This window comes from Acomys minous (genome assembly GCF_964271855.1).
Source record: "Acomys minous genome assembly, chromosome: 7".
Classification (NCBI taxonomy): Eukaryota; Metazoa; Chordata; class Mammalia; order Rodentia; family Muridae; genus Acomys; species Acomys minous.
The window spans coordinates 30,958,389-31,030,229 of NC_140488.1; the positions used below are offsets into that span (position 1 = coordinate 30,958,389).

Genomic DNA, 71,841 nt, shown 5'->3' on the forward strand with positions numbered 1-71,841 from the left:
GGAGAGGAGAGGAGAGGAGAGGAGAAGCTTGCTAACATGAAGCCTGTCTGACTCGTGGAATATTTACACAGAGGGCCACAAGAAGGCTTGTTGGAAACTGTTGACTAGGATAGATGAATAATTAAGGAATAGGTAAAGGCTTTAGTGCTCACTCCATACTGTCCTTATTTAGATGCCTACTGTTTGGGTTGTTGGCTTGGGGGACACTTTTTGCAGCATTGGAGATCAAATCCAGTGCCCTATACATACATACATTGTATCCCTGAGTTAGAGCCCTCGAACTGTGTTTTGCTATATCAAACAACATCCTTTGACTCTAAACTTTGACCTTTGCAGTGGCTGAGCTTATTCTGTTTCTTCTTTGCTCCCATTTTCAGATGTTTATAGTGTCTGTCTTCTTTACATTCTACAAGTGTTAGGTGTCTTAGTATAGCCTTAAACTTGATATAATAGCAGCAGCAGCAGCAGCAGCAGCAGTAGTAGTAGTAGTAGTAGTAGTAGTAGTAGTAATAGCAGCAGCAGCGTGACCTTAAACTTCTGATCCTCCTCCTGTCTCCACATTCTGAGTGCAGTAATTGCAAGGATGCATCACCGTGCCTGGTTTATGAAGTGCTGGGGACCAAATGGTGGACTTAGCACGTGTTAGGCAAGCATTCTGTCAGCTGAGCTACATCTCTAGCCTGGAACCCAAGGCCATATTCATGTTAGACAAGAGTTTTACCCTAAAATATGTCCTCAGGCCTATTTTTCCCTTTTTCTTTTGAGGCTGAGTCAAACTAACATGCCCAGGTTGGCTGTAAACTGAGTCAGTAATCCACACTGGCCTTGAACTTGTCATCCCCCTCCCTAAGCCAGTAGTTAGGATGACAGATCTGTGATACCTAAGCCTAGCTTTATATCCTTCAACTCTTAACTTTTTTTTTTTTTTTTGGTGTATGTGCGTGTATGGCTAAGAGTTGTAGAATGTGGTACATGGATAATAAAACCTATTCATCTCTAAATATCTACTTCTTGCTAGGTTTTCAATCTTAGAGGTAGGATTCTAGTAGAATCTTCAGAAAGAGCTATTGAATATAAAATTTCTTCAGGTCTTTCTTGAATTTGAAAAGAGGAAATTTTGGTTCATCTTTATTTTACTTTTAATTTTTTAAAATTTTAGACTGTGTGTGTGTGTGCAGCATGGATGAAGGTGTGAGAACTCACAGGAGTTAGTTCTGTCCTTCCACCATGTGGTTCCTGGGGACTGAAATAGGGTCATCAGGCTTGGTGGCAGACACATGTACCCTCAGAGCCATCTTGCTGGCCATCTCTTTTTATTTTATTTTATTAATTTATTCATATTACATCTCAATTGTTATCCCATCCCTTGTATCCTCCCATTCCTCCCTCCCTCCTGCTTTACCCATACTCCCCTTCTCTATGACTGTGATTGAGGGGGACCTCTTTCCCCTCTATATGATCTTAGGGTATCACGTCTCTTCTTGGTAGCCTGCTATCCTTCCTCTGAGTGTCACCAGGCCTCCCCATCCAGGGGACGTGGTCAAATATGGGGCACCAGAGTTCATGTGAAAGTCAAACCCACTCTCCACTCAACTGTGGAGAATGTCCTGTCCATTGGCTAAATCTGGGTAGGGGTTTAAAGTTTACGGCCTGTATTGTCCTTGGCTCTGGCCATCTCTTTTACTCTCTCTCCCTTTTTGTTTTTTGTTTTTTTTTTTTGAGACAGGATTTCTATGTGTAGCCTTGGCTGTCCTGGACTTGCTTTGTAGACCAGGCTGGCCTCGAACTCACAGCGATCCACCTGCCTCTGCCTCCCGAGTGCTGGGGTTAAAGGCGTGTGCCACCACTGCCTGGTTCTCTTTTACTCTTTTACTTGAGTTTCTTCACAGTAATTTCACCTCAACATCTTACTTTCAATATTATGTCAGTTATGTTGGTCCCTTCTGTTTTTCCTTCCTTTCTTTTCTTTTTTTTCTTTTTTAAAGATTTATTTATTATGTATCCAGTGTTCTGCCTGCATGGTGCCTGCCCCCAGAAGAGGGCACCAGATCTCTTATAGATGTGGTTGCTGGGAACATGCAGTGCTCTTAACTTCTGAGCCATATATCCAGCCCCCTGTTTTTCCTTTCTTATAGGTCCCATAGGGTTATTATTTTTGGCTTATAGATAACTCAATTTTTGTATTATATGAAATCTCATTGTGTTGCACTGGATGAACGGTAACTTGTGATATTTTGGTGTCAGATTCCTGAGTGCTGGGATTTCAGCCCTGCATCACTATGCGTGGCTAACTGTATTAGGTTCTTTATCATCAACATCTGTTTGCCTTAGCTTTGTTCCAGAGTTAACTGTCAATGAGTTACCAAAGCCAAGTGTGCTGTTTTCTTCTGGAAAAGGCCAGAAAGTTAAGGACCAGTGGCTGAGGCAAGGAAAAAGATTTATGTGGAAAACTAGCAATCTAGGAACCTGAAGGATGCCAGGCATAGTGGCCCATACCTTTTGTTCCAGCACTTGGGAGGCAGAGGCATCGATATCTCTGTAAATTCAAGGCTGGCCTGGTCTACAAAGTGAATTCCAGGACAGCCAGGGCTACACAGTGAAACTCTGTTTTGAAATAGCCAAACCAACCAAACAAACAAAACAAACAAACAAGAAAGAAGCTGGAAGGTAACATAAGTCATATTAGAGAGCCTTTTGGCTTTATAGGAAGGAGCTGGGGACAATAGGGAGGAAAGAATTGATGCCTGAACATCTCCAGGGGTTGTTCCAGTAACCTAGAATGCAATGTTGTCTTAATCACTCTTATCTTGGTGTGCTCATTCTTGAAAGGGAGGAGAGATTCAGTAAGTTGAAGTCAAATCAACCTTGTGAGGTTCTGGACAGCCTCCTTTTTAAATGGTTCATCTATCTACATGCAGAATCAAGAAGAAACACTCTGACCCAAAAGGTCAAGGCAGCCAAAGAGACGTGCAGTCAGAAGGCAGAGAAGCCAAGCTTTTCTACTGAGTTAGTCACTCATTGGACATCTGCAGGGCTCAGTGCTTTCAGCAAAAGTGGACTCCATGTTCCTGAAAAGTAACCTAGGCAACCATTATCCTCATTACCCACACAGCAGAAGTGGTGTTGACAGCAAGGCTAGTGGGAGACTAATAATATATTGCCCAGCTGCATGACCTCCAAAAATTAGGAATTTTAAATCAACTAAAAGCAAGGGAAGCTAGCAGGCTTATTGAGGGTTTTCCTCCGTTACAGATGTCCTCAAGTACGTGGCAGGGTCTTTTAGTACATACATTTAGATGTTCTTTAGTTTCCTGAGAGGTCTGCTTCAATTGGGATAAATTTAAACACAGCTTCTGTGCCATGTTTTGCTTCTGCGTTTTGTAAAGACATTTGGATACACTGATCTGATCACTTTTTTTTTCTTTACTCCTTGGACTTGGTTTGGGTTTTCTTAGCTTCTTTTCATTGGCATGCCTTGTGTCTTTTACATGTTTGTGTGTTTGTTTTGCCAGGCTGAGGACTGAACCCAGTCTTTCCTGTAGGCTAGCGAAGTAGCTCCATTATTACCTTGCACCCTTAGCCCCCTGTTCCATTTTATTTTGAGAAAGAGTCTCGCGAATTGGTGAAGCTGACCTTAAACACATGTGCTTCCTGCCTTGGCCTCCCAGGTAGCTGGGATTACAGTCATATGCCACTAGTCTTGACTTCGTGCTATGTTTTAGTTATTCATTTACTTAGAGTCTCATGTGGCCTCTCCTTGCCTTCAACTTGGCCTGTAGCTGAGAATGACTTTGAATTCCCGATGCTCCTGCCACAGCCTTAAAAGCCTTGAGTACCTTATAATTTAATCTTCTCTTCTGAATGATTTTCTTTTTCCCTTCACTGTCTTTCTTGAGTTCAGTTAGCATTCATTTCACATTGTCCTGTTTCTATCATGGACTTTTTTTTTTCATTTCTTGTGGTTTGTTTAAAAAGGTACCTCTTTATTTTTATTTTATTTGTATGAATGTTTTTTGCATGCATGTTTGCACATGCCTTGTGCCTGTGGCATCCAGAAGAGGGCATTGGATATCCTGAACTGGCATTACAGATGGTTGTGAGGCATCATATCGATGCTAGAAACCAAACCTTGGTTCTCTGCAAGAACAAGGGCTCTTAGCCCCTGAACCATCTCTGCACCCCCAGTTTCCCATGTTTTGTTCTTTCATGTTATATTGCTTAATTAATGAAATTAGTCTGTTTTTCTCTGTGTTGTGGTTCTTTTTCTCACAGGATGATTATTTTTATCCACTGAAAAGTTTTGACTCTCAGAAACTAGAGTAAAGCCCAGAAGTAGATCACTTGCTTAACACGCGCAAGGCCTTGACATCAATTCCCAATACCACACACAGACAATAAATAAATAAAGATATACCTATAAAAAAGTTTGGAGAGATGGCCCAGTAGTTAAGAGTACTTGGTCTTCCAGAAGACCTGAGTTTAATTCCCAGAACCCACTTGACAGCTCACACCCACCTGTCACTTCAGGTCTACAGAATCTAATTCCATCTTCTGGCTTTCCTAGGCACCACACACACACACACACACACACACACACACACACACACACACTGATATATATGAGGCAAAACACTCATACACAGAAAGTAAAAATATACAAGCCTTTAAAAAAAGTTTTGAGCAATAGAAAGGCAGAGGCAGGTGGATCACTGTGAGTTCAAGGCCAGCCTGGTCTGCAAAGAGAGTCCAGGACAACCAAGGCTAACAGAGAAAACACTCTGTCTCGAAAAAAACCAAAACCAAAAACAAAAGTTTCGACTCAGCAAAGTGTATTGCCAAAAGCATCTAGTACCAGCACTCAGGAGGTAGACGCAGGAGAATCAGAGGTTCATAGTAGTCCTTGGCTATACATCAAGTTTGAGGTCATCATGGACTTCATGAGATCTTGTATCAAAAACAAAAGCAAGCAAAGCATAAAGAAATGAAAGAGAAATATAAAATTAGGCCTGAGCAGATGGCCCGGTGGGGCAAGGAGCTTGCCTCCGAGTCTGAAAACCTGACTGTGAAGCCTGGGTCTTACATAATAAAAGGAAAGAACTGTCTTGGCTAGTTATCCTCTGACCTCCACTCATGAGCTGAACGACCTTGCCCGCCCACCCCACCCCCAAGTTAAAAATAACAACGTAATGAAAAATTGCTTTTCTCTTTCCTTATTGTATCTTCATACTGACGCTGTGTTTTTGTTTTTGTTTTTGTTTTTGTTTTCTCTTCATAATAAAGTATACCCAGGTTTACTGGATCAGTGGTACTAGTGCTATGGGGTCAAGATTTGCATGCCTTATTTGGTTGATTGGCTAAAGAGCACCCTCTTCTGTTGGTACAGTGAGGTACAGTTTCCTTGAGCACCAGCTTTTGGAGGAGGAGGGTGGCCATTTGACTGATGGATGTGATGCTATTCCACCAGCAGCCAATTCTTGCTTTCCCAAGATTCCTAGTTCTGTCCTGTGCAACTTTTGGCTCCTTTGGATTCTTATTGAGTGTTCTGATTCACTAGGTTTCACCCATGTTCTCTGTAGTCACTTGGTGAGGGTGGTCCCTTTTTTCCTTTCAAGTCTAAACTGTTGGTGATTGTGTGTTTTGCTAGTGGTAGTGCTCTACAGAACTGCTTCTTCTTTCTCACATTTCCTGCCTAACATTTAAATGGAGTCATATATGTGGTCTTTGGGGACTGTTTTCTGGATACAGTTATTCAGTGTTTATCTGTGCACTACACAGTATGTATCATCAGTGTTTTATTCTTTTTATAACTGTATAATCTTCCATTGTATAAATAGTCCACATTTTCCTTACTCAACACATCAGTTACTGGACATGTTGGACCATTTCCAGTACTTGGCTATTATCTGAACTTTGTTTTATTGGTGCAGGGAATAGAAGATCATACACATAAATTTTATTCCTGAGCTATCCTCTAGCACCATTTTTGCTATTATGAATAATGCCACTATGAAGATTTGTACACACATTTTTTTCTTTTGCAAACATGTTTTTATTTATCTTGGGCATATACCTTGAGATAGGATTAATATAACTTACAAGAGCCATATGTTTGGCATTTTGAAGAATGGTTAAGGGATATTTCATTTCTTTTTCTGCTTTGAGACAGGGTTTCTCTGCGTAGCCCTGGCTGTCCTAGAATTTACTCTGTAGACCAGGCTTGTATGAGAGACTAGGCATATGGCCCAGTTGGTAGAATGCTTCCTTAGCATGCATGAGGACCTTGTGGTTCCCCAGTACCAGATAAACTATATGTGGTGGTACATGCCTGTAATCTCATTATTTAGGGAAGTGGAGGAAGAAGGAACAGGAATTTAAGGCCATAGTTGTTAAATAGCAAGATTGAAGCAAGTCTGCGATACATGAGACTATGTCTAAAAACCAAAGCAGTTGTACCATTTTACATTCCTACCAGCAATGTATGACACTACCCATATGTTCACATCCTCAACATTTGTTATTTTTTAATTGTAGCTATCCTGGTAATATGCCATTACATTTTCATTTGTATTTCATTAATGATTACTCCTGTTGAACATTTTCAAGCCTTATTAGCTATTTGTATACTCTCTCTCTCTCTTTTTTTTTTGAGACAGTCTTTTTTGTTGTTTTGTTTTGGGATTTTTATTGTTGTTGTTGTATTTTTCGAGACAGAGTTTCTCTGTGTAACAGCTCTGGCTGTCCTGGAACTTGCTATGTAGTCCAGGCTGGCCTCAAACTCATGGAGACCTGCCTGACTCTACCTCCCAAGTGCTGGGGAGACAGAGTCACATATATACCTGGCTGACCTCAAATTCACAGAGATCAATCTATCTCTACCTTCCAAGTGTTGGGATTAAATGTGTGAACCACCATGCCTGGCCATTTCTACATTTTTATTGATTTTTAAAATTTATTTATTTATCTTGGTCTTTCAACAGTCAGTGTCTTACTATGTATACCAGATGGCCTTGAACTTTCAACAATCCTTCCAGGTTTGTGTATTGAGTCCTGGGATTACAGGATTGTGCCACCTTATCCAGATTATTTTCAATAATCTTTATGCATAGATACATTTCATATTTAATATTTGCAAATATATTCCATTTTCTGTTGGCTTGCTCCCTCTCCCTCCCTCCCTCTTCTCTCTCTCTGTCCTCATGCATGTATAATAAGTACTTTGCCAACTAAGACATCTCTCCAGCCACTTTATGAGATGGAGTCTTGCATAGTACAGGCTGAGTTTTAGCTATATAACTGACACTGACCTTGTGGGGGCATCCGAGGACAATACAAGGAGTCACTTCTCCCCATTTTTCAGGTGGATCCTTGAATCTAACTCAGGTCATCTGGCTTGGCAGCAAGTACTAGTCCTAGCGCCGTTTAAAAACAGATTATTTATTTATTATGTATACATTGTCCTGCCTGCATGTGTGCCTGCCCACCAGAAGAGGGCATCAGATCTCATTACAGATGGCTGTGTGCCACCATGTTGACTTATGACCTCTGGAAGAGCAGACAGTGCTCTTAACCTCTAAACCATCTCTCCATGCCCCTAGCAATGTTTTTTTTTAATTTCAAATTTATTCTATGTCACTATTGAACTGTTGATTGATACTTTGATTTTATACTTCTCATGCTGGGACTGTCCCCTTGTATAAATATATAGTATAAAATGGCAGAAGTATTGGCAGTTTTGTTCTAAACACAAGCCAAAATGTATCGATTTTTTTAAAAGTGAAACTCAGTAAATCAGCAACTCAAATAGCTATTTCAATGTTTTACATTTTTTGTTTTGTTTTGTTTTTTCGAGACAAGATTTCTCTATGTTATCTTGGCTGTCCTGGAATTGCTTTGTAGATCAGGCTGGCCTTGAACTCACAGTGATCTGCCTGCCTCTGCATCCGAGTGCTGGGTACATTTTAAAAATTTATTTTGTGAACACGTATGTGTGATTCATGTCTGTGCCACTGCGTACATATGGAAGTCATTCTCATATAGAGGTCAAAGGGCAGCTTTTGGGAGTAGGATGTCCCTTTTTAATATGTGGGTCCTGGAGATCAAACTCAGGTTGCCAGGCTTAACAGCAAGTGCCTTTACCTGTTGAGTCATCTTGCCAGCCAGACAACAAGTTTAAAAATCAAAGATTCTAACATAGTGCAACTCAAATATATAGTCATTTGATCTTGACATGGTGATGAATAATGGTAAGAAAATACTTAGAAGGATTTGCTCTCTGTAAATAAGTCATCGTGTTCATTAAGAGCAGAAAATGTACATGTAATAGTAAAGCAACAGCAAAACACTGCAGTTTATACAGTAACATACAGAAGCGAAGAGGCACAATACAACGTAGGCAAGCACTGCCAGAAACATCTCATATTTGTGATACATTTTAGTCATTGAGCATTCGAAAACCTACTATTGCCATTTTTTCTTTCTTTTCCCTTCGTCCTTCTTTACTTCCTTCTTTTTCTTCTTTCTTTTTCTGCTTTGAGACAGGGTTTCTCTGCATAGCCCCGGCTGACCTAGAATTCACTCTGTAGACCAGGCTGGCCTCAAACTCAAAGAGATCCATCTGCCTCTGCCTTCCAAGTGCTGGAATTACAGGCATGAGCCACCACTGTCTAGCAAATTTTTCTTTTTATATTGTGAATCCAAATATTTGCAGTTAAACCAGGTATGGTATCTGGGCAGTGGTGGCGTCTTTAATCTCAACATGCAGGAGGCAGACGCAGACAGAACTCTGTGAGTGCAAAGCTAGCCTGGTCTAGATAGCCAGGTCCAGGACAACCAGAACCACACAATGAGAATGTATCTCCATTTTTTTCACCGGTTGTGATGGCACACAGATATCTGAAGAGGCAAAAGCAGGAAGCTTACAAGGTCAAGAGAGAGGCTACACATTCTCCAAGGGTAGTGGCACACCACCTTAATCCCAGCACTCAGACAAAGAAACAGGCAGAACTTTGTGACTTCAAGACCATCACACTAAGTTCCAGGCAGTCAGAGCTACATAGCTAAGCGCTTTCTACAAAACAAATTGTTTGACAGTTTCAAAATATTTATATAATGAAATTTGCACCACTGTACTCAGTGCCAGTGCATGTGTATGCACGTGTGTGTGTGTGTGTGTGTGTGTGTGTGTGTGTGTGTGTGTGTGTAGACTTGGTCTACTCAGTTGTCAGGACATGAACCTATAATCTGCTTTTTCAACTCACAGCTGGACTCCACCCTGCAACACTTCTTTTCAGCCTGGGCTCAGTAGCAGTAGGCCACATCTTAAACAGAGCTCAGAACCCTCTAGAATGTTGCTACAACCTCTTTAATTTCTATTCATGCAGTCACCACGTACAGGCTTATGTGAGAAATATTTACTCCTTCCAGTATGGTATAAGAATTAATGTGTATTAATTATTCTTTTAAAAATTATTTCAATTTTAAAAATGTGTGTATATATGTGTGTGTGTGTTGTGGGAATATGTACATCTAAGTGCAGATGCTTGTGGTGACCAAAGGACTTGGATCTCCTGCAGTGAGAAATGCAGGTGGTGTGAGCCATGAGATTTGACTGGCAGAACTTGAACTCTGCTCCTCAGGAAGAAGAATACCTGCTCTTAACTGCTGAGCCATCTCTCCATCCCCTTACTTATGTATCACTTATTTAGTAATTAAGATTAGAATAAAAGAACCTGTTTCAGCCAGATTACTAGGGTAGACAGGGTTATCTGTCAAATTGTTGTCATTGAAACTGCTGACCTTAAAAATAAATAAATAAAAAGAAGGAATGAAAGAAAGAAGGAATGAAAGGAAGAAAAAAAAAAAACAACCAAATCTTGAGCCAGGGCAATGTGGTGCATGCCTGTGATCCCAGCACTCAGGGAGGCAAAGGCAGGCTTGGTCTACAAAGTGAGCTCAGGACAGCCCAGGCTACACCTCCACCTCTGCAGGGCAACTGACCACAAATTTATCAAACAATGAATCAAACATTTTGTTCTTTTGTTTAACACCCTCCCCCTCTTGTGGCTTTTGAACCAAATCAAAACGTATTTAAAACTCTTCCTGTGGCCATCGAAGACTTACATGACTGACTCCCTACTTGCCGTTTAGATCTTATCAGGAACTCTGCAGTCAGCTAGCTGCTGGCTATTCCTCAAATGGGCCAAGTATGTGTGTGCCTTGGGGCTTGCCTGGCCCCTGCTTGCCATGTTCTGTACTAAGTAAGATACTTGTCCAACTCCAAGTTTCTGTTCAAATTTCACCTGTCATCAGAAGGACTTTCTTGATCACCTCCAATACCCTTCTTTGTCCCTGTTTCCCGCCTCTTGCTGCTTCCCTGACTCCCTGTAGACAGTTCTGCTTTCATAGCACATACATACACACACACACACACAGAGAGAGAGAGAGAGAGAGAGAGAGAGACAGACAGACAGACAGACAGACAGACACAGAGAAGTATTAAACTTAATTTTATCATATGACAGAAAACACTTAACATTTTGTTTTTCTTCCTCTGTGAACAATGTTACAAAAAACACAAACCCATGGCTTTCACTTCAAAAGCAGTAAGAGAGCTGGTTTTGGTGGCGCTTACCTTTAATCCTAGCACTCGGGGAGGCAGAAGCAGTCCAGGACAGCTAAGGCTACACAGAGAAACCCTGTCTCAAAATAAAAGGAATGAGAGATAGTTTATCTACAGAGCGAGTCTAGGACAGCCAAGGCTACACAGAGACATGGGGACAGAACAGACAAGTATGTATGGTGTTTTCGCTTTGTTTTATTTTTTGAGACGGGGTTTCTCTGTGTAGCCTTGCCTGCCCTGGACTCACTTTTATAGACCAGGCTGGCCTCGAACTCACAGCGATGCACCTGCCTCTACCTCCCTAGAGCTAGGATTAAAGGCATGCGCCATGATGCCTGGCACGAGACAACTATGTATGAAGAAGGCTTTTAACCCTAGAAGTTGAAGAGCACTCAGCAGGGACACGGTCCGGCCTACAGAACAGCAGCTTGGTCCTTTCAGATGCAGCACAGCAGCAGCAGGGGTGTGTGATCAGGTTGTCTGACTGGTTCTCGGTCGTCTGTGGAAAAACGGTGTGCTGCCATATGGAGGCTTGCATTGTTGGCTTGTTGCTTGTTGGCTCTGCTACCAGACTCTCAAGAACTGGAAAGGGTAAACTTTCTAGCCAGAAAACTATAGGGTACCCCTGCGGATCCGGAGTCTACAGTCCCTCAGCAGCCAGGACCCTCTTGCAGAGGAAATGTCTCTGAACTGCTGTCTTCAAAGCCTACTCTGGTAAAGGGGTCCTTCCTTACAGATCCTCATTTGGCTAGAGAAAGGACAAAACTGAGCCGGGGAACATAAGTTACAGAGGTACGCAGCCATGTCCTTGCTTATCGAGAGGACTTGGAACTGGAGCGGCTCCTGTGGCTGCGGAGACCTCCTACTTACAGGGGACCTGCGTCTCGGGGAGTGAGACCCTCTCCTCACCCCTGGGGGTGACCTGCACCACATGGGAGGCGGGAGCATTCTCCTGGATGGGCTGAATCGCTGCCAGGGGGTGGCCGAAGCCAGGGGTGCCAACACAGCAGTAGCAGTGGTCTCTTGGCCATCAATTTGTCCTCCAGCCATGTGCTTCAACACCTTCTCTGCTTCATCTGGATTCGCGCATTCCACACATGCATAGCCTTTGGACGGATGAGGGTGCATGCTCTCTACAGGCATGTCAATTATCTTAATTTTCCCATCAGTAGAAAATATTTCCATATGATCCTTGGTCACATTCCTGGTGAGCCTCCCAAAGTGCACTTTGGTGGGTTTAGGTGAAGGGCTCTGCCTTTTCCTCTCTTTAGGTGGCTTGGATTTGGAACAAGAAGCTGCCTGTTGTCATGCCTACGCTGAGATGGGCTCGGAGAGCCGGTGGAGCTGCTAGAATTGGAGCTTCGAGATGTGCTGGAACTGCCTGAACTCCTGGATGCAGTGGACAAGCTGGAGCCACTGCTTGAGCCTGTGCTGACGCTGGAGCCCAAGCCGGAGGTTGAGCTGGACCAAGCAAGACCTGCTGCTGCTACTTGAAGCACAGTGTCTCTTCCGAGTCTTATCCCAGCCACAGTCCTTCTCGCATGACTCTTTAGTGGCCCCTTTATCTTTAGAGCGATCCTTGGCCTTCTCTTCAGAGGGCTCCTTGAGTTTGATAGGAGAAGGAGCCCTAGTGCTGGACTTTTTATTATTTTCTTTGACTCCTAGTAAACTCTTCTTTCTTCACTCCTGATAAATCCATTTTCCCCTTCTGAAGTGTTCAAAGCAGCAATGTCGGCCTCACTTATCTGAACTCTCTCTTCTAACTTGAGTCTGAAAAACCATCCCTAATCAATTGTAATTTACGCCAAAGAGCAGCATCTTCCCAGGGCCGCCACCTCCTCCTGCTCTCCTCCACATTCTAACACTTTAACAACTTTTTACAGATTCATTTTTACTTTATGCATATTGGCGTTTTCTTTCTGTGTGTATATATGTGCACTACAGTCGTGCTTGTGGAACAAGAAAGGGGCATTAGTCCCCTGGCACTGGAGTTAAGGATGGATCTAAGCCTCCATGTGGTTGCTACGGACCAAATTCAGGTTGTCTACAAGAGTAGCAAGTGCTCCCCAAACCATTGAAACATCTCTCTAGTCCCAAAAGAATATTTTTGTCACGAAACAAGCTGAGCCAAAATCTTAACACAAGAGCTGGAGAGATTGCTCAGTGGCTAAGAACACTGTCTGCTCTTCTAAAGGACCCGAGTTCAATTCCTAGCACCCACAGGGTAGCTCACAACTATCTGTACCTCCACTTTCAGGTGATCTGACACCCTCACACCAAGGCACATTAAATTAAGTCAATCAATCAATCAATTAACACAGAACTTTGAGGCCCCTGAGGTAGACTTTTGGATGTAAAATGTTTCTCAGAATCTTCTGCCCTACAAGCTTATTCTCCACTTGCTGCTATTTGTAGGTGGTAAAACGTGGTAGAGGTTGTACTTACAGGACGAGCCTTCTGGTCATTGAGAATGTGCCCATCAATAGGATATAAGGACCCCTGTCCCTTCCTTTTCCTCTTCTTTCACTCAGTAGCTGCCATGAGATATACAGCTTATTCTACCACATGCTCCTTGCCACAGGCACATAAACAATGGAACCAAGTTTACCATGGACTGAGACCTCCAGTGCCAATGTACACCCCTGTACTCTTAGCCCTTGGGAGGATCAGAAAGTAAGGACCAGACTATATGAGACCCTGTCTCAAACAACCAAATCAAACTAAATGAAGCCAAAATCTCCTCCAAAACTACAATCCAAAATAACCCTTTCTGCTTTCTTCTATCTGCTGTAATGGGCCCTAGACAAGTGTCTTTCCTCATTTTAAGGTAATTATCTCAGGCACCCATGACATTAAAACAAACCCAACTAACATAAAAATAAAATAAATCAATGAGGAAAGGATGAGTGCGGCATCTGTATAAGGGAAACTAAAGTTCACTAAAAGCAACATCAAAGGACTGAACTTTGTAAAGATGTTACCCCCTCATTGATTCATAAAGATGTTGAAATTCTCATTTTTAAAACCTCATGCTAAATCAAAATGACTCTAACAGATCTTACACCCGTCAGAATGGCTAAGATCAATAACTCAAGTGAGGGCCGAGCATGAACACTCAAGAGTCAGAGGCAGGTGGATCCCTGTGAGTTTGAGGCCAGTTTGGTCTACAAAGTGAGTCCAGGACAGCCAGGTACACGCAGAGAAACCCTGTCTCAAAAAACCAAATACAGAAACAAAAACAACTCAAGTGATAGCTGGCGAGGATGTGGAGAAGGGGGAACACTCCTCCATTGCTGGTGGGAGTGCAAACTTGTACAACCACTTTGCAAATCAATCTGGCGCTTTCTCAGGAAATGGGGAATAATTCTACCTCAAGACCCAGCCATACCACTCTGGGCATATACCCGAAAGATGCTGCACCAATCAACATTTGCACAACTATGTTCATAGCAGATTTATTTATTGTAAAATTTTCTTTATTTATTATGTATACAACATTCTGCCTGCAAGCCAGAAGAGGGCAGATCTCATTATAGATGGTTGTGAGCCACCATATGGTTGCTGAGAACTGAACTCATGACCTTTGGAAGAGCAGTCAGTGCTCTTAACCTCTGAGCCATCTCTCCAGCCTGAGCAGCTTTATTTGTAATAGCCAGAATATGGAAACAAGCTAGATGTCTATCTACTGAAGAATGGACAAAGAAACTGTGGTACATTTACACAATGGGATACTACTCAGCTATTAAAAACAAGGAAAACTTGAAATCTGCAGACAAATGGATGGAACTAGAAATGATTGTCCTGTGTGAGGTAACCCAGACCCAGAAAGACACACATTGTATGTACTTGTTCATAAGCGGATATTAGCCACATAATACAGGATAACTACACTATAATACAGAGACTGCTGCACCAACCAGGGACCATGTATGATGTGGACCTAGACCCTCTGCTCAGATGTAGTAGGTAACACAGTCTTCTTGTGGGTTCCATAATACAGGGAATAGGGACTACTTCTGACATGGATTCTGAACCCCCAACACTGATCACTTCCTCCTGGCAGGGTGGTCTTGCTAGGCCACAGAGGAAGAGGATACAGGTAGTACAGATGGGACTTGACAGGCTGAGGTCAGATGTTAAGGGAGAAGGGCTCCCCTTTCTGAGGACTAAAGGAGGGAGATGGTATGAGGGAGGAAGGGTGGGGTTGGGAGGTAATGATGGAGGGGGCTACAATCAGGATGTAAGGTGGACAAATTTTAAAAAACCCTCATGCTAGCCAGGCATGGTGGTGCATGTGGGAGACAGGGCAGGCAAATCTCTGTGATTTCGAGGCCAGCCTGGTCTACAGAATGAGCTCTAGGACAGCCAGAGCTACACAGAGAAACCCTGTCTCAAAACACAAAGAAAACACACACACACACACACACACACACACACACAAAACCTTGGAGGCAGAGGCAGGTGGATAGCTGTGAGTTCAAGACCTGCCTGGTCTACAAAGAGTTCCAGGATAGCCTTATACAGAGAAACCCTGTCTCCAAAACAAAACAAAACAGAAACAAAAACAAAACAAAACAAAACAAAAAAACAAAACAAAACAAAACAACAACAACAACAACAAAAAAACCCAAACCAACCAACCAACCAAACAACCAAACAAAACCTCAAAAACAAAAACAAAAACCCAAAATCTTATGCTACTTTTTTGTGTGGTCAGAACGGTCTTAGTGTTTTATGTAAGCAAATATATGAATCTAGGGAGTTTTTGAAAACAAATATAGTGCAGGGAAGACCAGGGTCTAGAGTCAGAACTCAGTCAGTAAACTGCTTGCAAGCATGTAGACCCAGCACCCAGACATGGCAGCACATGTTGTAGTCAGTGCTGAAGGGACTCCCAGGCCAATGTAGCCGAATCAGTTAAGTGCCAGTTCCCAGCGATCCATCAGCTTCCTCCCTTCTTTCTTGATCTTGGTGCAACCTCCACTGTTGGCACCTGTGCCACCGCGGTACCAAGTCAAGGACAAGGGACTGCGGATTTAACACACAATAAAACAGCAGGTCCTTCATGCTAGGAGAGTGGTGGCCTTTATTTAGCATCCAAAGAGCCTTATTATAGGCAGCAAAGCAGGAATGCCACTCGCAGGTGAAATCCCTCAAGAGGTAATTGCGCACATGAGGGAAAGTCCCAAGGAAGGGAGAGGTGCATTCTCAGAGAGGTAGCCATGATTAGCTAACCCACATAAGCACAGACATGGAAGCTGCTAAAAACAGGACATGCAGCAGCAAGACAGGCAGGCAGCCCAGTCGGGCCTGGTTCCCACATTGGGCCCCCTCACTTAGAAACACAAGGAAGTGTGCTAAGAGGCAGCAGAGTGTGGCCAAGGTCCCCAGCACCTGCAGGAAAGGCTGCTGGAAATCCAGGGAAGAGAAAGCTGAGCACATCCAAGCACAGGCATCAAGGTGCCCCACCCTCCATGGAGGGCGCCCTGGCTAAAAATGAGCAGCAGGCTGCCTCTGGACCAAGGAGGAGGAGGAGAAGGAGGAGGAGGAGGAGGAGGAGGAGGAGGTGGTGGTGTATCTCCACCTCCCCTAAATCCTGGAAGCCAGGAGTAAGAGCATGGTGTGCAGGACTAGAGATCCAGGTTATTGGAGCCCAGAGGAAGACCCCTCTCCCAGAGGACAAGGAGGACTCCAGCCCAGAGACCATGAAGCCAGATGCAAAGGGGTATTGGCAGCCTGTGTGCCTCCTATCCCGAGGCTAAGGAGGTTACTCAGACTTGCTAGCAGAAAAAGGAAGAGCCATGTGCTATGGCCCCTGGGCAGGGTCCCAGAAGTGGAACCTCAAATGCACTCAAAGGCGGCCAGTATCAGGTTCCAGAGGAGAGGGGCCACAATTCAAGAAGAGAGCCAAGGCACCAAGGTGGCTTCTTCTGCCCAGGGTCTGAATACCATTGAATGAGGAATGCTGGTCTGGTTCCAATTTCAGAATCTACCTTTCTGGTCAGGGGTGGTCAAAGCATCAGCCAACACGACAAGATGGCGAGGGTGCTGTTGATCGAGGGCAACATGCAGCTTGAGCGCAGGGGTATTCGTGTCCCTCTCCACAAGCTGAAGCATCTGGACTGTAGGGAGAAGATAAAGCTCTTGAGAAGAGCCAGCAGAGTGTATGACCATGGCATAGGCTGGTGCTTCTCACTGATCGACCACTACAGAGAGAACCTGGCCTGTGGCTCCTCCCTGGGCTCCTTTATGGACTACTACACCGCCCGAGCCAGCTACCCTCTAAGGAGGGCCATCCAAGAGGGCGACCTGCACATTGACTTCCCCAAGGTGAGCTATGCTGACTTAGAAGTTTGGGAAGAGGAGACGGCCCTGGCTGGGAAGGGGCCCCACAAGAAACTCCTGCCTGACCGCATGAGGGCTGCATGGGACAGAAGCAACAAGAAGCTCGTAGCTTCATATTCATGGGGAAAGAGGCCGACCAGCACCTGCTGGACATCTTGAAGGGAAGAAAACAGTCCAAGTGGCTGGACAACCTCCGGAAATCTAAGAGGGAAGTCTTCTGCATTGAGACCTACCTGGAGGATGATGACCAGTTGTATCTCGTGGCCAGCCACTTGCAAGAATTAGCCAAGGAAGCAGATGAGGCCCTGCTCTCCCTGACAAGAGGAGACAAAGTGTGCTTCCATAGCACCCTAGAGAGATGACAGAGACGAGGACAAGGAAGTATGGGGGAAGTCTGAGAAAAGGTGTCATGAAGAACCAGGTGTGCTGTCTGGGTGCATAGGGTCCCTGTAGAGAGTGCAAGGCTGTGTGCCTAGCTAGGCAATACTCCATACAGGGCTGGTGAGGTTCCAGGGAGGCGTGCCCTCAGGACTTCTGGGTACTCGGGCTCAGGATGTGTAGAGCCAATTTAGACATCTACACTGTCAAACACAAAAGGGTTTCTGTGTGTAGCCTTGGCTGTATTGGACTTGCTTTGTAGACCAGTCTAGCCTCAAACTTAGAGATCTGCCTGCCTCTGCCTCCCCAAGCACTGGGATTATAGGCATGTGCCACCATGCCCATCCCTAATAAATTCTCAATTCCACTCTCCCATTTTGTTTTGCCAAGTTCTGTAAAATATCCTTTATTTTGATACTAATAGTTTGCTTTATTCCTTTGTTTTCTTTTAGAATATAGGATGCTTTATCAACATTCTTCATCAGCTTTCTTTTCTCTCTTAACGTGTATCCAATTGTGACAAATGTCGCTTAGGTGCAAAGTGTACTGATGGCCTTCAGTTGATATACTCTTTTATGTCCATCTAATTCATATTTATTTTTAATCCAGATGACTTCTCTATTAGTGGTAAAGGGTATTGAACTCACCCACTATGAGCGTATTGGTCTTTAACTGTAGCTTTACATTTTTCCATCACATTGTGTGTCCCTGTGTTTGGCTCATGCATTTTAAGATGATTGTTCTCTCGCACCAGAACAGTCCATTGATGAGAATGAAGGACTCTCCTTTATCTCTTTTCTTCTTGACTTGAATTTTATTTTGTCTTATATTAAAATATCTACACCTATATTTCTTAAAGACAGCGAAATGATGGCTCCCATTTTATAATTCTATATTAATCTGTGTCTTTTGGATGGCAAGGTGAGACTATCAGTATGGAGAGTTGTCTTTGAAAGGTTTGTATTAATTCCTTTCAATTTTTTTTGACTTGTGGTGTTTTCTTTGACGTCTTTTGATTGCTTCTCCTGTTATTGTTTATGTTTCAACAGTGGCCTCTTTGACTAATTTCTATTGGTTTTCTATGACAATGTTCCTTCCAGTATTTTCTGCAGAGCTGGCTGAATGTCCACCACTTACTTTTGTCTATTTTTTTAATGAAACACTTTAATTTTCCCTCTTGGAGTTTAGTGATTACAAAAGGAGCGAGGGTACTGGTTAGGGTGGGAGTAACCCCTGATGTAGCGATGTCTGGATGCAGCAGGTTTCACCTCCAAGGAGCCTGACTCTCAGTTTCTGGGATAGAGCCCAGAACTGCTTTAGGGAGCATCACTAATAACACAAGTGTCCCACTGTCCATGTTCCCAACCTCCTGAGCAAGAAACACAAAGGTCTCAAGCAAAAGTGAGGGTCGCATGGCTCATGTGCAAAGATGTTTCTAGATTTAGGGGTCCCAGCCAATTTCACTTCCTGGAGATTCATATTCTTGATTCCACACTCTTGAAGTCTGGCAGTTCAGTATTGTGGAGTCTGATTCCTTCCACAGATCTTGTAAGAGGGTTGGGGAGAGATTGCTGTGAGGTCCATGTCCCTAGTGGAGTGACTAATGTCAGGACCCACTATATTACACTTCTGGAAGTGACTTCTCACTATCAGTGACCACCCTGCAGGATAAGAGTAGTTTTGGGGACTCACTGTGATGTGAGGTTCCCAGGCTGGAGGACAAATCTCCTGAGACACAGGGTAGTTCACTTCTGGAAGTGACATCTAGCTAGCTGGGAGCACCCTCGAGGTTATGAGAGGGAGTGGGGAGATTGCTGTGAGGTATATGTCCCTAGTGGAGTGACTAATGTCCAGACTCACTGTAGTACACTTCCAGAAGAGACTTCTCACTAGCAGTGACCACCACCAGAGTAAGAGGTTTGGTGGCTTGCTGTGACCTGGGGTTTTCAGGCTGAAAGACAGTCTCATAGGATCCAGGGTAGTTCACTTCCAGAAGTGAAGTCACTCAGGTTGTGACCCCTTTTGAGGGAGAAGGAGAGAGGGGATCAGGGAAGGGACAGTGCTGTGAGGCCCATCTCCATAGTTCAGGTACTAGGTATCCTGGGGCCCATGGTTGTCCAGCAGGTGACCTCCTAAGTCTGAACTCACCATCAAACTGGAAAAGGCTAGAGAGGTCAGCCTGGGGAAGGTTTGTCAGGGCCCCAGGGTCTGAGAGGAGTGACAGGAGAGCATGTGTGCAGGCTAAGGGTCTAGGGACACACACTCTTTCTTTCCATGCAGTGCAGACATTCTCCTGAGGTCAGTCCATGTTTCCACAGGAGGGATCATATAAAAGAGGGTTGAGGGCATCCCAGGCCTTTATAGGCCTTAGTCCCACAGCGTCCTGTTCAGGCAGTTTCCCTGCATACTTGCCCAGATGCAACCTTCACACATTCCACTGTCCTTCCTGTGCCCCCTTCCCCCCAACACCTCACCACCCACCCACAGCCCATCTGCCTGCCTTCACCCCAGGACAGTCACTCTCTGTCAGGCATATGCCTTTGTCCTCATGCTGGCTTTAAGAGGGGCAGGGGTTCTTCTTTTCTGGGAAGATTAGCTAGGTGTGGCCCACCTTCATGGGTAAGGAGGGTCTGCAGACAACATCATGAGCCATGTCCTCCTAGGTTGGTGAAGAGGTATTGGGACCCAGGATTGGCCCATGGAGTCCTGACCCTCACTTCCAAATCTCAGTGGGTTGAACAGTCTGAGAAATCTCTTTCAGGACCCCAGGACCCTAGAGGAGTGGAAGGGACAGTTTTGCCTGTTGCTGGGGGTGGGCAGGGGCTTGCTACCCCTTCCCTGTGATATTCTTTGAACTTTTTGTGTCTTGGGCAGATGGGTCCAGCGAGGAAAACTAGATACGTGGGCACACTGAAAAGAACAGGTGCTGTAGGCCTTTCTAACCCCGGATAGCTCAGTTCCCATTTCAACCATGTGTAACTGCAAGCCCTGAAGTCCCTGGGCACAGTCTCTGGGTGGACCTCACCAAGCAACAGGCATGGCTGGGTGCTTGCCCACATGCTTGTCCTGCTTTCCCAGAGGCAGGGGCTCTTAAGTTTAGGAAGTGAGGACTGTGACCACCCACTAGTGGAAGGTGGGTGTCTGGAGGGATGGTGGTGACCCGAGTCCCCCTTAGTGAGTGACCATTTACTAGAGTCCAGGGTAGTACATGAGGTGATGTGCGGAGCCCTGCTTCCACATCAGACTGGAAGAGGCCCCTGTACATAGTCTGATAAAGCTTTGTCAGTACCTCAGGGAGTTAGAGGAGCTGGCCGGACAGCATGTGTTTCTGGAGAAGGACATGAATGTCTTCCCATGTATCCTTACTCTCCTCTGAGCAGATTGCAGAGATTTGGCCACATTGAGGCCAAGGAAGTCAGGTGCATTCAAATGGACACTGGCTAGGCGTGGGCATTCCAGTTCCTTCTGTCCCTTGGCACTGTAGTTCCCCAGTTCAGTCATGTACACCTATCTGCAAGCCCAATCCCAGGGGCTTGAAGGCTGGATGGGCCTCATCCTTCAGCACCTTGGACCAGGCTCTTGCATCCCTTCCCCTGTCTCCACCTAATCAGATGCCATTCCATTCAGGGAAGCTGGGCCTAGCCAGCTGGGATAATCCTTTGAAGGGAAGATGGCTCTCAGGGGGATGTGATGAAGCATGGTCACCTAATCTAAGTGGGTCCCTGTTTCAACCTACCATATGTGCCTGGCACCTCACGCACAGTGGAGTAAGTGCACCAGCTGGGCCCACTTGCTTGGCCTTTCTCCTGCATAGGTGCTATTCCAGCCTATGAGAAAGCATCACACTTCTGGTGCCAGGATGAGGCTAGGTGTTACCTTCCTCTAAAGAAAAAGATGTTTATGAGTGGAGGATGTTGAGATAGGACTGTCCCAGTGGGTGGCTGGTTGCCATAGGATGCTTTGGTGAAGTCCTGTGGTGGGGAAACTGTGTCAGAGTTTGGGGGATGAGATTAGGCTTGTGTGTGTTAGAGTCAAACCTAGGTCTGTGAGGTGAGGTCCAGGTGCAAATAGGAGGGACCCCAGGAGACTGCAATTCCCACACAGAGAGGTGTGGACCATCATGGGGGTCCCTGCAAAAGCCATGGCAGGCACAGTAATAATCCTTGTGAGACAAGAAGGGGATCCTGTCCCAGCATGCCTTAATCAGCAGGTGTTGGTTCAGACTTGTAGAGTCTGCCTTGAGCAGTTTATTTTAGACTTGGCTAAGTACAGTACAATTTTGGGGGAACGTTTCTGGGTAACAGTCATCCCAATTCCACGTGTAGAAGGAAGATTTGGGCCTAACAGCCCAGAAACTCCTTTACAGTGTACACGTGACCTCTACCAGGAGGATGGGTTGCCTAGAGCAGGGGCTTAGGGTCTAGTGAGGTTTCAGTCATACAGACAGTATGGAGGTCACCGGGAGATAAAGTACGTTTTAACCTCTGTCCTAAGGAAGGGTTTTATTGACTGAGAAACAAGACTAAGGATGAAGGTCTAGGAAGGGAGGGTGTGAGGTAAACGTAATAGCCTGGGAGATTTGGGTGTGGCCTGACCCTGCAGATGGCACAGATCACCAGGCTGTTAACCACAAGCAGGCCCAGGCTTCTGGGTAGAAAACAGGTATCCACCTGCCTTCTGTTGAAGAGACAAGCCAGCATGCTTCACACTCTTGGCTTCTGTAGTACTTGTCAGGGACTGCAGAGAAATCATGGCCTCTGCAGCCTGCTTTGCCACTTTAGGTGAGTGTATTGGGGAATCTCTACACTTACCTCTGGTGTAATTTTTTAAGTGTCTCCTGCACTACAGGGACAGTGGCACATGTCACTTGGGAGGCAGAAGCGAGTGGGAGTTCAAAGCCAGACTGGTCTACAAAGTGAGTCCAGGACAGCCAAGGCTACACAGAGACACCCTGTCTTGAAACAAAACAAAACAAAAAGCCAAGATCTCATAATGAGAAACACATCTGCTGGTTTTTTTTCCCTTGAGGCTTTCTTTCTTTACATTTTCTCTGGAGTACCCACCCACCCCCAACACACACCTATTTTCTATGAACAGTAAACTGGGGGCTCACAGGTTGCACTTGGAATTTCAGCTCCCTTGGAAATTTAAAAGTCCTTATAGATCTTGGCTTTTTCTCTGTAGCTTCAGATTTAGAGGAAAGAACATCTACCACTCCCTCATTCCTAGGGCAGAGCTGAACATGGCCAAAAGATGGGGTAGGCACAAAGGCTGCTGCTTATGCAGAGTCTACAGCCAGGATGCTTCCCTGACACCCTCCCATGGACCTCTTCCTGCCTCCCTCCATTGTCACCACTTAGTGCCTTGCCAGCATCCAGTTGGCCCTGTGGTTCCTCACCCCTTACACCTGTAATCAGTATACACATATCCTCCTCTACCTGTTCTTCCCTTTCTTCCTCTTTTGTTGCTGACTTCACAGAAAACTTGGCAGTAGAAGCTGCATCTGCTTATTTTTGTTTCCTTGTCTGTGTTTACCTCCTTGTGTCCTGTGACTGCAGAACCCTTTTCCTGCAGGCCTAGGCCAAGACAGATGTACAAGAACAGTCCCAAGGGGAAGGCTAGAGTAACTTCCAGGCTAAACATCAGGCTGAAGTCCATGATCAGGCCCAGGAGTAGGCCTAGACCTTGGCTTTCACTGTTCCACAGAGCAACCGTCATTTTTAACCTCTGGATCACCTGGAACTAATAAACGTGTGGAATAGTAGACAAGGTTCAGGATGGAGTGTAAGTTTCCAAAACTATGAAAAGAAAGCGAACTGTGGGGACCTGAAAGTTGTGTACAGTCGTGCGCTATCTTGGTTCTGGGTTGCCTCCTCCCTTTGAGATATAATAGCCCACTCTATCTTGAAAGCATCTCTCTTGACCTCTGGCTAGGACCAATGCACCTCCACCTCATTCTTCCCTGAGGCCTTTCTCAAACCTGTGGGACCTTCTATTAGTCTGCAACTTGGCTTCCCAGGTCACCAATGCCATGTGGCCTGGTTGGAACTTCAGTGTATCTCATTAGTGTCTCTAACTCTACATCAACACTCACCAACTCACCTAGAATTTTTACTCCTTAGAGTCCAGTTTCCTTCCTCTGGGGCAGGCATGACATCAGTAGGTAACCGCCAAGACCATGAAGAAAACAACTACTCTAGTGAAGATGGTGCCTGCCGATGCCATGCTCTCTGCAGGTGAGGAGAGCCCATGGGCGGAGTGAGAAATGACAGCTGAGTGAAGAAAAGGAGTTGATGGTAGCTGAGGTGAGAAGGAAAGCTGAAGTGAAGGCTGGAGGCTCAGGAAGGGGTAGGGACTGAGGTGATGGGGTGTGGGTGGAGAAGAAGAGTGGGGTTCAGTGAAAGGGAGCTGAAATGAGAGAGTGTGCTGAAAGGGATGGAGCTGAGCTGAGAGGGAGACTGAAGTGAGAGGAGGTCTGAGGAGAGGGGTGAGAGCCAAGTGGAGAAGTGAGGGCTGAGGTGAAGGGTGGGGTCGTGGCAAAGGGTGGCTGCAAAGAGTAGATGGAGACTAGGTGAGGGCTGAGGTCCCAGGCCAGCTGAGATGAGGGGTAAAGGCTGACAGGAGAGGTGGGGAGTAATTATGATGGGTGGTGAACTGAGGTGTTGGGTTCAGGTTGAGATAATGCATGCCTGAGGCTAAGGGGGCTGGAGGGGCTGAGGTGTTGGGGCTGAAGGGTAGGGGTCAAGGTGAGTAGCTAGATCTGAGGTAAAGGGGCTGAAAAGAAAGCTAGAGCCTGGAGTGGGGGGCTGGTAAAAAAGAGAGCTAGTGGGGGTAAAAGTGCTGGGATGGGGAGGAGAGAGAGAGAGAGAGAGAGAGAGAGAGAGAGAGAGAGAGAGAGAGAGAGAGAGAGAGAGAGAGCGAGAGCGAGCATGCTGGGGGCTGAGGTGAAGGAATAGCTGAAGGGAGAAGTAGAAGCTGAGGTGAGGGGATCTGAAGAGAATGATGAAAACCTACATGAGGGTTAGGGGCTGAGGCCAGGGGTGGGGGGAGTAGTAAGGGCTGAGGGAGAGCAACCCAAGGGGGGAAAGGTTGAGGAGCTGAGGTAAGAGATGGGGACTCAGGTAATGAAGGGGGCTGAGGGAGTAGGGGCTACAGGGGCAAGAGAGTAGGGGCTGAGATTAGAAGTGGAGGCTATGGAGCTGGAGAGATGGCTCAGAGGTTAAGAGCTCTGCCTGTTCTTCCAAAGGCCCTAAGTTCAATTCCCAGCAATCACATGGTGGCTCACAACCATCTATAATGAGATCTGGTGCCCTCTTGCAGGCAGAGTACTGTATAAACAAACAAACAAACAAACAAACAAACAAACAAACAAATCTATCTTTAAAAAGATAGGTGACTCAAACTAAGGCACCAGCCAAGGACAATACAGGTGGTAAACCTTAAACCCCTACCCAGATCTAGCCAATGGACAGAACACTCTCCACAGTAGAGTGGAGAGTGGGATATTACTTTCTCACATACTCTGGTGCCTCACCTTTGACCATGTCCCCTGGAGGGGGAGACCTGGTGGCACTCAGAGGAAGGACAGCAGGTTACCAAGAAGAGACTTGATACCCTATGATCATATAGAGGGGGAGGTAATCCCCCTCAGGAACAATCATAGGGGAGGGGAATAAGGGGAAAATGGGAGGGAGGGAAGAATGGGAGGATACAAGGGATGGGATAACCATTGAGATGTAACAAGAATAAATTGATAAAGGAGAAAAAAAAAGAAAAAAAAAGATAGGTGGATGCTAAGGTAGTGGTGCGGGTTGAGTGGGTTGAGTAGGTGCTGTGGAGACAACCTATAGGTTAGCATTCTATTAAGTGTCATCTGAGGAGTCCCATGGGAAGATGGATGGACAATCTCAGGAACAGAAAACCCAAACTTCATTCCATAAGCAGAAGAGAAAGGAAGCTGTGTGGAAGACGACAGGGGGCAGTGTTGCCAAGGATCAGCCAAGAGCCACTTCCTCTTCCTCTTTGCATAATAAAGTTTGCACTCATTTGCTGAAAATGGAAGAGTGATGTCTATCATCCAATGAATGATCAGGCAGGCCATTTCCCACTATTTTTTTTTTCAGGTTCAAACACACATAGTGTCCATACCGAGTTTATGTCTTTTCTGGATCATATAAGGAGTCCCTATAGACTTGATCCCCAGACATGTTTCAAGGGAGTAATTTGTCTGTTTCCACTTGGTGTTGATTCTAGCAAGCAGAATAGTTTTAAAAGCATGTGTCTCAAATTTCAGCAAAAGGTAAAAAGTTTCCAAGAAGACTGAGACTTTAGACGCTTTGAAGTGGCAAAAGATTACTTTCTTTTTTTATTATTATTATAATTTATTCACATTACATCCCAGTTGAAATCCCCTCACTCTTATCTTCCTGTTCCCACCCTCCCTCCCTTTCCCACTCTATTCCCATCTCCTAGACCTCTCACAGGTGGGGTCCTCCTCCCCCACCAGGTCTGACCACATTTTTAGGTGCTGGGGAGATGGTTCACTGAGTGAGGTTTTTGCTGCTCAAACAGGGGACCCCTAGTTTGGATCATAGCGCCAACGAGGTGGTGACTTGTGATTGTCATCACAGCATTAGGGCAGCTCAGAGGATTCCAGGGGGCCACCTCCACACCTGAGGCATAGTCAGACCTCAGTACTTCCCAGTCACACAGAACTATGTGTTTCCTTCCTGGTGCAATTTATAAGTTAATTTCAGTCATACAGGTAGATAAAAGTAGAAGCTATTAAGAATTTGTTGAAAATACTACTTAGTTGGATTTGGTTTTGTAAGTTGGTTAGTGTTTGTAATTGTGCAGCTTTTCATTTTTATGTTGCAAAAATCAACTTTGCCTTTTTCATGGCAGTGAAAACTAGCTTTATGCTAAACTTGAAAGTATTTTCTCATCCAGAGAAATTTTATTATGTGCTCCTTTTGGTGGACTTACATTTTACATTTTAGAATAAATTTTACTCTGATTTATAGTGAGACATTAACATTTCAGTTGATTTTCATGTCACATTTTCTCATTATTTTCTTCTCTCCCACTTCCCGAGGTTCCTTTCTTTCCTTCATCTTCCCCTTCCTATTTTATGACTTGCATAAGAGTACACACACACACACACACACACACACACACACACACACACACACACTGAAATCTAAATATGGAATACAAAAGAAAATGAATTAGTTTTTTTCTAAATTTTGTTTAACATGGCAATGCCCAGTTCCTTCAATTTTCCTGCTAATGTAATAATTTCAATTTAAATGTTTGAATATGTATTTATTTTGTCTGTGTGTATGTGAGCACATGAATCTCTCTCTCTCTCTCTCTCTCTCTCTCTCTCTCTCTCTCTCTCTCTCTGTGTGTGTGTGTGTGTGTGTGTGTGTGTGTTTGTCTGTGTTTGTCTGTGTGTGTGTGTGTCTGTGTAATCCAGAGGACAACTTTCAGGAGCCATTTGTCTCTTTCCATTAGGTGAGCCCTGAGGATCAAACTCAGGTCCTTAGGACTAGCAGCAGGTGCCCCTACACACTGAACCATCTTTAAAAATGAAATGAAAGAAGATTCAGCGAGTATGTGCACTGTTTTCTTGATACACTCATGTCTTGAAAAGCAATGCTGGTTCCATTTCTTAGCTAATTGGAATAGTGTAGGAATAAAATATCTGTGTAGATAGCTGTGTGCTTTGTTGATGAGTCTTATACACTGCCAAGGGTGATGTAAACTGTGGAAATAGGTATGGGCTATCTGTTAGTTCCATTTTTATTTTATTTTGTTTTATTGCTCTTTAAGAACCATCCATGCTCATGTCCACAGAGGCCATGCTAATTTACATCACCCTCAGCAGTGCATAAGACTTAGACTTTCTCTTATCACTGCCACTTCTTTTTCTTCTTTTTTTATTTCCATTTTTCTTCCTTTCTTTCTTTTTGCTTTTTGGAGACAGGGTTTCTTTGTGTATCCCTGCTTGTCCTGGACTCATTTTGTACAGCAGGCGGGCCTCAAACTCAGATCAATGTGCCTGCCTCTGCCTCCCTGAGTGCTGGGATTAAGGACATGTGCCACCATGCCTGGCCTGCCACTTATTTTCTTTATCATAGCCATTTTCTCATTCTGTCTTGGATGAGATGGAATCTTGAGGCATTTTCTCCTGTCAGGTAAGCATGTGTGAGCACCTTTGTTGAATATTGGGTAGCTTTCTTTTTAAAATCTTTTTTCCACTTTAGTAAATATTTTCAAATATATTTGTAACAGGTAAGAAAAAAGGCGCGTGTAACAAGACAGTATCATGGAGTTTTAACTAAGCCTGAAACTTCATCTTCCTGCTTATAAAATTGTTTTAAGCTTGTCATTTTACCTATTTGGCTGCAATAAAAGAAGTAAAATAAGTATGAAGTAGTGAAAATTTATCCCCGTCAAACAAACGTGAAAGAAGTAAAACTGAATTACAGTGTGGCCTCCATGTATGGTTGATTTATTTTAGCACGGGACAGTGTCTAATTTGGGACATGAACAAGTGATGTTAAATCTATAATTAGGAGTATCGCTAGTAGATGATGAAGGCTGGGATGAAGTCAGTGTTGATGAAATTTTGTTGAGCTAAGAAGTGGACAATCTAAATTTGGTGACGTTCAATAAGCATTCTCTATTCATCCTTTTATTGCTCTTCTTCTTCACTAAAGATGAAAAGGAGAGAAAACAAACAATTATACCAGATTAATTTGCTTCCTGTATTTAAGAAAATGTTTAGCCCTTGTTCATGCCTGCTGCTTTTGTGCTATTACTCAAGTGAATTACAGAGGATCAACATAATTTCCCCTTATAAATCAAACCCATGGCTATCAGGGTGCTTATGCAACCAATCATGTGATTACACCAGCTTTTTGGCAGTTGGTGTCTCTGTGTGTCTGTGTGTGTGTGCATGCACATGTGTGTGCATGAAACCCTGTGCTTGGCACCTGAGATTCAAACCATAGCCTTGCACATGCTAACTTCATCCTCTATCCCATGAACCCAACACCTCAGTCTTGTTTATTCTGCTTAAGAGGCTCTGTTGGCATGTGAAGGAATCCCTCTATCTGTAAAAGGCAGTACTAGGTGCACATGTGATGCTTCCTTACCCTCCAGACCTTCGGCTTCCACATAGTTTACCAGGCACTTAGCTGTGTGGACAAAAAGAGAAAGAGGAGAAGAAAATTTAATCATTTGAAGAGATAGCCTTTAAATTTTAATTATCAATTTGGATCTAAATGATCCTATTAGGACTACATTTCTTTTGACTGGTGTAAAATATAAAAGTTGATAGCTAAATGAATATATAGGTGTTAGCCAATAAAAATGGTCCTACCTGAAGTGTCTAACTGTTTTACAATTTGTCTGTAGTGCTCTAAAAGGCACTGATTCCTACTTAGTATAGGTGATGGCCTAACTGTGGTGGAGCCCTGAGGACTCCACTCCTGCCTGGCCCAGCCTCCGCCACTGTTACTTCTGACAATTGCTCTCTAAACAGAGACTGATCTAGATGTGATGCAGGGGTTAACTCTAATAGGTTTACCACTTGTTAGTAGTCTTACATTGGTGGACAACAGACCTTTGAACAGCAGGGATGGCCACAAAGTTTTAATCACATTCTAAGACATGTTAGCAAGAAAGTTATATTGAATTTTGTTTGAATTCGAAATAAAGTTTTCCTCAAATAACCTGAATTAGAAAAGAACAAGGCTCAACTGAGAAGTAACTACAGGGGGAGTGATTGGTGCTCCTAGCTATGCACAGAAACCTGGATTTGCTGGCTCTGTAGTCTTAAAGATCTGGATCCATTTCAGCAAATGCTTCTTGGTTTTCTGTTTCTTCTTGTCCGGTCTCTTCATTCCAGCTATGAGAATGGCATCCACCTATTTATTCAGGAAAGACCATTACAAGCCACACACACACACACACACACACACACACACACACACACACACACACTCACACTGGAGCACACTCAAGAAAATAGCCTAATTCCAAACCACTTCCTGGTTTTCAGGCTACATTTCCCTACTCTTGACACATCTGCCCAATGATCTTTTCCCCAGGGACATGTCTCTCCCTTTACCAGAAAATATCCTAAGCCATGAAGTACATTTCTTCTCCTTAGAAGAAGAAATCAGGGGCATTAGTCAGCCACCTTGCACCCATTACACCTTGGGCAGAACTTTGGAAGGAAGCTACTTGTTTTCCCTCGAGTAATTTTTTTTCTCAATCCATGGAGATTAAGGCTCCCCTTCCTAGCAAGTGCTCCCAAACCAAGTCAATGCAGAAAACCACATTTCCAAGAACCTTCACACTTTTCAAAGCCACAGACTCAAAATGAGGAATGCCATTTTCTGGTTCTTTTGTTGTCAGGCTTCCCTTCTACTAGCTCCCAAGCTCTCTTTTGGGCACCTTGCCTACATAGTGAGTTCAAGGCCAGTCTATCCTGTGTGAGACTCTGTTTCAGAACAAAAACATGGAAAGGTTGTCATAGAACTGGCCCAGTGATATAGGCCTTTAATCCCAGCACTCAGTGTCCCCTAAGAGGCAGGAAATTGTGAATAAAAATCACCCTGTGTTGCCTAGAGAGTTCCAGACCAGCCCAACCTCAACAAGTAATGAGATCCCCATCTCACAACAAATGAACAAAAAAAGCAAAAGCAATAACAACTAACAAACCATTGTATTTAAACCAGACAGTTTGACCTTAGGTAGGGGAGCCATCCAACCATTCCTTTCCCCACCTGACTGAGGCCAGCCTCAGCACAGCTAATTGTTTCTGCCCAGTAAAGGAGCAGCCTTAGCCAAGGCAGCAGCCTCCCTCCCGGGCCTGGTCTTTGCCCTATTTCCTTCCTCCCCATCACTGCCCACTGCCCAGCACTGATGGTCTTCTCTAGGCGCCTAGGCCTGATTCCTTACCGTCTGAGGCCACGATCTGCTTTATGACTTGCTTTGGTGGTTCTTCTGCTGTAGCTTCTGCTGCCACCTCTCCTGTGCCTTGCTCGGCGGGTTCCTGGGCTGCCCTAACTACTGGCTCATACAGGTGACAATCTTCTGCTTCCTCGAGATCTTCAGGCTCCTCAAACTCTGGAAATGTGGAGATAACCTCCCACAGGCTCCGGGTCATGCCTGATTCCCGACTCTCATAGTCTGAGGCCCTCACAGTTGATGGGATGGGCCCGGGTGGTACTTGGGCCTCACTTGAGTGGTCAGATGCAGAGGTGTCAGGTGTTTCCATGACATCGGGGTCCCTACTCAGCATGTGGTTTTTGCTATACACACGATTCATAACGGTGTGGACTAGCTCCATGAACAAAATATGCAAGTCAGGCATTGGGAAATGTCGGGCATTCACCACAGCATTTGGATCTACTGTGGGGCTTTCTACTTCTTCTTCCTCTTCCTCCTCCTCCTCTGACTTTTCCTCAGCCTCGGTAAGTTCTCCCCTGTCATCCACTTCCTCTGGGTTTCTTTCAGGCCCAACACTCTCCACCTGTCCGGGACTAAGTTCTTCAGGTACATCAGAAACCCTGTCCGGGCCGGACTCGCAGCCACCCTCTGCCGCTTCCTGTACCCGCTCTCCCTCAAATGTTAATGGGTTGTCTTGGCTTTCTTTGGTTGTGCTTTGATGCCCAGCGTTAGACATGGCACTAGTCAGTACCTCAACAAGGCCTTGATGGAAGTGGGATAAAGACGATACTGACTCCTCGGACTGCCAAGGTCTGGGCGATGCGAGGGATTATGGCATCGACCACCGGGACACTTTGGTAAAGATTGTGATTAGGAAGCTGTTGGCTCGTAAAGACATTCACAGGGCCCTTAGAGTTATAGAGGGAGCTTCGGCAGACACCCCAGGTGACAGGTCAAAAGTCTATGGTGTTACCTGAGGTGGTCCCATGGAAGTAGCAGGGACGCGGTGGCAGAACACACCAGCCCAGGCAGATGGCACCCTGACAGGCTCTCCTAACATCCGGGGACTACAAGGGTTATACTGTGAGTCACAGGGGGTGGGGGCGGGGCTTGTGACGGTTATGTAAGCAGTTTTGTCACCACATTGCCTGCTCTAAGCTGATTTGCTGATAAGTGAAGATGGTCATGGCCATCGTCCAATAATTGATCGAAAACCTTCCATTTTAGGAAACACCTTCTTGCGTGGTGTGTGTGTGTGTGTGTGTGTGTGTGTGTGTGTGTGTGTGTGTGTGTGTGTGTGTGTGTGTGTCCTTAGAAACTCAGGCCTCTCATTAGGTCAAAGCTGTCCCTATCTCTCCTCTCCCCTCCTCTTTTAAAGTGTCTGTGCCAAGTCAGTGCTGGAACCTAAGGGAGGCAGCTCAGAAGAAGGTATCTGATTCCCCTAGCACTGGCATGAAGGGAATACATGATCAAGCTGACGTCAGTGCTGGGAACAGAACTAGTGTCCCCTGGAAGAGCAGCAGTGTTCTTAGCTGCTGAGCTGTCTCTCTAGCCCTGACCCTACCCTCTTGACTCTATGGCTATAGGGCAAAATTAGAGCTGTCTAAAATGAAGGATCCTAAGTCAGGGAAACTTCTGTAAAGTGTAAGCACTATTTTAGGCTCTTATGAAGCTCCCAGAGAAAGGTAAAATCTAGATTATTATGCATTTACACAAATGGAGAGAAAACAAATTTCCACAAATAGCTTAAAGTTAAACATGATAAGCACATTTCTTTTCTTTTCTTTTCTTTTTGGTTCTTTTTAAGCCATTAAATATTTTTTATATTTTACATATACATTTATATCATCACACACATATATAATAAGCTACGTACAACAAGAATAACCATGAAACAATTAGGAATTATATAAATGTTACATTCATAGTGTTTTAGCTTTTTGTATTTGGCAGCCTTGAAGAAAACATTTCATGTATCTCAAAATCTAAATGTAAATTAGTACCTATCATATCTCATAGAGTATTATTTTTTTAAACTAGCTTTGTTATTTCTAAGCTCAGTTAGCAACTTGACATCGTCTCAGATGAAAAAGGGGACTTTACGTTCTTTTCAAAGGAATTAAGGGCAAGAACTGAACTCTTGGGGGCCAATACTGCCTTAATAGGGTTCAATGTTAGTGTTTGCTATCATCCAGATTGATTATAAGTGTTCATCTGTTGATTTGTAGACACCTTTGTTTTGCCTTTTAAAAAACTTTAGAATATTTTATTAAGATTACAAGTTCATGTACTGCAGAGGAAGCCCAGTGGTTAAGAGAGCCCCGTGGCTCTTCACAGGACCCTGGTTCAATTTCCAGCAGCCATAAGGTGGCTCACAAATGTACCTCTAGTCCTAGAGGATCCATCGTCCTTTTATGGCCTCTATGGGCACTGCACGCATGTGATGCACAGACATACATGCAGACAAAACACCCATACATGTTAGACCCTACTGCTGAAGAGGTTACATCCTTTGGTTGCTGTACTTTGAGAAAGAAAGCTAGAACTGGGCCTGGAGCATCCTCTCCCATAAGCTAGATTCTATACTTAAAAAAGTAGCTACTAAGTATGCTGAGGAGAATTAACCCTCAAAGTGCCACTGAACCATTGATTCTGTGTGCTTTTCTTTTCCTTTTTGAGACATGGTCTCTGGTTGTGCTTTCTGAGTGCAGGGATTAAAAGTGTGTGCCACCATGCATCCAGCATGCTTTGTGATAGGAGGGGCAGGCAAGACGCACCAACTAGTGCAGTGGTGGCTTCAGTGACTATGACCTGGAGATGGAGGAATGGCTAGAAAGCAATGGAGACACAGTCCCTCTTGGAGCACAAGAAATGTAGTTGCACATCAGTATCTTCCCCTTCATGGCTCAGGGACTGTTGAAGAGGGGCGTGGCAAGAATGTAAGAGCTGGAAGAAGAGGTAGAGTGTGTTGAGTGACTGTCCCCCTAGCCAAACCACTGCTTCCTTAGAACATTCAGCTAAGCCCCTCTAGCAAAAGGTTATCCCAGCCAGGCTTGTTGACATTTTACAGTAGCCCCACCCCCACCTGGAGTCTGCACCTCTATCTCTCTCTCTCTCTCATTCCTGCTGTGTAAGGCTTTCCAGGTGGGGCTGGATAGAGGAGAAGTGCCCACACCTCTAAGTCACCTCTCACCTATGCTCTGCCAGGAAGCCCAATAAATAAGCTCACTGCTTCTCCATAGTGAACTTTGATGGAATTACACCTCAGTTTGTAGTCAGGGGCCCTAGGAGGAGAGATAGGCCTTGCTTACATCTTCGGTTGGGAAGACATTTTAGCAACAATATATGATAGAAAATATCTGTCTGTCTTTCTGAGATGGAACTCACTTAACATCATCATCCCAGTTGCGTTCGTTCTCCTCCAAGTGCCACTACTTATTTTTTCTTTTAATGGATGAAAAATCTTCCTATAAGTAAACTCTTCTTTCTTTGGGGTATTTAGGCCTCAGCCTCACTTCCAACCTCCCAACTTTACATAGGAGAGAGAAGGTTCGTGGGGAGAGGGGCCCCTCTGCTTCTCCTGGCTGCTTAAGGTCAGTTGGGTTCTTTTGGGCTATACCCATCTCCTCCAACAGCACCAGCCAGCTGTCTCCCCCAAGCCACTGCTCCCCCAACATTTCTCTCTGTCTGCTCCAAACCATGACAACTGGTCTCTTCAAACTGTTACAGGCCAGGCCACATGACAATACCGCATGCCACATTGTGCTCTCCCTGTGCTCTTACTTATAGCCTCAGATCCCTATACCAAGCCCCTCTCCCTGCTACACCAGGAAGGACTTAACAGCTGGCAAAAGCCACGCCCCTCACGAGATAATTTACTGGTGTGGACAAGCTAAAGCTCAAACTGAAACCCCACACTTGGGGTTAAAACGAAACATATTTACAGAACAGATCCTAGTTTACAAAGGAACCAAAACTTCCATTACAATAATACATGTGTGCCACATTATCTTTTCTAATTCCTCACCATGGGGCACCTAGGTTGGTTCCACAGCTTAATTGTTGGGAATAGTGCTGCAAAAACATTGGTGTGCAAGTGTCTCTCTCTGATATGTTGACTCAGAGCCCTTTGGGTAAAGACACAGGAGTGGCATAGCTCAGTTATATAACAGATCTATATTTAGTTTTTAGGACCCTTGATACTGATTTCCATAGTCACTGAACTACTTTACATTCTCAAAACAATGTAAACAGATCCTCCTTTGTTCCTATCCTTGCCAGCATTATTTTTGGGTTTTGTTTGGTTTGGTTCTTTGAGACAGGGTTTCTCCATGTTAGCCATGGCTATCCTGGACTCCCTTTGTAGACCAGGCTGGCCTCAAACTCATAGTGATCCGCCTGCCTCTGCCTCCCTAGTGCTGGGGGATTAAAGGTATGCACCGCCATGCCTGGCTGCCGTATCCTTTTTAATAGACAAAAGAGTGGTAGTGTCCTTCCACTTTTTCACTAGCCTTTTTGCTATATGATGGATGTAGTATTTGTATGGCATTATAGTTAATAGGTAGAGTGTGGAGGCTGGACAGATGCCTCGGTGGGCAAGAGCTCTTGCTGCACTAGCATAGGGACCTGAGTTTATATCCCTAGGCCCAACATTAAAAACAAACAAGAGTCAGGTGTGGTAGTGCATGCCTTTATTCCCAGCACTTAAGAGGCAGAGGCAGGCAGATCACTGTGAGTTTGAGGCTAGCCCGGTCTACTAAGGGAGTCCAGGACAGCCAAGGCTACACAGAGAAACCTTGTCTCAAAAAACCAAAACCAACCAACCAAACAAACAAAGAAAAACAGGAATAGTCATGAATGCCTGTAACCCCAGCTCTTTCTGAAACTGAGGCAGGAGGTTCATTGGAGCTTGCTGGCCTCTGGCCTGGGTCCAGATTCAGTAAGAATAAAGTGAGCCCGGCATGGTGGCACATGTCTTTAATCCCAGCACTCGGGAGGCAAAGGCAGGTGGCTCTCTGAGAGTTTGAGGCCAGCCTGGTCTACAAAGGAAGTTCCAGGACAGCCAATGCTACACAGAGAAACCCTGTCTAGAAAAACCAAAATAAGTGAATAAATAAATAAAGTATACAGTGATGAAACAGGGCACCTGATATGCTCCTATGACTTCCACACACCCCCTCCATGCATGTTCAACACACCCACACCCACGTGCGCATCAAGAGGGGGGTGGACTGGATTGATTATTCAGTGTTAAAAAAAACTTGGTGCCCTTACATAGGACCAGAATTTGGTTCCCAGAACCCATGTGGAAAGCTCACAACCACCTGTAATTTCTGTTTCAAAGCATCTGATGTCCTGTTCTGTCCACATGCATACACACAAGCACAGACACAGACACATAACCAAAAATAAAATCAATCTTTAAAAAAAAAACAAAGATGTTGGCTCTGGTTTCCTGCAGTACATTCTAAGCTCAGTAGCCTATCATCTGGAGCTCATCCCAGTCCTTACTCCTGCTTCCATGAATGCCTATGCACCTGAATCTTTCTTCATGTCCTCACTCATCTGACTCCCCCACCAATCTTTCAGACTGCCAATGTTGCTGGAGGGAGTTCAAGTTAGGAATTAAGATGTTGATCATTTCTGGCTCAAAGAACACTGACTGTGCTGTTACCTTTTCCTTCATTCTTCTTTTTCAAAATAGCACTGATGCAATGTTGCTATAGTAATTTTTTTTTTTTTTTGTTTTTCGAGACCAGTTTTTTTTTTTTTTTCATGTAGCCTTGGTTGTCCTGGAACTTACTCTGTGGACCAGGCAGGCTTTGAACTCAGAGACCCACCTGCCTCTGCTTCCTGAGTGCTGAGATTAAATGTGTGCACCACCACTGCCTGGCTTCTATAGTAATTAAAGTAAAGAAAAAAGGTATTTTATCCTCAAACTTGAGAAGATAGTAACTTGAACACATGGCTTAGACATACTCTTCTTACTGAATCCTGCTCGTGGGTAATGTCACAGCTGGAATACATAAAATAATGGAGTCTGGAAGGTGTATCTGAGACTGTGTATCTTGTAGGACCTTCTACTGGGAATGGAACGCAGATTTGAGGAATGTCCAGCTAATGACAGTGTGTAGCCATGATGTCAGCTCATGACAATTTTTGCTTGTGTGAGACACTTAAGCAGTCTTCACTCTGAGCCTCTTCACTGACGTGGCCAAACCCTCCAGTCTGCTTAGTGCTGGGAGAGAGGGATGAGAGACAGCATATCTCTTGAAACCTGAGATAATGGAGGTCATTCTGTGGGTCTTTAAGAAAAGTCTCTTGCCAGGCGTGGTGGCGCATGCCTGTAATCCTAGCACTCAGGAGGTAGGCTGATCTCTGTGAGTTCAAGGCCAGCCTGGTCTACAAAGCCAGTCCAGGACAGCCAAGGCTACACAGAGAAACCCTGTTTTGAAAAAACAGAAAAGAAAAGAAAAGAAAAGAGAGAGGAAGGGGAATGGAAGGAGGGAGGGAAAGAGGGAGAGAAAGAAAGAAGAGTCTCTTTTATGTGGAATTAGACCTCCCTCCCAGATTTCCTGAGGTCCTAGGGTGCCTGTCTGATTCTGACAACTATGGTGGGCCTTGAAGAATATTTGGCCGGTTAGAATTGTTTTCAGCTGTCCTTATTTGAAGAGATTGCCCCTTAGGCATCGAGGAACCTGAGGCAAATACAATTCTTTCTTGTGTTTCAGCAGAGTGATGATGGCTCTTTGTCTAATTGTGAACCAAAAGAGCAAAATCTGCTAAGTCACCCATTATTTCCTGGCTAACCACTGCTCATGGGACCGTAATAATCTGACATACCTGCTAAGAAGTCCAAATCATGAGCAGACAAAGGGAAATGGTGCGTTCCAGGGCATGCAGTAACTAGATAAAGGAAGACCAACTTGAACAACTAGAAAAGTGGCTTCTTTTGATGTAGAAATGCAGGACGAGGCGGAGAAAATTACTAACTGATTAAACAAGTTAATATTTGAAAAATGTTTAGAAGAGAGCCTAGTACGTGTCATATCCAAACCTGTCAAATAAACTGCAACAGAAGTCATGTCAGAGCGTCAGAGCACATGCAGTTACTCATACACACACATACACACACACACACACACACACACACACACACACACACACACACACCACCACCACCACCACCACCACCACCACTGCTAGAGAACTAGAAAACATTTTAGAATTTAAAAATTCTACATACTAATATTAAGCTAGACTGGAGAGATGGGTCATTAGTTAAGACGGTACATTCCTCTAGCAAAGGACAATTCAGCTCCCAGCACCTCATTCACTTTGTAGCACCCTTGTTGGGTGACTCAAAATTGCCTGTAACTTCAGCCAGAGGACCCAGATTCAGTTCCCAGCACACACATGATGCCTAACAACCATCTTAATATCAGTCTTAAAGGATATAACTACCTTTTCTGGCCTCTGTGGGCACCAGGCATGCATGCATATGGTACACACACACCTTTGTGCAGGCAAAAGATTCAGATGCATAAAAATGTTTTCTTTCTTTCTTCCTTCCTTCCTTCCTTTCTTTCTTTCTTTCTTTCTTTCTTTCTTTCTTTCTTTCTTTCTTTCTTTCTTTCTTTTAGGTTTTTCGAGACAGGGTTTCTCTATATAACAGTCCTGGCTTTCTTGATGGTGCTTTTATAGACCAGACTGGCCTCGAACTCACCGAGTTCCTCTTGCCTCTGCTTCTGGAGTGCTGGGATTAAAGGCGTGCACCACCACACCCAGCTCATAAAATTTGTAAAAATAAATAAATGCACGAGCTGAAACAGAAATGGACGATCTTTAGCTCAGAAACACTTAATCTGGGAGAGCAAATGGGAGAAATAGCACTGAGCAGATCTTTCAAAGAGGTAGAAGTTATGAGGATTAAAAGAGCTGAAAGCAAAGTCAAGAGATTTGTCATGAAAACAGTAAGAGCCCAGAAAAGCAAAGTCAAAGTCAGGAAGTGAACTAATTAATTAACAATAGAAGAAGCCAGGCGCGGTGGCACTCACCTTTAATCCCAGAACTAGGGAGGCAGAGGCAAGTGGATCACTGTGAGTTCAAGGCCAGCCTGGTCTACAAAGTGAATCCAGGACAGCCAAGGCTACACAGAGAAACCCTGTCTTGAAAAAACAGACAAACGAACAAAACAAAAAACAAAAAACAAAAAAAAAATTAACAATTGAAGAAAGTTTCCTTGAGTTGACTGGAAGGTGTTCACTGAAGCTCATGAATGATGACGAAAACAAAACAAAACAAACCCCCTAACCCCCCAAAAAACAACAGACAACACCTCCAAACCTATCTTGTGGAGTCCCTGAATTCCAAGATAGAGAAGATCTTAGAAACTTCACAACAGGAAAAACGCATTGTGCCTTGCAGCAGCTTCAGGGAGTAGGAGGTGTGGGTGGAAGGCTACAGGCAGGGGTCCTGGAGAGGGCAAGAGGCTTTGCCTTCAGTCTCTCCTAACTGTCTCTGGCTAGTGTCTGCAGCAACTCAGATACTTCCACATAAAATTTTGCTGGAACCTTAACCCTTGAGCTCCAATAACATTTTGTCCTTTTTTTTTTTAAACTTTCTATCTAAAGAATGTCTCACATGATCCCTGTTAGGTTTATCAGTTCTTCTATTATTTGTCTAATTTGTCTCTGAATTGCTACATTCTCTGTATTCTTTGTTTTGTTCTTGTTTTTTTGTGTTTTGTTTTTTAAAAATGGTCTCAAGTAGAGGAGGCTGGCCTATGCAGCAAAATCCGACTTTGCAATCTTTGATGCTCTTACCCCCAGTTCTCTGGTGCTAGGTTATAGGCATGAGTCACCACATGCAGTTATTTTATATATTTTAATTTATTACTGTTATTACTGTTGGTGTGTGTGCATGGTATGGGTGCATCGGCACTAGTGCAAGATTGAGCACGTGAAGGTCAGGAGAAATTTTTGTGGAGTGACTTCTCTCTTTCCACTGTGGGTTATAGGGTTCAATCTCAGGTTGACAGGCTTTCCAGGCAAGGACTTTTATCTGCTGAGCCATGTTGCTGACTTTTTTTTTTTACTTTTACTTTTGTTGTTTACTTTTAATTAGTCTTTGAAATTGAGTCTCACTGTGTAGCTCAGGCTGTCTTCAAACTTGTCATCTTACTGCCTCTATCTCCTGGTCTACTCTTTTCATTTTACTTGGAGGATTTTCTATTTTCTGGTTGGACTGTAACTAAGATATCTGCCAATGAAAACAGATTAGGATTAGACTTTTATCCACACTACAAAGGCTATAAAACAGTGGAATACAATATTAGTCAGGGTTCTCTAGGGGAACAGAATGCGCGTGCGCGCGCACACACACACACACACACACACACACACACACACACACACACACACACACGAATGATTTATAGGCTGAGGTCCAGGTAAACCAACAATGGCAAACTATGAATGGAAGGGCCAAGCATCCAGCAGTTGCTCAGTCCAGAAGGCTGAATGTCTCAGCTGGTCTTCAGTCTACACTGAAATTCCAAAGTGGGCTCTAAAGCAAGCGAAGGAGTGGGCTTGCTAGTGAGGCAAGAGCAAGCAGGCAGAGCGCAAAGGCTTCCCTCTTCCACGTCCTTATACAGGATTGCAGCAGAAAGCGTGGCTCAGATTACAGTTGGGTCTTCCCACCTCAAAAGATCTGGATTAAAGGTGTGTCTTCCCAGCTCAAATTCCAGATTAGAAGTGGATTGCCTGGCGGTGGTGGCGCACGCCTTTAATCCCAGCACTTGGGAGGCAGAGGCAGGTGGATCACTGTGAGTTCAAGGTCAGCCTGGTCTACAGAGTGAATCCAGGACAGCCAGGGCTACACAGAGAAACCTTGTCTTGAAAAACCAATATAAATAAAGAAATCCCTCACAGGTGCAGCCTATTTGGGAGCTTTAGTTAATTCCAGACATAGTCAAGTTGACAACCACAAATAGCCATCACAAATACCAACTCCAAAATGTTGAGAGACAAAAACTAAAAGTCCTACTCTTGGCTGTGGTTGGCTGCTTCAGCAAGGGTTTCTAATGATCCCTCAGCTACTGGCATTCATGGCCTTATGGAAATCTTTCAAAGCCAGGCATAGTGGCCCACACCTTTAGTCTCAGCACTTGGGAGGCAGAGGCAGGCAGATCTCTGTGAGTTCGAAGCCAGCCTGGTCTACACAGTGAGTTCCAGGATAGCCAGGGCCACACAGAGGAACCCTGTCTCTAACAAGCAAACAAAAGAACAGAAGAAGCCTTTCCATCTTTTAAGTGTGTGTGTGTCTGTCTGTCCCCCCCCCCCCCCGTGTGTGTGTGTGTGTGTGTGTGTGTGTGTGTATGTGTGTGTTGGGATTGGAAAAACTCACTGTAGCAAAATGGAGGAGACTGGGACATGAAAGACAACTTCTACAGGTAGATCACTGTGAGTTCGAGGCCAGCCTGGTCTACGAAGGGAGTCCAGGACAGCCATGGCCACACAGAGAAACCCTGTCTCGAAAAACAAAAGCAAAACCGAGACAAACTCTGTGCTTTGCTCACCTTCTCTGCCTGCCTCTTCTTGTGACTTTTCTAGAGGGCTAGGAACAGAATCCTTCCAATAACCATGTAAATTAGGTCCTATCCCAGCTGAGTCGCTGAGACCATAGCTACTTGACTGCAGCCTGTGAAAAACCCTGAGTGGACTCACTGGTTGAAGTCTTTTGAGAGAGTCTGAAGCAAATCCAGCTGTGCCTGAATTCCTAAAACTCCTCCGAAACTATGAGACTATACTATATGCCAACTAAGCCCCATGTGCTTTTTTTTTTTCTTTTGCTTGTTTTGTGATGCTAGAGATTGAGACAGGGTCATACGGAGGCTACACTCATGCCATATCACTGAGTCACATTCCCCAGCTCAGTAATTAAGTTTTATGATGTAGAATTCAAAATCAAACGTATTAAGCAGTTATGCCTCACTTTACCTTGTGTACTTTTTATGGTTTGTTTGAGACAGGGTCTCGTGTAGTCCAGATTGGCCTACAACATGCTATGTAGCTGTGGATGACTCTGAACTTCTAACCGTTCTGCTTCTATCACCCCAGTTCTGAGATTCGATGTCTGAGCTGCCATAGCCAGTTTCTATGATGCTGGGTATCAAACTCAAGGTTTTACTGCATGCTAGGCAAGCACTTTATCAACTGAGCTATAGTCCAAGAACTGCTTAATGGGAGACACAGGGCTTGTAGAGAATTGGAAAGTTTGAGACTGGCCTAAAAGCATTCAAGTTCAGAAGCTTCTAATAGCCCATTACTATAAATGCTTTTCACACTAAAACTTTTTTTTAAATGCAAACTATGTAGTCTACTAATCCACAAATTATCAAAATAAAAGGGCAAACAGGCAATTCATGAAAGATAAATCTTATATAACCGAGAGAGAAGCTTGTCACTGTTTGTCTTCTCTGGGAAATATGCTGAGGGGTGAAGGGCACAGAATGTTTTTTTGAGGAGTAACCTATAAAAAAAAAAAAACAGGGGCAGGGTGTGGGAGGCGAGTGCACTGCACACCTGCATGTCTCAGCTGGCTCATCAGGGGATGCTGGAGCAATTACTGCCCACAGATGAGCTGTGCACTGCACAGAAAATGTTAGACCAGCACCTCCCCTCACTTCATCTTTTGCCTTGGGCATCCTGAGAGGAGGATGACCTCAGCTCAAATACTGAGGTGGACCCTGGAGGAACAAACAGCCTGTAGCACCAGCAGCTGCTCACGCTCCCTCCAGTGGGATGGTGAGACCCCTTTTTGAAGCAAGAATTAAGTGGCTCCTCTTTGTGTCTGCCAAAAAATAAAAATTCACCATAAGCGCCAAGCCAGAAGCTACGTTTAAAAACTGTTAACGTCATCTACTAAAGCATCTACCTTTTTTTTTATCTATATGCAATTTGTAAAAATGGCTCTACATAGGGAATATACGTGCATGAATCTGAGGAGTGGATATTTCAGATCTGTCAAATTATACATTAAGCAAAACCAAGTAATGTTCACAGGGCTGCCTGCTAGCATAGGGCCCCTAAATGAAACTGCTTTGATGCAGCCTTCCATGCATCACTCCCAAACAAGGTAGAAAATTGTGACAAAATGAAGTCTTAAAGGGGCTACTCTTAGAAAAAAAGCCTGTTCTGTTCGATTGAGGTTTCTGTGTGTGCCAGAATTGAAGACAGTGTTTTGTGTTTTGGGGTTTTGTTTTGATTTTCTGAGACAGGGTCTCACTATGTAGCCCTGGCGGAATTGGCACTCTCTATGTTGCTCAGGCTGGCCTCAGACTCATAGACATCTGTCTGCCTCTGTCTCCTGAGTGCTACGATTAAAGGCGTGCACCACCACGAATGGCAAGGGGACAAGAGCAGTCTTTTAATATGTGACAGAAAAGCAGAGACAAGGCTACTCTGGGAGTTAGGGTGAAGCACCAACAAAACCAAAGTGTGTATGAAAATGCCATAATAAAATCCAGTACTTTTATGCTAATAAAAAAGAACAGTATTTGGGGAGGGATGGGCTGAGCTGAGCTCAGGAACAGAAGCTAACTACACATAATGGCAGTTCTGAGAATGCAGAGCCTCAGGGGCCAACAGTGCTCCAGCTGCTCAACTCACTGAGCATTCCTGACTATGTCAACATTGACTTGACTGACTTGTCATCTAAAATCAAACAGGAAAAACTCACAGATGTCTCCATGTTCTAGAGCTCTGTGACAGCGATACCAGCTAGCTTAGTGGGTCTTCTTTATAAAAGATTTATTTATTTATGTATTTTATGCATCTGGGTGCTTTATTTGCATGCATGCATGCATGCCAGAAGAGGGCATCAAATCCCAATTTAGATGGTTGTGAGCCACTATATGGGTGCTGGGAATCATGTCAGGACCTCTGGAAGAGCAGCCAGTGGTCCTAATTGCTGAGCCATCCCTCCAGCTTCGTTATTCAGTTAAAGAAGCAAGCCAATACCTCATTGCAAAGTGAAAGTGAAGTTTATTGGCAAAGACTCTTCAAATACAAAAAAAAAAGCCCCCAGAAATTGGAGTCTACTGATTCTAGGGGGCATCAGGTTTTCACTTCGGGTTCAAGTACCAACTCCTGGTGAGTACTCTACTGTATGCCTGGACCTACTCTGTCCATACATCCCGTCTGTTGAACGCATTGGTCACTGTTCCTGTTCTTGAGCATGGAAACAATTGCAAGAGGACTCTCTGCCTTGGTGCACGGACATAGAAGCAGCGGCAGTAAGGTCCCTTGCCTTAGTGCACAGGTATAGAAACAATGGTTGGTTGGGAAAAGAGTCTCCGGTCTTCTCTTCCCTTTGTGATGTAATGAGGATAAAGACACTTGCTATGGGTGAGGGGAAAATGCAATTATTGCTGGAGAGGAAGACTCAGAAAGGTCATGAAGTTCCCATTCTCTTCTCTAGGGAACCATGGTCTCAAGAGCATTTAATAACATCCATTGGGATGTAGTCTGTATATTATTCTGTAGGGTTTCTCCAAGTAATTGATGAAATATACGTAGTCCATTTGTTCTGTAGTTCTCTGACATACCTTATCTATATTTGATCCAGCATAGTCAATAGACTTAAAAGTCTCTTCTGAACATTCTATTTTTTAAAAAGATTTATTTGTTAATATGTATGCAGTGTTCTGCCTGCTTGTACACCTGCAGGCCAGAAGAGGGCACCAGATCTCATTATAGATGACTGTGAGCCACCATGTGGTTGCTGGGAATTGAACTCAGGACTTCTGGAAGAGCAACCAGTGCTCTTAACCTCAGAGCCATCCAGCCCCCTTAAAGATGTATTTTTTAAAGTATGGTGGGGATAAAAAGTGTGGAGGCACACTTCAGAATATTACTTTGTCTTATTTGTGTAAATTAGAATACCCAATATAATGGTAAATAAACATGATAATAACATCCCTTAATTTTGTATTTAAATGAGAAGGACTTTTTGTTATCACCATGTTTGCTGTCGCATTTTCATAAGCAATTTAGCCATATTTTATAGTTAAATTTTAATCTGTATTATTGTGAATATTAGAATGGCTGCTCAGTTTTTAAGTGCCTTTCAATCTCTATTGACACAAAAATATTTATTTTCTCCTTTAATCATCTCATAAGAAATACATTGATAGACTTGCTAATGTTAAATCATTTTTGTATTTCTGAAATAAACTCTACTTAGTCATCGTGTACTATTCTTTGCCACACTGCTGGGTTTGATTTATTATTATTATATTTGGAATTTTCCATGTGTATATTTTATATAGATATCATAGTTAATACATTATTATATTTAACACTACAAAATAAATGTGAGTTTTTTCATCTTTTTTCTATGGTTTGAGGGCCTATCATGAGATACATACAGAAAATGGAGAGTGTCTGGAAACTTTTATAGTAATTTAATTACTGTAATGACACTCAGTGATCAGAGGACACATCAATGAATAGTATATTCCTTCCTAATTATTTCCTATCTCTATGTTAAATTTATTGTTATTGTGTTTAACATAACAAAAAGTAATTTGATTTTGATGATTTCAAAAAATTTACAATTGGCCAGGTTGTGGAGGTGTGGTGGTGCATGCCTTTAATCCCAGCACTCAGGCAGGCAGAAGCAGGCGGATATCTGTGAGTTCGAGGCCAGCCTGGTCTACAGAGTGAGTCCAGTTCAGCCAAGGCTACAAGAGAAACTATATCGAGAAAAAAACAAAAACAAAAACAAATTAGAATTGGAAGAAAACTAGATATACAGTAGTCTAAACTACACTAAATAGTTTTTCATTTATTTTTAAGGTTAGCATACAGAATGTTTTGTTTTTCATCACACACACACACACACACACACACACACATATATGTAAAGACTGGACTAAACAACTTTCTTATGATTTGCTTTTTAAAATGTTGGCCTTGCAGCTGGAGAGATGACTCAGTGGTTAAGAGTGCATACTGATTTTGCAAAGGTCCTCAGTGTGGTTCCCAGAACCCGTGTCTTGGAGCTCACAACTGCTTGTAACTCTAGCTTCAGGTATATCTGCCTCTGGCCTTTGAGAGCACCTGCACTTACATGCACACACTCCCTCACACGATTAAAACTAATAAAATAAATCTTGAAAAGAAAATTGGCTTGAACCTAGTTGCACAACCAAGTGGACCTGGTGATTTTCTATTCTCTACTATGGTTATTGCTCTCTTCAAATTTTCTATTTCTTGGGTCACTTTGTAGACCAGGCTGGCCTTGAAATCACAAAGATCCTCCCAAGTGCTGGGATTAAAGCATATGTCACCATGATTGGTCATTTAAAATCAATTGATTAAAAGAATCATTTCATTTTTAATTATGTGTATGCATCTGTGCATTTGAGTGTGGGTGCACTTGGAGGCCAGAAGAGGGCATCAAATGCCCTGGAGTTGAAATTACAGATGGTTATGAGTTGCTTGGCATGTGTGTGTAACTGCTGGGCCATTCCTCTGGCATTTTTAGAACTCATATTTTATGTTATAATTTTAAAAATCCTTGAATTTTCATACATTTCAGGATCATTAATGTTTACAGATTTTTATTACATTTCTTTATTTTATATGTATGAGACTGGAGTACAAGTGTGCCATGGCAAATGTTGGGTAGGTCAGAGGACAACCTACAGGGGTCAGTTCTCTCCTTTCACCACAGGAATCAAGTTCAGGGCATTAGGCTCAGAGGCACGCACTTTAACCTCCCGAGTCATCTCGCCAGCCCATAGTTAAAGTTTTGTAAACTGTTATGTTCATATCATTTGCGCACTATCCTAAGTGGGTTCTCATGTTCTTATTTATTATAGTTCTTATATATTTATGATAGTAGCTGCAAATATATTTTAACTAGATATTAAAAGCACCTATAAAGGCTAGGTATGGTGGTATATATCCCTTTAATCTTAGTGCCCAAGCCACAGAGACAGTCAGATTTCAATGCGTTTGAGGACAGCTGGTCTAGATAGCAAGTGCCAGGCCAGTCAAGATTACATAGTGAGGCCCTTTTATAAAGAAAAATAAAGGTATTTGTATGGGTCAGGACCCAGCTGTGGATGCTATAGGCTGGTGGTGGGTAGTGCCTCTATGTAAGACTTTTCTCAAGACAAGTGACATAGTGTAGTGCAGTAAAGGTTCAAAGAGAATGAGGGGACGGGTATCAGACAAGGCGCATGCCCTCTTGGTCATGCCTATGCACAGTATCTTCAACTACTAGTGCCTACTAGAGCCTACTGTGCTTACTGTGGTTTTCTATGGGGCATCTTCCTTTGCTTTTCACAGCAAGCTGTGATGATGCTTTGAAGTCAGCGTGCATCTTCCTTCTTAAAGAGGAGACCAAGACATATGAAAGGCTTTAAAGCAGTGAGATGAGAGTCCCCTTCCCATGACTAAGTTCCTATACTACACTGGGCTTCCTGTAGAGAAGATAATCTATAAACTGTGCGCTCAATTTTGAAACATTACACATTTTAGGTCCATTTATTTTTGTTTGTATCACCAGACTTCTAAGGATCTTTCTTTCAATTAAAAAAAAAAAAAATGAGGCCGTGTCCCACTATGTAGCCCTAACTGGCCTAGAAATCACTTTGAAGACCAGGCTGCCCTTGAACTCACAGAGATCCATCTGCTTCTGCTTCCTGAGTGCTGCGATTACAGGCGTGTGGCACCACACCTGGCTCATGATTTTCATTTTTTTCTACTTGCTAGCCAACTCGTTGTATAATTTGTTTTTTCTGTGTGTTTATCTTCTTTTTTCATTTTATATGCTAGCTATTAATCCTGTCTGACAAATTGATGGCAAAGATTTTTTTCCATTCCGTAGGCAATTTCTTCACCTTGCTGGAGTTTTCTTTGCTATGAAGACAACATTTTAATTCCACGAAACTCATTTTGTTAATTCCTGGCTTTATTACCTATGCTATTGAAGCCCTTTCCAGAAAGCCCTTGCCTAAGCATATATCTTGAAATGTTTTACCTGGGTTTTGACTCTAGCACTTTTAAGGTTCAGGTCTTCTATTATAGACTTGATCCATTTTGAACTGATTTTTGTGCAGGTTGAAAGATATGGATCAAGTTTCATTCTTCTATATGTCACTATCCATTTCTCTTAGCATTGTTGGTTGAAAAATACTAGCCGGGCGTGGTGGTGCACGCCGTTGATCCCAGCACTGGGGAGACAGAAGCAGGCAGATTGATGTGAGTTCGAGGCCAGCCTGGTCTACAAAGTGAGTCCAGGACAGCCAAAGCTACACAGTGAAACCCTGTCTAGAAAAACAACAAGAACAACAACAAAACCAAAACCAAACCAAACAACAACAACAACAACAACAACAAAAACAAAACAAAATTTAAAAAAAGAGAGAAAGAAAAGTCTTGGGCTGGAGAGATGGCTCAAAGGTTAAGAGCACTGGCTGCTCTTCCAGAGGTCCTGAGTTCAATTCCCAGGAAACACATGGTGGCTCACCACCATCTATAATGTGATCTAATACCCTCTTCTGGCCTGAAGGTGTTCATGCAGGCAGAACATTGTATACACGATAAATAAATAAATTTTAAAAAAGAAAAGAAAAGAAAAGTCTTATATTTTTCTGATGTATGTTGGTATTTATGTGCTTATATATTTATGTATTATGTATGTATGTATGCAGTATATATGCTATAGGATCTGTCTGTCTGGCCTTGCGCTTCTTATATGGCTGGCCTTGGATTTGTGATCCTCCTGCCTCTACCTCACAGATGCTGAAGTCACAGATATATGCCACCTTAACAGGTTCAAGTGTATGCTTTTGACACACCTGTTGAAAATCCAGTGTTATAGCTATGTGGGTTATTTTCAGGTCTCTATCCATCGACCTACACATCTGTTTTTGTGACAGTGACATAGTCTTTGTTAGTGTAGCTGTGTAACATAGTTGGAGATTAGGCATTCTGTTCTCTCCAACATTACTTTTTTCTGCTAAGGATTGCTTTGATATTGAGGGTCTTTTGTGCTTTCATATAAATTTTAAGACTTTTTTGTTCTCTGAAGAATTTTGTTGGAAGTTTGATGGGAATTTTGTTGAATCTATAGACTATCACAATATAGCCATCTTTATAGTATTAATTCTGCCAATCCATAAACATAGGTCTTTTCAGCTTCCACTGTCTTCTTCTATTTCTTTCTCCCAAGTCTTTCAAAAATGTTAATTTATTTTTATGTATACAGATGTTTTACTTGCATGTATGTCTGTATAATGTATGTATGCCTTGTGTCTGTGTGGGACAGTGTTGGATCTCCTGGAATTGGAGTCACAGTTACGAGCTGCCATTTGGGCACATCCAGCCCCCTTTCTCCTGTGTCTTTTTGTTGTTGTTGTTGTTTTGTATTTTGTTTTTTCGAGACAGGGTTTCTGTGTGTTATCTTGGTTGTCCTGGACTCGCTTTGTAGACTGGACTGGCCTCGAACTCACAGCCTCTGCCTCCTGAGTGCTGGGATTAAAGGTGTGCACCACTATGCCTGGCTCCTGTGTCTTAAAGTTTTCATTGTAGATGTCTTTTATCTCTATAATGTGGGTCATGTTTGTGTACTTTGTGTGTGTTTAGATTTTATTTATTTATATGTGTGAATGTTTTTTGTCTTGCTTATGTCTGGCCATTATGTGCATGTAGTGCCTGCAGAATCCAGAAGTGGGCAGCAGATATCCTAGACAGTTGTGAGCTGCCATATGGGTAGTGGGAACCAAACCTGTGAACTTCTTAACTGCTGAGCTATCTCTCCATCCCATGTATGATGTATTTTTTTTAAATTTATGGACAGTATTTCCCCCTGAGTTGTTGATTGTTTGAGGCTGAGTCTCATGTAGCTCAGGCTATCCTCAAACTTGCTATGTTGTGGAGGATTGCCTTGGAATCCAGATCTGCTGTGATCACAGGCATGAACCTCTATATCCAATCTTTTTTTTCTGATTTCTTTTTTGGCAAGTTTAGAGCGGGTCTATAGAAAGGCTATGGATTTTTTGTATGTTGATATTGTATCCTAATTTATTGAAAGTAAGTATGAGGTGCAGATTTTCTGTAGAATCTTTACTCTGTTACAAGTATAGAATCGCCGGGCGTGGTGGTGCACGCCTTTAATCCCAGCACTCTGGAAGCAGAGGCAAGTGGATCACTGTGAGTTCAAGGCCAGCCTGGTCTACAAAGTAAGTTCCAGGACAGCCAACAAAACAAGTATAGAATCATGTTTGCAACTAGTGATTATTGTTTTTTTTTTTCTCCTTTCCTATTTGTACCCTTCTCTTTCTGTTTTCCCTGTCTTATTACTCTAGTTGACATTTCACACAAAGTATTGAAAAGGAAACTGGAAGCCGGGTGTGGTGCTGCATGCCTTTAATCCCAGCACTTGCAGGGGCAGAGGCAGAAGCAGGCAGCCAGCCTGGTCTACAAAGCAAATAAATTCAGGACAGCCAAGGCTACACACAGAAACCCTGTCTTGAAAAACAACAAGAAAGAAAGAGAGAGAGAGAGAAAGAAAGAAAGGAAAGGAGAGGAAAGGCAATTGGTCAACCTTGCCTCTTTCCTAATTTTAGAGTGCATGCTTTAGTTTTTCCCATTTAGTATAGTGTTGGCTATAGGCTTGCCATATATAACCTTCATCATATTGACATATGCTCTTTACATTCCTAGTTCCTTCTAGGCTTTTACCAGGAAGGAAGGAGTGTTAACTTTGTCACAGACTTTTTTTTAAATCTTGATTTCTAACCTTAAGTCTATTTTTTTTTCAAGACAGGGTTTCTCTGTGTATCCCTGGCTGTCCTGGACTCCCTTTGTAGTCCAGGCTGGCCTCAAGCTCACAGCAATCCTCCTGTCTCTGCCTTCCAAGTGCTGGGATTAAAGGTGTGCACCACCACATCTGGCACCTTAAGTCTATTTAAATGTTTTTTATTTAGTTATTTATTTTTGGTTTTTCAAGACAGGGTTTCTCTGTGTCACCCTGGTTGTCCTGGACTAGCTTTGTAGACCATGCTGGCCTCGAACTCACAGAGATCCGCCTGCCTCTGCCTCCCAAGTACTGGGATTAAGGGTGTGTGCCACTACTGCCTGGCTTTAACTTTAATCCTATTTGGATGGTTTTTATTAACTTGTGTGTGTTGAACCAACTTTGCATCCCTAGTATAAAACTAACTTGATCATGGTGTGTGATCTTCTTAATATATATTGAATTTGATTTACAAGGATACTTTTTGGAGAGATGTTGCACCTATACTCATCAAGGAAATTGATCTTCATTTTCTCATATTGCGTTCTGATCTGATAGATCTATCAGGGTGATATTGACTGTACAGGATGAGTGGTAAGTTTTCTTCCCTTTCTATGTTGGGAAACAGTTTGTGGCAAATTGGTGTTAATGCTTCTTTAAAGGATTTGTAGAATTTGGGAATGAATTGATACAGTTGAATGATTTGTTTATTGGGGGACTTTATATTTTTAAAAAATAATAATTAAAATATAATAAAATTGCCAAGTGGTGGTGGTGTACACATTTAATCTCAGCACTCAGGAGGCTGAGGCAGGTGGATCTCTGTGAGTTCAAGGCCAGCTTGGTCTACAAAAGCGAGTCCAGGACAGCCAGGACTGTTACACAGAGAAACCCTGTCTTAACACCTTCCATGTTCACTCATTCCAACCCCAACCCCTCCAATATCCCCCTTCATTTTCTTTCTGATTCATAACATCTTTTTCTTTGACTATTATTGTTCACATATATAAAAACACAAAGAGCTGATATATAACCTGTAGTGTCCATTCACTGTTGCTTGTATGTGTATGATTTCAGGGCTGACCACTTGGTATTGCATAATCAATTAGGGGGCTCAAGCCAGGGACTGCCCTCTCCCTGCAGTCATTAGTTGCCTGTAGTTCTTTTGCTAAGGGTTGGACCCCATGAGATATGTAGTGAGACCCTGTCTCTAAGAACAACAAAAGGAACTTACTTAATTGCATCCCAAAGGTTACTATAAATGGTGCATTCATTTGACTCTACAAGTTTTTAAAATTTCCTCTTGACTTCTTCCACGACCCCCTGATGAGTCAAGACTATGTTGTTTAGTTGCTAAGTATTTCTCTAGTTTCTTTACTGTTTCTTGCTCTTTATTTTTTAGTTTATCTTCTCCATGTTATGATGAAACAGAATAAGCTATTGTGTGTTTGTGTGTGTGTGTGTGTGTGTGTGTGTGTGTGTGTGTGTGTTGAGACTTGCTTTGTGGCCTATGATGTGGGCTTATTTTAGAGAAAGTTCCATGGGGTCCTGAGAAGAATGTATGTTCTCTATCTGCTGGAAATGTCAGTTAAGCTCATGTGAGCTATGCTACAGTCTCACTCAGAAGCTTCTTTCTTTGTTTTCAGTTTGAGTGACCTACCTAAAACATATGAAACACTTCATAGATTTGAATGTCATTACTGCCCAGAGACCATGCCAATATCTCTATTCCTCTGAATTTTGTATTTGTTCCTTAAATGATCACTCCATTTTTTTTATTGACAATTATTTTATATTTTACCCAAATACCTTCCTAAAATTTGAGAGTAAATAATTTTACTTCTCTAATGTTTTCACTTATGTGCTATTTTAGACAAAAGTAACAATAGTGGTAAATGGAATATTACAATTATTATATTCTAGGTGAGTATTTTGATGCCAATGGAATTCAGAAACCCTAATTCTGATCGTTTAAATCCAAGTTTCAATAGCTCATTCAAGTGGTAGAGTAGGCCCAACTTCAGAAGTCTAGCCAGGATACTGTCCTGGACTCACTTTGTAGTCCAGGCTGGCCTCAAACTCAGAGCAGTCCTCCTGCCTCTGTCTCCCAAGTGCTGGGACTACAGGCGTGTGCCACCATGCCTGGCTACAGTATTAAATCTTAAGGCATGGGAGAATGTTCCATTATGAACACTCATACAATCATTTTTACATTCTTCCATATCCAACCTCCTAAGATCCACCCCAGCTTTTTTCCGTCTCATCTCTACAAGTACAGATACACCAAGTTCTAAATATGGTCAATGACTACTTTTTAAAGATTCATTTGCGGACTGCAGAGGTGGCTTACTGGTTAAAGAGCACTTGCTGCTCCTTTAAAGGATGAGAGTATAGCCAGGCGGTGGTGGTGCACGCCTTTAATCCCAGCACTCGGGAGGCAAAGGCAGGCGGATCTCTGTGAGTTTGAGGCCAGCCTGGTCAACAAAGTGATTCCAGGACAGCCAAGGCTACACAGAGAGACCCTGTCTCAAACAAACAAACAAACAAACAAACAAACAAAAACCCAAAACAAAACAAAACCAAAACCAAAACCAATGTATGAGTATGATTTCCCAGCACCCACGTGGCAGCTCACAACTGTCTATAACTCCAGTTCCATGGGATCTGATGCCCTCACATGCACAAATACCCACATGGTGGAGGGAAAAGGAGACAGATGCACATGCAGACACATGACTAAAAAGAATAAAAATAAATGCAAATAAAATTAAACAAGCCCTTGTTAACTTTACTCAACATTCCACCGTGTGACTCCTGAGAAGGTTATAGTCACTGTGTGAGCGTGTACTTTATAATAAAACTGCCCCATTTCTTCCTGTGTCTCATCTTAGAGATCTTTCTTTCATCATGACAAGAATTTCAAAACGTTTGGTAGAGGCTTGTTCTGGTTTCTCTACCTCGAGGCTCTAATTTAAAGGATCACTTCTGATCCAACTGTTTTACTTTGAGGGAAGCAGACCCTGAGGTAAATATCTGAGAGCAAGAGTTTTATCTGGTAGGTAATCCCAGGGAACAATGGTGGGAAGTAAGATAAGGGAAAGAAGAAAACAATACAACTGTTTAATGAGTAGGTTAGTGCTTTGGGCAAACGGCATTCAACTCCTCTGGGATCTTAGGAAGACTAAATAGAAAGAACATTGTTTCCACCTAAGAAATAAGATAAAGTAGTTTCCTTCCATTCACAGTAATGCTTTGTTAGGAAATGTTCTTCGGAGGCACACGTGGTGAGGGCTTGGTCCCTAGCTGATAGTGCAGCTATAGGAAGCTCTGGAAGTGCTATCAGGCAGAGTCTAGCGGAGGCGAGCCGCTAAAGATGTATTTTGGAAGGCTGTATCTGAGCCGGGCATGGTGGTGGTAGCACTCGCCTTTAATCCCAGCACTTGGGAGGCAGAGGTAGACAGACTGCTGTGAGTTCGAGGCCAGCCTAGTCTACAAACTGAATCCAGGACAGCCAAGGCTATACAGAGAAACCCTTCTCAGAAAAGAAAAAAAAAGTTTTAGAAGGCTGTATCTTGCCCCTGGCTCCTTCCATTCTTTTTCTGTTTGGCTACCATGAGGTGACCAGTGTTGTTCTTCCCAGCCCTCCTCACCATAATGCCCTAAATAATGGGACTAGCCAACTATGGAGTGAGCCTCTGAGATCAGGAGCCAAAGTACAGGGTGTTCAGCCAGGTATTGTGTCATGTCATGCAAGGTTTTTACTATACAGCACAGTCACCATTGATTAAGTGTTGCTTTTTGTGCCCTTAACACCTTGACACTTCTTTGTCCCGCCTTATATTTTGGTTAAACATGCTTTTGTGGACAGAAACTCTTCAGAGAGACATGGGTACATGTTCTATGAAACTGCTAGTACAAAAATAATGGGTGCCTGGGGCACACAGAGAGGAGTGCAACAGAAGGCTTCCTAAAGATGGGTGAGAGAGAATGAACTTTTTCTTGATACATCTTTGTCTCCCGCCCTTTCTGGTTGAGGTGGGGTAACAGGTGCCTGTGCAAATGGTTGGCAAAAGACGCTGAGATGGAATGTTTCCACCTTCGAGATAAACTATTTCCTCTTTAGATTTGGAGCTACTAGGCTTGATACTGTGGTCCATAAAAACTGTGCATGGTAGGGAACGCCTGTGCCATATGGATGGGAGCAAGGCAGCAGGAGAAGAAAGAAAAACTCCAATCTATACACATAGACCTTTCATGCCTATGTTGAGTCTCTGTAACAGTCTCTCCTCACAGCTCCCAGTGCCTCTACCCTGAGGCTCAGAGATGCTTCTGTCAGTATAGTGGTGAAAGAAAAAGGGTTTCTGTGCTTATTGTTTCACAGACAGGAAGGGTGGAGGGTAGGAGATGCTGACACTTGTCTTGGATGATGGCTTTGCAGCCTTTTTGACCATTCTCCAATGTCACTAGGTCTACATTGAAGGCAAAAACAAGGGAGCAAACATGTTTCCAAAGAAGCCATGAGTTATTTTTTTTACAACCAATATATCAACACTTCACAAATTTAGTAGCTTTAAGGAATCCAAGCTTAATATGATTATCTTACAGTTCTGGACATCAGAAGTCCAAAGTGGGTCTCACTGGGCTAAAATCCCCATCAGCGTGGCCAAGTTCCTTCTGGAAGCTGTAGGAAATGGCTCTTTGTCATATTCTTGGCTCGTAGTTCCTTTCATCTTTATAGCCAATGAGTGCATCACTCTGACACCTCCCACCCACTCCCCAGTGTGTGTGTGTGTGTGTGTGTGTGTGTGTGTGTGTGTGTGTTACAGAAAACAGACCCAGTACTTCATGCAGGTTCTTTACTCCTGAGTTATACCCTGAGATCCTTGCTTCTATTCCTGTGATCATGTGTTCTTTTCTGATTCTGCAGCCTCCATTTTCCACATTTAGGGAACCTGATAGTCTTCTTTCATTGTATTTGCAACCTTAGTTTTCCTTTGTTACGCAATCTAATGTAGTCATAGGCTCTCATGGTAAGGACATGAACATTTGAGGGGGGACACACATATATATTGCCTACCACAATCCACTAAGATCTCCTTAGCCAAAATTCAAGCCCATGGAGATGATGGGCAAAATGGGGTTAGGAGGCAGCATTGAGTCAGCAGAGCAACAATGACAGTGGTTGTCATACCTTGATACAATTCCCTCAGCTTGTCATTTTTTATTTATTGTATGATTTTATCCCCTAGCCATACAGTCCATGAGAAAAGGAACCATGTCTGTAGTGTGTTTTCATTTTATAGCCCAGTACAGCCCATTTTAATGCACACGCGCACGCATGATGAAGTGCATATGTACACAAAGTGTGCATCCTCATTAAGGACATTTGGGGTCAGATAGGTACTAAGCCAGGCATGGTGGTGCATGCCTTTAGCCCCAGTACCTGGGAAGCAGAGGAAATTGGATTTCTGAGTTCCAAGACATCCAGGGCTACAGAGAGAAATCCTGTCTTGAAAAACAAAGCAATTGGGTGGATCAGGGCCCAGGGGGCTCTGCTCAAACTATTGCACTAACCAAGGACAATACAAGTAGTAAACATTTAAACCCCTACTCTGATCTAGCCAATGGGCAGGATATTTTCCACAGTTATGTGGAGAGTGGGAACTGACTCTGACATGAACTCTGGTGCTCCATATTTGACCACCTCCCCTTGGTGAGGAGGCCTGGTGACACTCAGAGGAAGAATAAGCAGGCTACCAAGATGAGACTTGATAGCCTATGACCATAAAGTGGGGGAGGAGGTCTTCCTTAGTCTTAGACCTAGGGGAGGGGAATAGGGTGAAAGTGGGAGGGAGGGAGGAATGGGAGGATACAAGTGATGGAATAACAATTGAGATGTAATCTGAATAAATTAATTAAATAAAAAATAAATTAATTAAAAGAAAACAAAGCAAAAAACAAAACAAAACAAACTAACAGCAAAAGAACTGGAAACAATATAATTGTTCATATGGAGAAAATGGAGAAAGCAACTGATTTTCTCAAAAACAAATCCCTGTAGATTTTATACAAGGAAATACCCTGCAGCCTTTATAAACAACGCAGCAGATCTAACATGTAATCACATGAATGCTTGTGATTTATCACCAAGGGAAAATGCAAGTTCCTGGGAAAGGAAGAATACAAAAATGTCAACTTCTTGGTTTGGAAAATTAGGTGTGGATGCATATACTTGTGATCCCAGAAGTCAGGAGGCAGAAACAGTAGAACACAGAGTTCAAGGCCAATCTTACTACGTAGCTATGTAGCTAGTTTAAGAGAAGCTTGGGCTACATGAGACTCTCTCTCTCTCTCTCTCTCTCTCTCTCTCTCTCTCTCTCTCTCTCTCTCTCTCTCTCTCTCTCACACACACACACACACACACACACACACACAAATGTTATAAAAACAACAAAGTAGCTGACCGCGGTGTCGCACACTTGTAATCCCAGCATTTGGAAGGCAGAGACAGGCAGATCTCTGTGAGTTTGAGGTCAGCCTGGTCTACAAAGAGAGTCCAGGACAGCCAAGGCTACACAGAGAAACCCTGTCTCAACCTCCCCAAATGTTTTCTTGTTGTTGTTTGGTTGTTGGTTGGTTTAGTTTTTTGAGACATGTTTTTTGTGTGTGTGTAGCCTTGCTGTTCTGGACTTGAACTCACATAGATCCTCCTGCCTCTGCCTCTTAAGTGCTGGGATTAAAAGTATGCACTACCACACCGGGCTCTCTCTCTCTCTCTCTCTCTCTCTCTCTCTCTCTCTCTCTCTCTCTCTCTCTCTCCTTTTTTCTTTTCTTTTTTTGAGACAGAGTTTCTCTGTGTAGCCTTAGCTGTCCTGGACTCACTTTGAAGACCAGGTTGGTCATGAACTCACAGAGATCTGCTTCCAGAGTGTTGGGATTTAAAGAAGTGCACCACTATGCCCAGCTAAACAAAACAAATTTTTAAATTTTTTATTATTAATTTATTCTTGTTACATCTCAATGGTTATCCCATCCCTTGTATCCTCCCATTCTTTCCTCTCTCACATTTTCCCCTTATTCCCCTCCCCTATGATTGTTCCTGAGGGGGATTACCTTCCCCTGTATATGCTCATAGGGTATCAAGTCTCAGGTTACCGACAAAACAACTCTTAAGGCCAGCAAGATGGCTCAGCTGTAAAGGTGCTCAGGATCAAATCTGAGTTCAGTCCCTGGAGCTCACAGGGTGGTTGGAGAGAGTCAACTCCTGAGCTTTGTCTTCTTACCTCCACAAGCCTGTCCATATACACTCTCCGGCTTCCAAACTAAGTAAATATAAAAACAGAGAAAAGAACCCAATTCTTGCCGGGTGTGGTGGAGTATTCCTTTAATCCCAGGACTTGGGAGGCAGAGGCAGGTGGATCTCTGTGAGTTCGAGGCCAGCCTGGTCTACAAAGTGAGTCCAGGATAGCTAAGGCTACACAGAGAAACCCTGTCTCAAAAAACAAAACAAAACAAAAACAAAAACAAAAACAAAAAAGAACCTAATTCTTGGTTTTGAACTGTTCAGAAACATATACCATAGTCTTCTTGTGTCTTTGCACTGACTTTTCTCTTTTCCTATAAAACTCTTCCATCCTGCATTAAAATATTAACGTATTCCAACACAGAAAAATTAGGAGGAAATATTAACAAAAATGTCATGATTGGTAGTTATAGTCTCTGTACAATGTATTCTTCGTAGAGCTCCCTGACTTGCTCTCTCAAATAGCAAGCTTTGTCATCCCATCCTTATCCTCTACTTTATTTTATGACGTTCAGTGTCCATTTGTCTCATCCCATTAGTCTGTGGATCTATGATGTACATTCACCTAGGTGATTGTGATCTCGGTTTTCAAACCATTTCTAGGTTCTCAAAGTATGGTCTCCAGGCCAACAGCATCAGCATCATCTGGGAACTTGTTAGAAATGCAAATTACCTAAGCTCCACCCAGAACTACCAAGCCAAAAGCCTTGGGAATTGGGCCCAGCAGCCACTGTTTTAACAAGCCCTCCAGGGGATTGTGATACTTGGTTTTCTTTTTCTAGTCAGCAGTTCCCCAGCTATCTTAAGTCCTTTGTGTGTGTGTGTGTGTGTGTGTGTGTGTGTGTGTGTGTGTGTGTGTGTGTGTGTGTTTGTTTTTTGAGACAGGGCTTTTCTGTGTTAACCTTGGCTGTCCTGGACTCACTTTGTATACCAGGTTGGCCTTGAACTCACAGAGATCCACGGCCTCTGCCTCGTGAGTGCTGGGACTAAAGGTGTGTGCCACCACTGCTTTGCTCTGAACTCTTGATAAAGTATCAGTAACTAAGGAGACACCAATTGAATATCTGTGAAAATTAATTGCACTGGGCCCTTCTACCATGAAAGAGGAGGACAGTGAGTTGTCCTAAATGGAACCAGTAAATATTTCAAGCTAGAAATTGCTTTGCCTGCCCGTGTTGTCTCTGTCCAACTCTACAACTTCTTCTTTTCCTTTGAGGGCTTCACTCTTCACTAAATCTTTTGTACCACTCATGCGGTTTCAGCCTCTCATTCCTAAAGAATGTGATGCTCATCATGAACCTCTTTGCTAATGAGAAATGGGATACTCAAAATGTGGTATACATTGATGGTGGTTCCTCGAATTATCACCCATGGTGGTTTGAAATCGCATGCAATTTTAAGTCAAAGCTTTGCAGATTCAAGTGGATAGACCACCTAATCCCAATGATGATGATGATGATTGCAAAGGGTGCAGTTATGGCCAACTACTCTTTTTGATACCCATGGAAAACTCGCACAAAAAAAGAGGACAAACTGAAAGTCCTGAATATGTAACTCAGAATACAGTAGAAAACCACAGTGCATCAACACCAGCATTAAAGCAGTCTTTAAAGCTGCAGAACAGGCCGGGCATGGTGGCACATGCCTTTAATCCTAGCACTTAGGAGGCAGAGGCAGGCAGATCACTGAGTTCAAGGCCAGCCTGGTCTACAAAGTGAGTTCAAGTCAGCCAAGGCTACGCAGAGAAACCCTGTCACGGAAAGAAGAAAAAAAAAGCTGCAGAACAGGTATGCCTGAAGATCATGCTCAGGGACCGATTATAAATGTTACAGAGGCACCACATCAATTAAAGGAACAGACTTGCCAGGACTCTTAGGCCAAGTTAAAGATACTCCTGGGAAAAGATTAAGACCCTAACATGCTGGCTGGAAATATTTGGCATAAACAGATGAGGCTGAGAAAAAAATTAGTCCCTATAGTCCCCTGAACCTTTCTTGCAAATTTAAGTAGGCCTTTATCCCTTCTCAAGGTACAAATCTACGTATTTAATGAGTTCCACTGGAGTGTTCTCCTTCAAAGAAATGCCTCTTCAGAACTAACCTTCACTACACACCACTACCTCCACTCTCATAAGAATTGTTAGAGCTCAGGGGGGCAGTGGTGGTGCACGCCTGTAATCCCAGCACTGGGCAGACAGAAGCAGGCAGATCTCTGTGAGTTCGAGGCCAGCCTAGTCTATAAAGTGAGTCCAGGGCAGTCAAGGCTGCACAGAGAAATCCTGTCTCACAAAACAAAACAAAAAAGAACCAAAACAAAGAAACAAGTTAGATCACAAACCAAGTGTGCCTGTGCATGCCCTTAATCCTTGTGCTCTTGGATTGGAGACAGGAGGATCAGGTTATTCAAGGATTGGCTATATAGTTAACTTAGGCCATCTCTGGATAAATGAGACCTTGCCATCAAACCTAACTAAACCAAATCAAATGAAATATACTTGTTAGATATTACCGAAGCATGGTGGCTCATGTCTGTAATCCCAGCACTTGGGGGAAGGGAGTTTGAGGTGGGCTACGTAGTGAATGGGATGTATAGAAAACCCTGGGGCTGGAGAGATGGCTCGCTAGTTAAGAGCAGTTGCTACTCTTCCAAAGGACCCAGGTTCAATTCCCAGCACCCACATGATAGCTCACAAGTGTCTGTAACTCTGGTTCCAGGTGATCTGACACTCTCACACCAATGCACATAAAATTAAATAAATTATTTTTTAAAAAAGAAAATTTCTGTTTGTGTCAAAAAAACTAAAGAAAACAAACAAATCAATTGTTAGATTTCAGCATCTCTCAACTGCCCAAGGGGAAGGGGAATATGGGCACATTAGGTACATGTGCTTGAACCTGCCTTCCCCTTCAATTCTATTCTTGGAAGTTCTTGGCATGACTCTCCCTTGGGCAATCAGAACCACAACTGATAGTACATTGTTCTTTTCCTAAGTGTCTCCCCTTACTAATGTCCATTTGAGAGAGAGAGAGAGAGAGAGAGAGAGAGAGAGAGAGAGAGAGAGAGAGAGAGAGAGAGTGTATCACATATGTAAGGGGGCCTGAGGAGTCCAGAAGAGGGCATCAGATCCCCAAATATGTTTTTTTGGGGGGATTTTTATATCTGGCTTTTACTTTTATTTTTAAACGTCTATATGATTCCAATGTATAGGCATAACAAAAGTCAATAATGTAGAAGTTTCTTTAATTTGAGATAGTAATATGATTTCAGCCCAAAGTCTAAACTGGTTCATCTAACCCAGCATTCCTCAACCTTCCTAATGCCGTGACCCTTTAATACAGTTCCTCATGGTGTGGTGACCCCAACCATAAGACTATTTTCTTTATTTTTAATTTTTAATTTTAATTTTTATTATTTTATTTAATTAATTTATTCAGATCACATCTCAATTGTTTTCCCCTCACTTGTATCCTCCCATTCCTCCCTCCCTCCCACTTTCACCCTCCTCTAGGTCATGGGGAACCTCCTCCCCCACTATATGGTCATAGGCTATCAAGTCTCATCCTGGTAGCCTGCTTATTCTTCCTCTGAGTGCCACCAGGCCTCCCCACCAAGGGGAGGTAGTCAAATACGAGGCACCAGAGTTCATGTCATAGTCAGTCCCCGCTCTCCACATAACTGTAGAGAATGTGAAAGAAGTATTGGAGAATGGGGAAATAGAAGGATCCAGAAGGTCCTGGAAACCTACAAGAAGAACATCATGACAGGCAGATCTGGATCCAGGGCGGTCTGCTCAAACTACTGCACCAACCAAGGACAATACGTGCAGTAAACATTGAACCCCTACTCAGATCTACCCGAGATATTTTTAAGCCACTTGGCATGGGTGCTGGGAACCAAACTCAGGTCCTTTGGAAGAGCACTTGACTGGTGAGCCTTTTCTCAGCCTCGAAAACCTCTTTTTTTTTTTTTTTTTTTTTTTTTTTTTGGAGACAGGGTTTCTCTGTGTAATAGCTTTAGCTGACTGAGATACACTTTGTCGACCAGGCTGGCCTTGAACTCACAGAGATACGACTGCCTCTGCCTTCTGAGTGATGGGATTAAAGCATGCACCACCATGCCCAAGAAGAACCACTTTTTAATAAATTCCAATTGTGTTTGTTTTTAAAGCACTGTGCTATCAGATGACCAACTACCTTGGTTTGCCCAGATCTTAATGGCTGCCTAGGTTGTGGCATTTTACGCTTTTTAAATATAAAAAGTACTCAATTGTAATGAACTTACAAATAAAACCACCATGCCAGTTCTTCTTCCTCTGGAAAACACCAAGTGGCGCATAACTCCTGTGCAGCAGGAGGGCCAGGTGGACCTGGGGGCCCAGGATTAGGAGGCTGCCATGGCTTCCATGAAGGATTCAGCCGAGGTCGTGGTTGTGGTTGAGGCCTTGGGACTTGTTGAAATAAAGCTGAAGACAAGGAGTGGATCCCCGTCACTAAGCTGGGCAGCCTGGTTAAGGACATGAAGACCAAGTCCTTGGAGAAGATCTACCTGTTCTCCCTGCCCATTAAGGAATCCGAGCTTACTGACTTTTTCCTGGGAGCATCCCTGAAGGATGAAGTTCTAAAGGTCATGTCAGTGCAGAAGCAGACATGGGCTGGCCAGCAGACCAGGTTCAAGGCTTTTGTCCCTATTGGGGACTACAATGGTCACATTGGTCTTGGTGGTAAGTGCTCCAAGGCAGTAGCCACTGCCATCTGAGAAGCCATCATTTTGGCCAAGCTTTCCATCGTCCCTGTGCGGAGAGGCTACTGGGGGAACAAGATTGGCAAGCCACACACTGTTCCGTGCAAGATGACAGGCCGCTGTGGCTCTGTTTTGGTGCATCTCATTTCTTCCCCCAGAGACACTGGTGTTGTCTCTGCTCCTGTGCCCAAGAAGCCACTGATGATGGCTGGTATTGATGACTGCTACACATCAGCTAGGGGCTGCCCTGCCACCCTGGGCATCTTTGCCAAGGCCAGCTTTGATGCCATCTCCAAGACCTACAGCTACCTGGCACCTGACCTCTGGAAAGAGACTGTGTTCACCAAGTCTCCTTATCAGGAATTCACTGACCATCTTGTGAAAACCCACACCAGAGTCTCTGTTCAGAGGACCCAGGCGCCAGCTGTGGGGTTCTTATACAAGAAAAAGAAAGTGAATTAAGTCTGCTAAAACAACAACAACAACAACAACTATCATGCCAGGCATGGTGGCACACACCTTTAATCCCAGTACTCAGGAGGCAGAGGCAGGCGGATCACTGTGAGTTCGAGGCCAGGCTGGTCTACAGAGTGAGTCCAGGACAGTCAAGGCAAACACAGAGAAACCCTGTCTCGAAAAACAAAACAAACAAAACAAAAAACCTATCATGCCACACAATGTAGCCACTCAAACAAATGCTTTCTCAGTTGATCATCCTCTTCGGAGGACACTGTTTCAAGAAATATAGTGGTGGGGGCTTAGTGATGTAGGTCAGTGGTAGAGTACTTGTGTAGAATGTGCAAGGTTTGAGCAAAACACACACACACACACACACACACACACACACACACACACACACACACACACACACCACCGCCACCACCACCACCACCACCACCACCAACACAAAAAGCCTAGCAGCAAAGAGTAACTGTTGGGGTTGTGAGAATAACAAACCACTGTCTGACTGGATGTGAGGACTGTCCTACATCAGGAATCTAATGTCAATTACTGTAAATCTGAACAAAATCCCATGGCTGAGAGAGATCATAGTCCCTAGGAGAGAATCCACTCTGGTTGCTTTGCTAAACAATGGCCATGCTCTCAAATTGTTCAAATATTTAGGCTTATACCCATAGATTTGTATTGGTTCAGAGAAGCTTCTTTTTGCAGTGGGTAGTTGATGTTTACTGACCTTGAGGCCATGGGAGCTGAGTAAAATGTACATTTACAAGGGCAAGAGTCACATGACAGATAAGCCACAGCGGCGGGCAAGCTGCATGTGACAGAGACAATTTTTTTTTTTCCCATAGAGGCACATAAACAAATGACAATAGCCAGTTGTAATGAGTAATCTGAAGCGAACTCACTCCTATCTGCTACAGCTGGGAGGTACACAAAAATACATTCCGAGAACAATTTCATGTTTTGAAGAAACTGAGGTGTCAAGACTGTTGTCTTATTTTCTTGGAGTGTTCTCACAAGCACTCAGAATTCTCCTCCTGCAACTCCGTTGTTTGATTGTGTTCTAATATCTCCCCCATTTTTAATTTTTTAATAGCAGAATATCCAGCGTAGGTTTAATTTGAGATGTTGTAGATAAATCTAATTGTCATTTGATGTATGAGTAATGAACAATATTAGAACAGTGAAAGCATTTTGTGTAATGATCTGCCACCAAGTACAGAGATACAAACTATGTCCAGTACTATTGCTTACATTATTATAGTGACCTTAAAAAGCTAGAGAATAGCTTGAAAAGAGACCTGTGATTAGTAGTTCTGGTATCTTGTCGAACATAAGCCTGTATTTGCCTTGCAATAAAAATACAAATGTCACCATGTCCTCTGCAACTAGGAAGTGATTCAAATCCTATGGAAAAATTCATTGCAGTTCCTTCTTCAAATGAATAAATGAGTTTATTACAGTCCCATTGTCCAGTCATAAACATAGAGTCATTAGTAAAGATGACAGGAGCTGGATCCATCCAATCTACAAGTTGAAGCGAAGGAGGATGAGGAACATAATACTAACTCACATGTGCAGAGGCCGTCACTGCAGACGCACAGGCCAAAGCACCTAGCTTCACCACAGAGAGATTCTCAGATGACACAGGGCTCTGTGCAATTTGTAGAATAACTTCTCCCTTGGTGCATAGGGCCTTCACTTGGCCCCAGGTGGGCAGACTTGACTTCTGATAACAGTAGCAAAATTACAGGTATCAAATAGCCATGAAAATAATTGTATGGTTGGGGAGGGGGGGTCCCCAGAACATGAGGAGCTGTATTAAAGGATCACAGCCTTAGGAAGGTTGAGATTCACTGCTGCAAAATTAACATACTAAAGCACAGGGGTATGATGGCAACAAAAAAACTGTTCCCCTTATAAAAACTGCAGTGGTTGAATTCCCGAGGGATTATTTCATGCCATGTAGATGCTGACTAGGTCCTTGGCAGACTCCTAGACACTCTTTCCAGATCTACTATGCCAATTCACAGATCTAGGAGCCCTACATGAAGGCAGAAGATAAAAAGAGCCAGCCCCACTGATATGCTAACACACACACACACACACACACACACACACACACACACACACACACACACACACACACTATAAACCCTGCAGGCCTCCTTCAGATTGGGACCTATGCTCATTTATTAGGGAGCCATGACCAAGGAAAAAGAAATACTTCTAAGTTATCAGATCCTGTCTTAGAATTGACTCTTCTATATTTTCTTTTACCTGCCATCCGTGTTTTTGAAACAAGGTATCACTATAGTCCAAGTTGTTCCAGGGCTCACTGTGTAGCCCAAGTTGGCTTTATCTTGCCATAATCCCCACCCTAATCTATCAACTACTGGGATTAGAGGCATGTGCCATTACACCTGCCTAATTCTTGGATACTCCATATGATACTTTGGTTTTTCACAGTGGTGTTAACTGAAGTCACCTCCCAAAATCCTTATCTACATTAAACGTTAAATGTTTAAACCAATTAAACATTGGTTGATTGATGAAACTTTAATGATTGTGGGGAGTTGGGGTGTTGCATGCCCAGAGCCAAATGGGCTTAGTCTCCTAAATATCCATTTATCACCTACCTATGAGTGTGATCTAAATTCATTGTTATGGTCAAGAGAGAGATGGTTCAGAGGTTAAGAGCACTGGCTGCTCTTCCTAAGGTCCTGAGTTCAATTTCCAGTGACCACATGGTGACTTACAACCATCTATAATGAGATCAGGTTCCCTTTTCTGGCCTACAGACACAACACCGTAAACATAAGAAAGAAAGAAATCTTAAAAAATATAAAATCCTTGTTCCTATTAAGTAAATAGGTTTTGGAGTATACCAACAAACCCCTTAGTTTCTACCAACCCAATGTCTAAGGATGCCATCAGATAACATCTGAGGTCTATATGAGATTACTCCATTTTGCTGTAACTGGCTTCCTGGATGTTTCCATCAGTGTATTTGAAAAAATGTCTTGATTGACAACTTTCTTTGTTCTGTTATTATAAAAACTCCATGAAACTATTACCATATTGGAACATGGTGTTTGGTATAACTTAAGTCTGTGTTCCCAGGCCATGATCACTCCTGTATTTGGCTTTAGAATAAACAATCTCATTTGTCTTTTTTTTTAAATACCCATTTTTAGAAATGTTTTTGAACATTTTCCAATTTATTTATTAATTTAATTATTCAATTAATTTTTGGATTTTCAAGACAGGGTTTCTCTGTGTAACAGCCCTGGCTGTCCTGGACTCACTCTGTAGACCAGGCTGGCCATGAACTCGTAGAGATCCACCTGCCTCTGCCTGCCAAGTGCTGGGATTAAATGCAAGCACGAGCACACCCAGCCAGTTTATTTATTTTTATTTTATGTGCATTGATGTTTTGCCTGCATGTATGTCTATGTGAGGGGGTTGGATCCTCTGGAACTAGAGTTAAAGACAGTTGTGAGCTGTCATGTGGGTGCTGGGAATTGATCCCAGGTCCTCTGGAAGAGCAGCCAGTGCTCATAACTGCTAAGCTCTCTCTCTCTCTCTCTCTCTCTCTCTCTCTCTCTCTCTCTCTCTCTCTCTCTCCCTCCCTCCCTCCCTCCCTCTCTCTCTCTCTCCCCCCTTCCCTTACAATAAACAATTTCGTATTCCCTCTTAAGTGAGGGCTATGGTTTTCGTTTCAACAATGGGGACATGTTAAATGAAGTCTTGGTCATATCTTTCACTGCAAACTTGGATCCATCTCAATAGAATCACCAAACATTATTTTTCTGACACACTGACCGTTGAATGAAGGAGCAGTTCATAGAAATAAATAACCCTGGAACTTTACCTCTCCCTCTTTTCATCCTTGATACTGAGCCAATACTGAATCCCAAGAACAATCAAAATGAGTAGAGCCATAAGCAAGAACTTGAAACAAGCGGCGCACTGTAGGCTCACTTTTCTTAACCGATATATTTTACTACAACTTATTAACTGAGAGTAAGTCACTTATAACCTGACTAACCAAAACAATAGGAAAAGAGGATTAAAGAACATAACAACAAAACCATAAGGCTATCAGTTCCAAGGAACGATTCTCCTGGCATAATCAGCAGGATTTCTTCTGCTGGAAACTGGAGTAACCAGAACCCAGGACCTCAGCAGGAGCTGGTGCCCCGAAGCCTTCCCTGGAGCATCTCAAAGTGGAGCAATTAACAGCCAAAACATCCAGAAGTCTCCAAAAGCCCTGCCTCCAGTTCTGGGCTCATTTATATAGCTCCTCCCAGAGTCTGTTCCCGGGGATCTTTTCAGCTGGCAACAATCAAGCTCCTGCACAAGGTGGTTTATCTTCTAGTGGATTAACCTCACCTGTTCTCTCACAAGACCATTCTGATTCCCACACTTGGAATTATAAAAAACAGGTTTATCTCTCCTTCAGGGCACAGTGAAGCACACCTGTAATCCCATCACTCCGGGAAGCAGGGGCAGGTGAATCACTGTGAGTTTGAGGCCAGCCTGGTCTACAGAGTGAGTCCAGGACAGCCAGGGCTGTTACACAGAGAAACCGCCTCAAAAAACCAAAAGAGGAGGAGGAAGAGGAGGAGGAAGAGAAGGAGGAAGAAGAGGAGAAAGAGGAGAAGGAGGAGGAGGAGCAGGAACTTAAAACACAGAAATGTAATGACCTCAACCATGTCCTTTGTCTTGCCTGTTTAATCTATGGGAAAAGCTGTAAGAATTTGATGGATGATTATGGATTAGTATTAGTTGATCAGGTGCTAGTATTGTTAATCAGAACTGTGATTCCCAAGTTGATGTCTTATTTGCATCTTAGAAATTTATTTATTTGTTTGTTTATTTATTTATTGAGACAGGGCCTCCCTCTATAACCCTGAACTTATAGCTATGTACTTGCCCCTGCCTCCTGAATGCTAGGATCAATGAAGTGTGCCACACTTAGTCTTTAGTTTTATTTATGTGTCGGTCCATGTGAATGTCCTTGGAGGCCAAAGAGAGTATTAGATTCCTTAAAGCTAGAGTTACAGGTAGTTGTGAGCTCTTCAACACACTTGCTAGGAAGCAAACTCAGGTCAAGTGTTCTTAACCACTGAGCCATCTGGCCAGCCTTCCAAAGTAATATCTTTACCGGAAAAAAAAAAAACCTAGCATTTGGTACAGTTGCCTTAGCAGACATCAAAAAGAGCTTGCCTTCCTGGATGTGGAGCTATGTTGTTGAAAACAAAAAGGTTGGGCACTGGAAAATGGCTCAGAGGCTAAGGGCACTCACTACTCTTACAGTTCCTAGCACCTAGTTGGTAGTTCACAGCCATTTGTAATTGTTTCAGGGGGTCTGATACCTTCTTCTCACAGCACCAGACACTCAGTCTGCACCTACATATATACATGCAAACCACACATAGAATACACTAAGATAAAATAAATCTAAAAAATAATTTTAAAAAGAACATAAAAGTGTTTATACCCTTATTCTCTAACCTCAGTGTTAACTGTTGTCATAATTTATTCCAAAAGAAAGTTGGTTGCCTTTTTTATCCCACAGACATGATAAGGACATTATTCTAATAATTATGTTGAACAGGAAGAATGAAGCACACTAGATGCTTTATTGAAAAAGGATAGTAGATAAAACCCCATGAGTGTTCAAGTGTCTGTTACATGGATGTTTCTAGATGGTTAAGCCATTTGGAACATGTTAAGACATATCCTTTTTTAAAAAATCAATGAAAGGTTTTGGTACATTGCTTGGTAGAATGCTTATCCAGCATGTACGAGGTTCTAGATTCAAACTCTAGCACCATGCAAACTCTCTTGGTGCTCACCTAGAATTACAGTATAGCGCTTGGGAGATAAAGGTAGCATCAAAAGTTCAGAGTCATCATAGCAACATGTGAAGATTGAGGTCAGCCTGGGAAACATGTGGCCTGTCTCAAAAATGAATAAAAAACAAACTAAAGTGCAGCTGTTTTCTTGTGTATCAACCACCAACAATAAATCCATCTTTAGTAGTCTCTCTGGATTTAGAAGGTAATATATATTTTACTTGGGTACATCGTTTTGACCCGTTTACTGGGTAAACTGTAGGACTACCAATTTTGAATGGGATCCGAAGAGACGGCTCAGCCACAAATCTGGACTGCAGTTCAGACAATTCTGCTCTTTGGCCTTCATGACTCAGCAAATTCATACAATTACTATATGACAATATGAAAAGAGAAACAGAGTAAAACTCTCAAATCTGTCCAAGTAACAAGTCTGATTATGTGCTTTGGAGGAATAAAAGAATAAACTAGCCTAATGTGATGGTTCATACCTTGAATCCCAGCACTTGGGAGGCAGAGGCCAGAGGGTATCTTTGAGTTCCAGGGCAACCTGCTACGCATAGGGAGTTCCAGGATAGCCAGTACTATACAGAGAAATCCAGTTTCAAAAAGAAAAGGAAAAAAGAAAAGAAACTTTTAGCCAGGCAGTGATGGTGGTGCATACCCTTAATCCCAGCACTCAGGAGGTAGAGGCAGGTGGATCTCTGAGTTCAAGGCCGGACTGGTCTACAAAGTGAGTTCCAGGACAGCCAGGGCTAAAATAGAGAAGCCTTGTCTCCAATAACCAAACCCCTCCCCACACCGGAAAAAAAAAAAAACCCGAGAAAAGAACCTTTTTTTTTTTTTTTTGAGACAGGGTTTCTCTGTGTAGCCTTGGCTGTCCTGGACTCGCTTTGTAGACCAATCTGGCCTCTGAACTCACAGTGATCCGCCTGCCTTGGCTTCTTCCAGTGCCATGGCCCAGGAAGAAAAAAAATACTTTTAACGCAGCGGCCTCCACCACCACCACCCAGCAAGAAAAGAAACTTTTAAACTACACTCATCCATGTGCAGGGGCTAAAAAACTGGCTACTGAAGAATGAGGAAAATCAAGATTGGAATTCGGCGATAAGAAGGCACAGGAAGACATACACAAACAGATCTCTAGCTTGGGCCTCACTGTGAAGATACAATGGCCTCAAAGTGTACCTGGTGTGGAGAAGGCCCCCAGTGATCTAACGAATGAGGAAAAACAAGATAGGAATTTGATGATAAGAAGGCCAGTAAGAGATACACATGCCTAAGACCTCTAAAATGGGCCCCACCGTGAAGATAAAATTACCTCAAAGTGTATCTGCTGCAGAGGAGGCTCTGGCAATCTAATGACCTGTTATTCGACCTGTTTCCTTAGCTACCCTCGTGCTTCCTCAGGAGGTACAAGAATAAATGCCAGGAACTGTTTAAGTGGGGCCGATGTGTATAGACTCAACAGCAGTGTTTTCCTCACTGAAGTTGATCTGTCTGCTGCCACTGTTGAAGAGGGAGCCTGCTTATCAGCAAAGACCAAACACTGAAACACCAGAGTGGCTCCATTCTTCAGGGAGAACATATAGCTACTTGGTGAAAGGTTGGTTAGAATGGAACGCTTCCATCATGTCAGAGATTCTAAGTGTCTTCATAATATGAGAAACATACTTTGCTTTGCTTTTGTTTTGTTGATTTTTTGGGGAGGGGGCAGGTTTCAAGACAAGTTTTCTCTCTGTATCCTTGGCTGTCCTGGAACACACTTTGTACATCAGGCTGGCTTCGAACTCACAGAGATCTTCCTGCCTCTGCCTCCTGAGTGCTGTGATTATGGGCATGTGCCACCAAGCCTGGCTTTAGGTTTTTTTTTAAAATTCTGTGTATGTGTGGGTCTGTGTGTGTGTGTGTGTGTGTGTGTGTGTGTGTGTGTGTGTGTGTATGAGTGCAAGTACCCATGGAAGCCAGAAAAGGGTGTCAGATACCCTGGAGTTGGAGTTACAGACAGTTGTGAGTAACTAAACTTGGATCCGCATCAAGACACTGAGCCATCTCATCAGCCCTAGAGTGGTCCTTCTCAGTAATATTTGGTTTCCAGATTTATACCTAGGAATCAGTGAACTAGAAGAGTCTAGCAACAAAGAGAGAGATGCTTCTACTTGGGAAGCATCAGGAATGTAATATTTTAGGCATTGGCCCTGGTCTCAGACCATTTTATACTTCTCCTGATGTTGCACTAACAGGCAGACCAGAGTCACAGTACTGAGTGGGGTGGTTGTAATGGCTTTTAAAAAACAAGGTCTTATGTGGCTTCGGCTGTCCTTGAAGTCATGATGTAGCAGAGGATGAGTTTGAAATTCTGATCATTCTCCATGACACAGGACAACAACAGGATAACTGGGAGGAGTCCCAGTGAAGAGCAAATATCAATGGTGTCACAGAAGCCAGAGGCTGGGAACCAGATCTATGACTCATTGCAATGAACATTTGCCAGTGAAGATGTGTGGGCAGAGGGATATACTGTGGGACACACCGGGACGCACTACAGCTTCCATGATGAGATGTTTTCTATGCTTTTTTTTTGTTTATTTTGTATGTGTGTTTTTATTTGGGAGGGAGGATGCAAGGGTTGAAAGCCAATACAAAGGGACAGGGAGATGAATGGACTGGGGTGCATGATGTGAAACTCACAAAGAAGCAATAAAAAGTTAAAAACAGAAAGAAATCCTGATCCTTGGCTTCTACATCCCTGAGTACGAAGATCAGAGGCATATATAGCCATGCTGGTTAAGAACTGCTGGGGATTGCAGCCAAGGGATTGAATCTACTTATATATAAATGCTTGCTCTAATTTTCTACACCATCACTGACTATTTTGTCTACTTTCGTCTATTAATTTCTGAGGAAGTCTCTTCATATGGAGGTAGGTTTATGTATTTCTCCTTGTAATGCCATTAGTTTTTCCTTCACATATTTCAGAGTTTAACTGAATACAGTCAAGATTGGGATTGTTTATTTTAATGGTTAATTGAAGTTTTATGAATAACACCTATTTTGTCAGAGGAATGTAACCTTTCATAGGACTTCAGTTGTTTTTATTATTGTTTTCCCCACCCTGCTCCTGGTAGCACAGGCCTTTGATCCCAGCACTTAGGAGGCAGAGACAGGCAAATCTGTGATTTTTTTGAGACCATCCTGGTCTACATACTGAGTTCCAGGCTACACAGGGCTGAACAGAGAGACCTTATCTCAAAGAACAACAGACTTCTGTTTTTTAAACACATAGCTCTCACAGCACAGCACATAGCATTTACATTTCAAGTTCTTCTCTTTGTGAAGTGTGGGCC

General features: G+C 43.3%; 1 protein-coding gene and 2 pseudogenes across 5 annotated transcripts; 1 reads left to right on the plus strand and 2 right to left on the minus strand.

The window, feature by feature from the left end:
• Positions 1 to 11,430: 11,430 nt before the first annotated feature.
• On the minus strand, positions 11,431 to 12,455 carry LOC311601360 (RNA-binding protein with serine-rich domain 1-like; annotated as a pseudogene). The gene has a single exon. The product of its transcript is annotated as an RNA-binding protein with serine-rich domain 1-like (transcript).
• A 3,637-nt stretch (positions 12,456 to 16,092) lies between these two features.
• On the plus strand, positions 16,093 to 17,325 carry LOC311601140 (PWWP domain-containing DNA repair factor 4-like; annotated as a pseudogene). Its single transcript has one exon. The product of its transcript is annotated as a PWWP domain-containing DNA repair factor 4-like (transcript).
• A 1,484-nt stretch (positions 17,326 to 18,809) lies between these two features.
• On the minus strand, positions 18,810 to 31,359 carry LOC311601815 (uncharacterized protein). 3 transcript variants are annotated; one of them, XR_014780658.1, is made up of 4 exons: positions 30,317 to 31,359; positions 29,163 to 29,277; positions 28,504 to 28,545; positions 27,985 to 28,059 (listed from the first exon to the last, which is right to left on the minus strand). XR_014780658.1 is itself a non-coding variant. In XM_084789541.1 (3 exons), exons 1-3 carry the CDS (start codon positions 31,041 to 31,043, stop codon positions 27,983 to 27,985), a joined length of 846 nt encoding a protein of 281 aa, XP_084645667.1. In that variant the 5' UTR covers positions 31,044 to 31,359; the 3' UTR covers positions 27,716 to 27,982. The 3 variants fall into 3 exon arrangements, 2 of the variants coding, with proteins under 2 accessions (XP_084645668.1, XP_084645667.1); XM_084789541.1 differs by lacking the exon at positions 29,163 to 29,277 and having other exon boundaries at positions 27,716 to 28,059; XM_084789542.1 differs by lacking the exons at positions 27,985 to 28,059; positions 28,504 to 28,545; positions 29,163 to 29,277 and adding an exon at positions 18,810 to 18,929.
• Between the last annotated feature and the right edge of the window lie 40,482 nt (positions 31,360 to 71,841).

Bases quoted from the DNA above. Each gene is read 5' to 3' on its own strand.
- LOC311601815 (XM_084789541.1), bottom strand. From the start codon at position 31,043: ATGTCTAACGCTGGGCATCAAAGCACAACCAAAGAAAGCCAAGACAAC. The intron at 28,546-30,316 runs GTAAGGAATCAG...TTGTCCACACAG, and splicing joins GCAGATCGTGGCCTCAGACG to CTAAGTGCCTGGTAAACTAT. The intron at 28,060-28,503 runs GTAAGGAAGCAT...TTTCATCTTTAG, and splicing joins GGAAGCCGAAGGTCTGGAGG to TGAAGAAGAAGAGCAATAAA.